Source organism: Leuresthes tenuis, unplaced genomic scaffold, assembly GCF_036924035.1.
Source record: "Leuresthes tenuis unplaced genomic scaffold, fLeuTen1.0.hap1 SCAF_5, whole genome shotgun sequence".
Classification (NCBI taxonomy): domain Eukaryota; kingdom Metazoa; phylum Chordata; class Actinopteri; order Atheriniformes; family Atherinopsidae; genus Leuresthes; species Leuresthes tenuis.
Window position 1 is genome coordinate 3,658,764 of NW_027325359.1, and position 72,089 is coordinate 3,730,852.

At 39.1% G+C, this 72,089-nt stretch overlaps 3 protein-coding genes across 4 annotated transcripts in view; 2 read left to right on the forward strand and 1 right to left on the reverse strand.

Annotated features, from left to right (window-relative positions):
- Window positions 1–4,777, reverse strand: part of nap1l4a (nucleosome assembly protein 1-like 4a) — an 11,584-nt gene extending 6,807 nt beyond the window's left edge. For both annotated transcript variants that reach the window (XM_072385521.1, XM_072385522.1), the window contains exons 1-9: window positions 4,701–4,777; window positions 3,776–3,816; window positions 2,871–2,943; window positions 2,317–2,461; window positions 1,735–1,821; window positions 623–757; window positions 464–535; window positions 240–379; window positions 1–16 (exon numbers count right to left, since the gene is read on the reverse strand). The exon at window positions 1–16 is cut by the window's left edge and continues 130 nt beyond it. In XM_072385521.1, the coding sequence (XP_072241622.1) occupies window positions 1–16; window positions 240–379; window positions 464–535; window positions 623–757; window positions 1,735–1,821; window positions 2,317–2,461; window positions 2,871–2,943; window positions 3,776–3,791 (684 nt within the window). In that variant the 5' untranslated portion in view covers window positions 3,792–3,816; window positions 4,701–4,777. The remainder of the gene's footprint in view (window positions 17–239; window positions 380–463; window positions 536–622; window positions 758–1,734; window positions 1,822–2,316; window positions 2,462–2,870; window positions 2,944–3,775; window positions 3,817–4,700) is intronic.
- A 21,516-nt stretch (window positions 4,778–26,293) lies between these two features.
- th (tyrosine hydroxylase) lies at window positions 26,294–32,260 on the forward strand. Its single transcript, XM_072385183.1, has 13 exons — window positions 26,294–26,458; window positions 26,912–27,115; window positions 27,743–27,917; window positions 28,032–28,120; window positions 28,253–28,320; window positions 28,406–28,456; window positions 29,154–29,299; window positions 29,407–29,542; window positions 30,070–30,139; window positions 30,240–30,296; window positions 30,611–30,706; window positions 30,793–30,926; window positions 31,497–32,260. The coding sequence occupies exons 1-13, from the start codon at window positions 26,375–26,377 to the stop codon at window positions 31,654–31,656; spliced, it is 1,470 nt and encodes a 489-aa protein (XP_072241284.1). The 5' UTR covers window positions 26,294–26,374; the 3' UTR covers window positions 31,657–32,260.
- A 1,451-nt stretch (window positions 32,261–33,711) lies between these two features.
- On the forward strand, window positions 33,712–42,699 carry igf2b (insulin-like growth factor 2b). Its single transcript, XM_072385492.1, has 4 exons — window positions 33,712–33,927; window positions 34,729–34,879; window positions 36,338–36,519; window positions 37,916–42,699. The coding sequence occupies exons 1-4, from the start codon at window positions 33,853–33,855 to the stop codon at window positions 38,153–38,155; spliced, it is 648 nt and encodes a 215-aa protein (XP_072241593.1). The 5' UTR covers window positions 33,712–33,852; the 3' UTR covers window positions 38,156–42,699.
- The last annotated feature ends 29,390 nt before the right edge of the window (window positions 42,700–72,089 follow it).

Sequence of the window (72,089 nt, forward strand, 5' to 3'; positions counted from 1 at the left end):
CCAATCTATCTGACAACTGGAGAGGAAGTGTTCAAAATGTGAGATAAAGCAGAGAGAAAGAATGCAGAAAAGGTAATAAACAGCAAGAGGAAGATCCAAAACGAGGCTGATATGTGGGTTGCAAAGTCAGAAAACATCAATGTAGAATAAGAGAAGAAAACAACCACAGTTTCTATTTCTTACTTAAAACACATCAAAACCACAGTTAGACAAGCATGTTGGTTTGCTTCGGTTCTCACCCTTCACAGTCAATGATCTCTGGACCCTCAAATGAGAAAGGATCTGAGGCATCAGGCTCTGACTTCATCTTGTAGACTTTAGTGAGAACTGCATTGTTGAAGTAGCCGTTGGGCTCAAAGTGGAACTCTAATGTGAAACTCTGGGAGAAAGACCAAAACCAGAAATTAACCCAGCGTTTTAAAAGAATTTAGTTGAGGAATATGTTCACGATGTCGACACTGACCATTGGCTGTCCGGGCTCTGAAAACTTGACTTGGATATCTTTCAGGTGCTTTAAGATTGGTTCATCGTGTTCCTAATAAGAAGAAATCAAGATTCAGCTCAGAGAGCACAGGAAACGTGGCGAGATATTATGAGTTGGGAACAAATCATTCAAGTGTACCTGCAACATGTCACTGAGCATGTCCACGCTCTTAAAAATGGTGAGCCAGAACTCAGGGATGCCCTTCGGGTCTTCTTCTGGCGTAGCTTCCTCCTTCTTTGCATCCTCAATAGCAGCTTTTTCCTTTACCTCCTCCTATTAGCAGCGAGCAGAGCAATAATCAAAACTCAGTGGATACCTCAGTTTCCTATTTTTCCAATATATCTATGGCTATATGTCTCTCCGAAGCCCTTTTTAAACACAAGTTATGTGAGATGTCAGTCTGTTGAAGCAGCAGCATTTAGTAATGAGGGAGAGGGCCATGGTGATCATGCAATATTTGTCATTCATGTGACTCAGGAGATCATATCAACACACAACTTCTAATATAAAAAATAAAATAAAAACTTTTACAACCAGACTGGCTTCTAACTTGCTTTAAAAGTAATCGGCTTAATTGTTAACTCGAGTAATGGCTACTTGGAAAACACTCGCAACAGAGCACTGGTAAGAAAAGTTTGGAGAGTAACAACACAACACATATGATTCCTCTGAAAAGCAGATCAAGCTGCTACTGTGTGTCTATACATGACTGTGGCCACATGCAGATCAAGCCTATATATTGATTTCTGATACAATTCGCTCCAGGGTGTTCATTCAGACATCACACCGACACATTCAGTTTCCATCAGTTGAACAGAAAACAGAAAACAGAGCATGTCTGACAGGCGCTGAGAGCAAATACAAGACCACAGCAAAACCAGTCAGTCACACTAAACAGTAAACAGTAGGACTAAACACTAGTGTTTTAGTGCTTCTTTTTCACGTGAAAAATCAATTTCCCACATTCCTTTTGTCATGCATTTTTTTCTGAATATATCAATCATGGAAATAACTTTTTTGTATTACAAAAGTATGATTTAATACAAGAAAAAGTGACTTATTACAAAAGTCCGAGAGCATGTGCAAATCTGCATTAATTTCATGAATGTGTTAGAACTACAATAAGGAGTTACAAGATACTGAGAGGTCAGTAAAATGACACATACACCCACTACTCAACACTTTATTCTAATAACTCCAGTTTCAGCACATTCTTAATATCATTCAGATCAAATCTAAGCTGCACTTACAGCAAGCTCCTCCTCTTCATCTCTGTCACTGTGCCATTCACACTCCTCATCTGTGGGTTCCACTGCTCCTGTGACAATATCTCGTCTCTTGACAGCAGAAAAAAAACATTGAATAATCACTAATAAATTACTAATAAACAATAAACTTAATCATTTTAGTGAGTGATTTAGATGCTGGCAAATTATCTATGTGGCCAAGAGTCAATTTAGTCAGGAAGAATTATTTTAAGCAAGCATGCACACTTGTCATTTAGGAGAGCCGCTCACACACACGTGACATGAACACAGTACAGACAGCTGCAGAAGGATTACAGCTGTCACTCTTCAGTGTGTTTAAGAATGGCACAGCTCCTGTCACTATCTTTGGAAATAGCCTCGACTGACAAAAGCACAGTAGACTACTCGTTGTGGCAGTTTTCAATCTAGCACCCAGGATGCACCCTCTCTGACTTCAGGCCAGACAGAGAAACTTAAAATTCCTTAAGTGCAAGGAACAACAATGCTAAATCTGCACTCTTTGCATTAAATGTCAGTAATACATATATGTGAAACGAGGTTAAGAAAAAGCACTATTTACTTTACCTTGTCAAATAGCGGCTGATATAGGGCAGCGTACTTTCTCTCAAGCTCATGGACCTCCTCATAGAATTTAGCTTCTATGTTAGCACATTGCACCTGTAGCCTTTTCAAGGCATGCACTCGTCTCTTCACTGCTTTGGGGAGCATACTATGTGAGAAGGAAAGCAAAAAAAGCATGACAACTTGTGTGATTTAAAAAAAAAAAAAAGAAGAAGAAGAGATTATGATCAATAACTTAGAGGGAAAAACGATGTCCCCAAAAAATAAAGGGAAGCTGCAGTTGTGAGTGTTCAACCTAAGAGTCTAGTGAACTAAAGGAGTGTTTTATGAGATTAAAAGTTCATTTATATGATATTTGTTTGTAGATATTATCTAAAGTCACCTGTATAATAGAACTAACTCCCTAAAAACTGAAGAAAAATCATTCCCTGTGACAGAAAAGTTAAATAAGTTGCATCTTTGGTCTATGGTTCTGTAAAGTTGGTACAGAAGTTTTAACAACTGTTTATTTCCCCTTGAGTTAATCATACAAGAAATGTGGTACCATCTGCACTGACCTTTCCAAGAACTGGAAGCTGACAGGTTTATCCAACGGTCCACCTGGGTTTGGCATCACTTGATCCCCTTTACCTGGAAAGGCAAGAAAGAATATAAATATAGGTGTCAGTAAAATATCAATCAAACCACACGTTTTATCGTCCTTATTTAATGGGTCATTTCTATCACTGTTAATTATTACGGTATCAATAAACTCAGCTCACTGAACACTTAAAGATGCAAAACTTATTGGCTGGTGACTGAAATTGGTCTTCAGACTGTTTAGCTGCGACTTACTTGCGATCAACCTCACGAGAAGACTGTATGTACAGAGAGCCAGCACAAAATACCGATCGGGCTTCCTGTAACATTACATGCAGTGTCTGTACCATCTTCACAAATTTTAAATCACCCAGATCAGTAACATGTCAGCAAAACCCGTAAAGACAACCCTTAAAACCATCTGCCAGTGAAAACAACCCATACCTAACACTTCACAAGTAGCACTGGTGTCTATGAGCTGCCGCGACAATTTCTACAGAAGAAAGTTTGAGCAAAGCAACTAGAAGTTCTAGTTTAAAATGTGCATGAGTAAGCGAAAGTGCATTTGCTCTGTGCAGTTTTAGAGATACTGAAAGTGTTTTATAATGCAAATATGGTTTGAGGACTGAACAAAAACAATGAGCATCCTATGAGTTACAGTTAAAAAATTATCAAAATCAGCAGTTCAGACGTTTCCGTGCATGCCTTAAATATAACTGATCACTGATTAAAAGCTTATTTCTAAACTCATATTCAACATTTCAAACACACAATTGTATTTGTTACCTGCATATAAACATTCTTCAACTAACAAGAACTAAGTCAATGTATGGGAAACAATACTTTTCACCTTCTATGAGCACTTTTATGTAGCAAGACTTACCTTTATTGGCATCCATGATGACCAAATATCAGCGCCTTCCTCTGAATGGAAGCACATCAGTTATAATATATCACTCATAATTAGATGCAATGGTGAAAACATGGTCTCGTTGCAGTTTAAATGGGAAATCTTCGTTTACCTTTAACCACTCTTGCAAGTTAGACATATTCATATGTTGGCAAAGATCTTTAGTGGGGAACAATAAATAAATAAATCGTCGAAGAGACAAACGGTGACAGGGGGAACAGCTGAGCTAACTTCGCCTAATTTCAAGCAACACTAGCGTTGAGCAAGCGCAGGCCGATGACGCATTGACATGATAATGGCAGCTGGGCTAGGCTAACCACAGTTAGCATCCACCCTTTTAAAATTCGAAAAACGCACACTGATGGCTGTGACAGTTACACTGGACCTCCGGATAATATCAAATTAATATACACACAATCATCAATTCACCAGCAAGCATTTGCTTTTAATCGCTTAACTGGTATGGGCGGTGCCAATGATCTGACAGCAGTTATCCGGGCTTGATAGCTTGTTAGCAAGAAACTACGAGGCAGCGTGCTATGGACACTGCTTTAACAAACAACAATAATAAACTGGTTAGAACGTTAACGCTTTCAATTCTAACCGAAAAAAGCGATAGAGGGGCTGAACAATAACGCACTTTCAGATAGTGACTCGTTGGAACTGACCGTTAACGGTCATTTTCTTACTAGCCGGCCGCCGTGAAAAGCTAACACAATGTAGCTACCGTTAGCTCGCGGGTTAATAAAAGCACCAGAGACAGATCAAACTGTAGTGAGGACAATTAACCAGCGGTCAGTTGAATAACACATACGTTTAATGAGTCATCACCCGACTATACAGCAAATACTAGCGCTGATTAAATATCTGAGCGTATTTGATGTTTCAACGGTCTTACCTCAAGACGAGCGGAATTTTCGCTAGTCGCTTCGTTCACGCGTCTTTGCTCCTACCCTCACGCGCGAGAAACACACGCGCCCAGGCATCCAGAATTCTGATAGGACCACTGGTGAGGCGAGCATGGTGCTGCGTTCAAGAACCACTCTGAGAAAATGTTTTATTTTAGAATGTATCTACAGAGGCCTTCTGAAATACGTATTACTTTATAAAATGGCTTTCCATACTTCTGAGCATATTTCCATCCAGGCTCCACATGGAAAATAATAGCCCAATCAGTTGAAAATTCTGAGATTAATAATCAGCCAAATTTAAGTTCCTGTACAGTTGTAGCAGCAATCAGGAGGTATATAAGAAACCAGATAACTTGTCCTCCTGAAAAGATGCCACAGACAGTGAGTGCTTGTCTTGCACAATTTAGCCGTGCAAGTCTTTCAGACCTAGCATATAGGTCATCAGTTGAAATGTGACTTTCTGTGACAGCTCAAACAGTTGAAACTCTGACCCCAATGGATGCCATTCAAGAGAGAAAAAAACTTGTTTGCTTTTTATAACAACAGCACAAGATTAAACTTTTCTGAATTGCCTGAATGAAAAGATGAGCATGTTCTTGGCTCAGATACAGTGATAAATTTGCTTGATTTAGATATGACCATTATGTTTCCTTTAAAGTCGGCCAGGAAGACCATATTCCCAACAGTGAAACACAGAGATGTGTGATAATATGGGGCTGCATGAGTAAAGTGCTACATAGATGGCATTTGAAGATGACAGCATGTCTCTCAGACTACAGAACCTTGACAGGGAAGGTTAAAGTCAGTTTGCCATATATGTCACCTGACCTGAATCCAGCAGAACACGTATGTGTTGCGGAAGGCCCACCGCGCATGCAAACAAAGGTGGGACTTGTGGATAACTAATGAATAATGCAATTTAGTGGAAACTTGATGAGAAACACAAAAAGTGTCTAATCTTACATTTCATGGTGTTTGATCCCGTATTAACCCTTTCTACTTTTGTGCACAAGCTGGTTTATGTGACTAGCCCTTGTTTACACATGTGAAGCTGCTGAAGATTAACACAGCCACAAAATAAGGATGAAAACCTTGGTCTAACAACATATTGTGACAGACCTTATGAAAATAGTGACTTTTGATTTTGGAAAACATTTTTCTAATTGCTTACTTCTTTATGAAACCTCAGAGCGGTCCCAGGACTGTCTAAAGAAGTTGGGGGGGTAGAAGAAAAATGCACCCAGCCAGAACAGAAAGACAATTAAGAATAGGGTCTTGCTTGGCGCTGTCACATTCCCTCTCATCAGACGAAGGGGTCATTTGAAGTGCTTCCTTAACATAGAGCTCAAATCTGCTACTATGTCTTAACAGAAGATAGTTGAAGTGCCACTATCCCTTTCTTCTTCTGATGCTCAATGGAGTTCAGCTGCACTTCAAGATCTGTACTGACCTCAGTTTATAATCCATTTCAGTGAAGTCGTTTAAGGCAAAATAAAAAGTAAGTTATCCTATCCTAAAGCGTTCTCTCTTAAAGGTATTTTTTTAGCTTGCAACATAATGCTTTATGGGCTTTAGGACATATTTTAGGAAAATAAGTGAAACCACAGATATTTTTCATGGGTTTATATAAGAACTGAAAAGAAGAAAAAAATTGAGATCACTTTACATGGCATTGATTCATGTTATGAGAGCTTCTCCACATCATGTTCAGACCACAAGAGGGCTTCATCCACCCGTGCTTCATAAGAGACAGTGACTGTATTACGATCTATAAATTAAAGGGAGCTTTCATAATGTATTTATATGACAATAAAAGATTGGTGTGTGTCATAGTGAATTTTTGCCATTTTGTGCTTTTTCTGTTCCTGCCAGCACACTTGATAAACTTGTCTTTATCTAACACAGAGTTATTTTACAAGCCCTTTGTAAATCTGCCAAATTTCACATATATCAAATATGCTGAAATACTACACATACATAAAAAAGGAATTAAAATTAATAATAATGAAAAATTCTGCTAAATAAATGTAGTGACTCTTACTTTAAGGATATGGTAATTAAAGACTGGAATGTGAAGTTACTCAAACAGAAAGTGATGTTAATTACTTGACTTAAGTAAAAGTGACCAATTAAAATGAGATGATTGTGGTTGTAGGAATTTGCTGTTAGCGAGAAAGAGTAAGACTGGTGTGATAAATATCATAGATGTCAGAAATGCTCCATAATATTCTTATAAAAAAGCCCCTCCAAAACATCTGTTCTGTATTATGAAATAACAAATCATGGTTAGAGCCTTACAAAGGCAGCATCTGAAAAAGTGTAGAAACCAGCCTTTGTGTGAATGAAACATTATCGTAAGAGTTATCAATTATCTGCTCTGCCGGATAACTCAACTGTTTCTTTGAGATCTAAGAGATGACATGAAGGGAGATTTCACATATGTTTTACAAAGACACTTTGAAGTGAGATTAGCTCTGACTTATTTTCTGTCGCTCACAAATGAAAAGACTTGCTTACTTTTCATCACACATCATTGGAAACTATATCTCAGATGAGAAAATCCCAGCTTTTTCTCATCGTATTTATTGAAGAAAAAGGTACTCGACAATGTTCAGTCACAACAAAAAAATGTCTACCAGTGATAGTTAACATCCTATGTATCGAGGACTATCTCACTATTATAGTGTTTTACCATCTTATCATTATTTCTATTCATTTTTTTTTTTTTTTGTGGAAATGTGGTTTTTGCAGAAATAGCCCAAACAAACAGAAAATCTAAAATCCGGTCTTCTCTCTGTTTGCTATCAACCACAGTGTAGTCTACATGCTTGAGAGGAAGTGACAGTCCTGCGGCCCCTCAGGGTAGGATTGCTGTGACCAGGCTCTGTGCCTGCCACAGAGTGACATTTACCAGAAGGGTCTGTACTCACAGAAGAAATCAAATGTGATTGCGTAGCATTTGGATGGGAGCAGATTCGAGAAGCAAGTATACAGTATTTGTTCATTTACAGTGTAATTGTTCAATCTTTTGTACATTATGCACAAGTGCATAATAGAGACATTTTGAGCTATCACAAATTAATAAAAGTAAAAAAAGACATTCAGTAACGAGAAAGATTTTGATTGTTTTGCAACCTTCCGTAGGAGTCTTTCAAGGTGATATTTTTAAGACAATTGTCACAGCTGCAGCTCTTGAATAAAGCTGTGCAACACTTGGTCCCTCAGTATGTCCTTAACTCCCAGATGCCTCCGCCTCCAGTCTTTCTGTCCTGTCTCCCCGCCGAGTGGGCAGAGGCACACACCTGGCTGTTCAGATATTAAGTATATTTGTGCATTTATGTATGTAAAGTTTCTTGTTAAGCTGTGAGCTTAAACATTTAACTGTCTAATTGTGTGAACTGTAGCTTAAAACATGTTGTGCTTGGAAGTTAAACCGTTTTTAGCAGCCTGAGTATAAAGCATTGAATCAAAATCAGAATTACTGGAAACGTGATGCAAAATGGCTGTCACAATGTCAAATTCAGTGCTACATCTTCTCATCATACATCTTTTTTGGATTAGCAGATTGTTGGAGGCTACAAGACCCATCTGTATCACACACACGTTATTGTGTGTATGATACAGCAAAAAAACAACCTGATTTTTCATTTTATTTAACTTTATTCATAGAATATTATAGAAATTGTCCAAGAATGGTCAGCCAGTGCAACAAACACTTTAAAGCCGAACACACCTGTGCTTTGAAAGTTTCTCCCATTTCTTCTTGACCAAATCATTTAAACTCAATTCAAAGGGATGGGGAGTATCTGCCCACATCCTTTTTCATTTGTCTGCAGAGATGCGACACTGAGTTTAGGTCCAGACTCTGACTGGGTCACCTCAGGCTGCTGTTGTGCTGAAACAAAAACCTCTGTCCAAGACTCTAATAGTCTGAGCTTCCTGACTGTATAGCACATCCATGGAATGATTTTGGTGTTTGACTGTAAGTTGTTGTAAATGAGATAATGACTTGTTTCCTTCACACAATTTAGTTCGATAGAGGCTACTACACTTAAGGACACTTTAAATGCTGTGGAAGTTTTGTTTTGGTATCCTCAGATCTGTGCTTGATGTTCACTCCTGCAATTGGAGAATAGTCAGATGGATTGCAGTTATTGCTGTTCTCGTGGAACATTGATGGATGTAGGATGCACCAAGATGCAAGTTTCAAAACAAAAGTTCACTAAATAAAGAAAAAAAGATTCTGTGTTAAAAAAAATACATGTGATTAATCTAAAATGAACCAGGAAACCAAAAGTATGGAAAACCTGAAAGGATTCAAAAACCCTTCATAGATTCACTTATCAGTTCAGCTTGGTTCAGCTTTATTTTTAACCAGTCACAACCAAATCCTGAAATGTACTGGTCTATCAAAAATATTGCAAAAATAATTGACTTTTTCACTGTAGATTCTTAAGCCCTCAGTACTGTTAATATCTGACTCCTCTTATTTGTTTCAGTGTAACCAATTTGTAACACGATGACAATGGGATCCACTTACCCTTTACCATGAACACATTGTTAGAGTTACCCAGTTTCAGAAAGCACGAGAATGAATAATTTGGTAATGGACAGTAAAAGCACGCTTGAATGTCTCTTTTCAAGTGTTCATACCTTGATTAATTAAATCCCCAGCACTGATTTGCTGAATTTGAAAAGGATCAGCAGAATGATTTGTTATTAAAAAAAGATCAATCAATATTTTTGCCAGGACAAAGAAAATCTCTATTTTGCTGTGTATATTTGTCACATAAGAGCAGTTTTATCCAAGGCGGTCTTGTCAATACCCCTTTTTTTCTACTGTTTAACTTTCATAACCACATACCAACAAAAACAAAAAGAGGAAAAGAATCGACATCCTGAGGGGATGTCATGATAGCTCTTGTCTTTTTCCTTGATGGAACAGTGCCTACACTGGCCTGTCTCATCCCACTGGGGTATTGGTTTTGTGAATGAAGTGGCCAAACTCCCAGATGGCTGTATCGATAGGGCTGAGAGAAGAGGGCAGTGTTTACGAGCCCTCCTGCTCTTGCATCCTCTGTCGTCCATTAAGCCCCTCTCCTCGTAACGCACGGGTAATGGCCTATTTGTACACCATAATCAGACAGAGACACACAGACACACCAACTGTAAAAAGCCATCAAAATAAGACACACAAACAGGCGCACACACAGTTAGCTGCTACACTGACACAGCTGCAGTCATTATTCACAGGGGGAGGTCTGGGGAAGGAGGGGGTTTAGGGATGAAAAATGGCAAGCGGGACTACTATATCTCACACTGCGTGACAAAGACCTGCATGCGTAACAAATTCAGCAGAACCATCGATTCAACTTATGGCAGGCTGAGTTACCTGATCACGCTTGCCACAATTTCAGTGCAATTTACTTTCATCTGCACCAATAAGCAATTTCTATCATGACATGTTGTTTGTTTGTTTTGTAGTGTGTGTTGTTCTCTGCTGTCTCCATTATTCTGAATCTGCATTGACAGCTTACCAAAAATAACAACCCATAACACCTAATATCACATGCACGGATGCCCACAATGACACATTTGTGCTTTATGACTATTTCCCTATAATTTAACCCTCTTAAAATCTGACAATAAAACAGAGTTTATTCAGATTCTGACAGTTGAGGATTTTCTGTCAAGGACACTCTTACTTTATACTTTTTAAAATATTTTTTCTTATTACAGTATTTGTTTGCAAAAAATATTAATAATTTGGTTGTGAAAATTATTTTTTTTCTATACAGTTTTGTCTTTGCAGGCACAGTGGGGGCGATTTAGCTCTAAGTGCTATAAACTCCAGTTTCTTCTCCTTCATAATCTGTACAACCGGAGCACAAGTTGTTTTACCATAAGAACTGGATATTGCATCAGGACAGTGATCAGGACTGTCTAACATATCAAATAAATTATTCTCTCAGCCATAAAGAGCATTCACAGAGATAGAGGAGCAGAGCCTAATACATCATCTCTGACCCCTCAGACACAAACAACCACCTGTTTGTTCGGTTAGCATCAGGTAGGAGGTTCAGCTTCATTCAGTAACATATCAGGGCTGAAAAACAGCTTCCCCATAACTAAACCCTGGGCACTGACTCTGTCATATAAGAGCATTTATTTTACAATGCTGTTTTCATTCAATGTTGTTGCAACATAACTTAAGACTACCATGCAAGCTTATCATTGTGCTGTGTACTGGTATAATACAAGAATAATGACAATAAAGTAACTGCTTCATCTAAGAATCCCTGTTAGACAAAAGAGTGTGACAACATTCAACATTCACAACAACTTCCAGAGATGGAAGCAGCTAAATCCAATCCAGCCACTATTATTTTCATTGTTATACCCGTGCCTTCTCTTTTGTAACATTTGATTCAAGCGACCTAAAAATGAATGAAACTTAAAAAAGATGAATAAAAGTAATTAACAATGCATAAACAAAGAGTTTAACTGAAAAGGTCAAAATTTTTGGTCATTCACAGCTGACAGATTTCCCAGCTACAGCTTTTACATCTCAATGTAAATTCTTTTGGTTGACCTCACATATTTTGCAATATCTGTAGCTACTTTAAATATTTTAACCCTATTCTTACTTCCCTTTTCTCTATTTTCTCTTTATATTTTTTATCCAAAGTGACTTAAATATTTATATTTATATCTATACTTACACATATATGTGTATGTATATGAGTATATATGCATATGTGTGTATAAATATAATATACAATATATATACATATTCTTTTTTTGCACTATTTTCACTCAGTTTTTGTATATATTTTCTACTGTTTCTAAAGTTCTATATGAGTGTGTGTTTCCTATGCCTCTTACAGAAGAAAGGGAAACACTTTTTTTGTTTTTGGGAATAGGGTGTTTATATATAATTTGAATTAAATGTTTAAAGAAACGTTTAGTAGAATCATACCCAGCCATATTCAGACTCCCATGAAACACTTGCGTTTACTGGTCCTGTGCACATCAAGTAAGCCATAGGGTTTAGAAGGCATCTATCAGATCAACAGTCAACAGGTGAAAGCTACAAGCTGTACAAGGTGTACAGGATCAAATCATTCACAACCTCCAATGAATAGACACTGAAAAATTGTGCTCTGCAAGTTCTCATTACTCTCTTTCCTCCAGCTTTCTTGGGTTGCTTTCAAATTCAGAGAAATACATTTATTAAAGCGCATCTTAATTTAGCAGACCAGAAGAAAGATTGCAACTGTGTCTGCTATTGATATTGGTGGGAGGGGGTCACAAATCTTTGAAAAATAAAAAAAATCTCTGTCTCCATTTTCATTTGCATTTACTTACATATAATTAGTTTAAACAGCAAAAGACAGTGATAATGCTACAGGTGAGGTTCATCTGGTGCTCCAGCTGCTTGATTTTAATTATGAGCTGCAGTAGCTTGGCCCTTCAGGCTGCTAAATGACGAAGGCCCATTAAGGAAAGGTAAATCTAATTACAAGTCTTCCCAGCCATCGAGTTCTGTGTTACAGCTGGAGGGGAAATAGGTGATGTTACAACAGTGTTTGGTTGCTTCGTTGACCCCTGTACCACCCAGTGACCACTAACCTACGACTATATTTGTGATTTTATTAAGTTCCAGTGAGTTGAAATCTACTGCCAGTGAAACTGAAAACAAAATCTGAAAATACAGATTCAAAAAGAGGGGGGGGCATCATTGTCCTCTTTCATTTTTCCCTCTTCAGCTTATGCAAACGGCCTATTGTCAATAGTTTAAAGAGCATAAACTCATTCATAATGCTTTGAGGGAAGCTCATGTCTTATTAAGATTAAGCTCTTTTTGTGCTTTTTCTGTGTTAACACTGTGGGACACTAATTAACCAAAATTTCATAACGAACTGTCCATCTCCCTGTGTCAATGAATTAACCAAAGTATGCAAACAAATTGATTAGAATATTACATAAATTCATTCAAAATAAAAAAGAGTGATCACAATAAAGGGTTCTGTGATTTCCTCTTTCATCCTGTACTCTTCTTGCAGTACCAGTGCATCCATCACACAGCATAACCCAGTGCTGTTACTGCAGTATCTATGGAATCAGAAATGTTGCTTCACATCGTGCTGAAAGGATCATCAAACATGTTCGCCATCATTGAAAATCAATTAAAAAACGATAGTTTATAGGTGAACTTTACGTTATCCAAGTTCTGTTCACAAAACTATGTGACGATTAGGAGTTTATGGAGTGCTACTGTGTGACTGCAAGAGAGTCATTACCGACCTTATTTCCAGAGTTTGCTAATCTACACAGTCCATATGAGCAGGTGATGAAGAAATACCGGGTGAGGTGTGTGGAGCCAAAGCGATATCACGATGCTATGTGAAATCTAAAATCCTACTTTGTGATATGTTCACATTATTAGGACTTACTGTATTATTAGATACTTGTTACGTTCTTTTTGCTTTTCTTTAAAGCTGTATTGTATTTCTTAAGCTGTTGCACGTATAACAATTGATGATGATCGCTTTTTCTTTCTAGAATTTGACTTAAGACTGTCACTTCAATTCATTATTGTCATATTTTCGATCATGATGCACACGTTTTACTCTTGTGTGATCCAAACATTTGCTCGGGAAGGGACATATGTATCTCACGTGTGCTGGATGTTGTGCATACAATGGTTTTTTTCTTTATTTCTTGTTTCTTGTCATTTTTCAAGCCTCTTATAGTGATTGATGGAAGTCACTGCTGAATGACGTAGAAATTATTGTGAATTTCTATCCTGCTGGGCATGTCCAACGCAAAAAACACAGAAGATATTTGGATGCTTCCGGACCATAATCAGACTTATCAGATATGACATTTAGAAAAGCACAGGCTACTTTAGAAACAAAGACCAAGTGATTTTCACAGCCTGCGTAGCCTTGAGCAGTGATAATAAATGATGGAGAATCATCAATAAATAGTTTGAAAGGTTAAAGCCACTGCTTCCCTTTAACTGAGAAATTTTAGGCAAATCACCCCCTTTTATTTGCAAGTCTTACATGTTCTTGCTCTTTATTCTTCGTCTTTGTGTCTTTATAATCATGACCTGCTGTTCCTGTCCTAAATGGGCCAACGGCAACACTAAAGAGGCATATATGGTGGGAAAAACAGATCAGTTTAGCCTTTTTGTTCAAATTAGATATCTTCAATTAACTTGTTCTGCTCAGTCATAATTGGATCCCATCAAATTATCTTTGCATATTATGAGAACAAACTAAAAGCAAGGTGAGTAGCCCATTTGATACCAAACCAAGACTGATTTAAAATGTGTAATGGAGGAGTCTACGTTGGGCTCCAGTAGTCAATCATGTTGGGGGTCACAGCAGCCTGTTCGTAATGCTGGAAATGTGTGTGGTCATGTCACAGAAACAGCTGTGTAACTCTGTAGTTACGGCCCACCGTGGCACTAGTGTGATGATGGCAGTTGTCATGGACCACTGAGCATCAGTCCCTCAACCACTCGCCCACCCCAGCAACGCTTTATGCCACTACTGTCATTACACATGTAGACAACAGCATTGGAAGAGCACTCTGTGTGATTACTCATTCCACTTAGCAGCTGTATTTTGACACACGCAAAAGCAATCACAGTCATCGACACAGACAGTGTGTTACAGAATAGAAGTGGAGGATGTACGGGGTTTACAGTGAACAAAAAACCTCCAAATCCTCACATTACATGACAAATGAAATCGAGCCTTTGCTTAATCATTAACATTTTTGCATCGTCTTGATTATGAGTTGATTTAGTCAAAAGCCAACATAATCTGTTTAAGTAAGGTGTTGGGACAATATACGACTGCAGAACTTTGGGTTGTTTCTGCACCTCTACTCAAGAGATTATTCATGATTTTGCAAAACTTCTTTCTCAATGTGTTAACAACGGCACTTAGGAGCACTGTCTTCACTGGTTCATGAAACTATCAGGTGAACTCTCTAATTCTTTTACTGCCATAAGACAGGTTCCTCTGTCTTGAATTTTACTTTTTTTTTCTGTTTGGTGACAAACCTTTGATTAAAAAAAAGTTTTTAAAGACATGTAGCCATCCTTAGCAAGGCTGGTGTTAGAGTGGAGTTTTACCTTTCCATTGTTGCTTGCTTGAATGAATATTATGCTATTTATTTTGCCCTGAGATTTTTCTGTAAATGGGTGCAGCTGAATTTTACTGAAATCAACTCAACAGTACACCATAGCTTTATATGGACAGCCCATAGTGAGCTTTTGATTACCAATATTGAAGCTGTGGACATTTTTTAGGAGGCATCTGCAGGCAATGGTTTCATATTATCCTGCTAATCAGTGAGTGCTGGTCGTGTGCCAAGAAACAAACCAATTTATCAGCAAATATGAATGAGACTTGTAATTTCCCAAAACAATGCAGGTGACACAGTTTTCAAAAATGATGTGTGACTGTGACTTCTTATTTTGTTATGACTTCCCATTTTCATTGTCTATGTATTTTAGTCAGATTCAATTGAAGTCAATTATATCATTTCAAAACTGCATATATCCAAGAATATTTTTTCTTGCTTGCTTGCAAAGCTAAACCAGGCATTATAAGACCCATAATTATTTGTGCAGGCTAAGAATGAAATATTGATAGTGACAATCAGTCACAGTTAATAATACATAATACATTATCCAAATTACTTTTCTAAGTTACTTAGTAACTAAGTTACTTCTAAATTACTTAGTTTTAAGGTCCTTAAATAAAAACATTCATTTTAGGAAATCCTGTTGGTTGCTTGGTGAGCTATGAGATAAGAGCCATGAAACATACAGTAAGTAAAAAGCAAACACACAGCTAAAAGTTAACGCTAAAATCATACAAACCATTTCAGAGTATGTTTACCCAACACTGTTATAGTTAATGCAATATTTGTATTAGGGTTTCTTCTCATCAACTGAGTGAGTCTGATGTACCCCACAAAGGTGACCAGGATTGCTCAGCTGAGAGTGAAAGAAAAGAAGTGTGGAGGATGATGAATAATAGCCCAGCTGGTCGTGTTAGCTGCAATTAGTCCAAGTGAAGTCCCACAATTATGCTGGAAAAAGCTGACACAAAGCCACAGCACTGCAGCTGAATCAATACGTAATTATAATAATTATCATCCTGGTGTCATTTGTGGACATGTCCTTCACTTCCAGAAAAGAAGATGGAATTGGGTAAACATAGAGGCTTGAATGGCAGAGAGGTGTCAAGTGGGACATCTCTAACAAAAGGTAGCCTTGATACCTGGTGTGGGCAATGGCAGCTTACTAAGGACAACTAAATGCTTTTCCTGGACATTGTTTTCTCCACAGCACGCCAAAAGTTGTGTAAGAGAGACACCATCTATCTAGTAAACCTTGATATCTGATCATATATTGAATTATTGTACTTTCTGTATGATAAATTTGTGCCTGATCAGTGGGATTTTCTGTATGCTCCCCATTATTGATTTAAATTGAGGTACAATAATTTATAATAAGCCTATAAATTGTAATTATGCAACAATTTTTCATATAACATCATCAAAACTGAAGCTGTCATATTGTGATTATATTTAGGTTTTATTAGCTGAAATTCAATTATACTTCTGTGTAAGATATTTCTGTAAAATCAGAAACTTTACAGATCTAATGAAAAATCTGAAATCAGTTTGGGTTACAAAAGACAAAAGTCTTAGCCTAACTTTGACACTATTTTTGACATCTGAATTAACTCTGACTGAAGCTCAAATATGTTGCACCCTACCACTCACTCAAAGACAGCTGGGATTGGCTCCAACCCCCAAGACCCTAAATTGGATTAGGCGGATATAGAAAATGGATGGATGGATGAAGCTCAAGGACTATATTTGAAAACATCCACAAATATTTCAGATTCCACATGGGGCTTGTTGGTTTTTGCACCATTTTATTCAGTATCATGTAGATATCTGTACCTTTCAATTACCTGCAAAGTTGCAAAATCTCAAATCTCTCAGAAGACACAGCTCATGAAATGATGGAGCCTTGTTGGCTTTTTGACAGGTGACCCTTTGACCTCTAAGAGGATGTCAGGTGTGTTAGGTCAAGAGGTTGTTAGTAATATATCCGATGAATGCATGGATATTTTCAGAACACGGTTATTTTTTAGCAAAGAAGCTGTCAACATTTGAGTATATTTAGGGTTAGGGTGTCGAAAAGTCCTTCTTGAAAGTCCTTCTTGTTTTTACAGCTTCATAGATATTCTCCTTGTAGGGTGACATAGGTGAACAACTGTTTTATTGTCATGATGAGACTCCTGAGAATCCTCCTTTGTTTTAGTTTACAAGTAACCAAACAGAAGGGGGGGGGTTACTTCATGAAGATGGGAACATGGTTTTGGAGGGACGCGTGGCAAAACATTCCTTTATTTTATTAGGGGGGCGTAACACAAGATAAAAGTGGTGCTTCAAGCAGTTACTCTGAGGATTCCTCAGGAGAAGATCAGGACCATGGCCTCTGGTACGCAATGGTTTCTGTCTTCTACAGACTTCCATCTGATTTTTCTGTGGACATCACAGCACTGTTCAACAGTAAGTCATCTACTTTAATAATTAACATGTCTGCATGTATATTTATATTCCATAATCACCTCTATTCCTAATTGTGATTCTTCAGAACTCACTACAGAGCAGTTAGAGGATTTATTTTTCACACTATCGGCCTATGGTACTTTTTATTTAAATCTCAATGACCTTTGACACACAAAATTATTCAATAAAATAACAACAACAACAATAACTACTTCCAGATTTAGTAAGTGCTGTGGACAGAAGTTGTCAGTTGGGGTCACAGTGTTCCTTTTACACTTAAGCTTTCTTTTCTCTTCATCATGTGTGTATATCAGCCTCGGCATCACAGAGCAGTGTGTGTATGTCTGTGTGTTGGTGGCATGCACACGTCCAGCTGCCCTGCTGTGACCGACTGCAGGCCTTCTGTGATCTAGGACAGGGGTCGGCAACCCGCAGCTCCAGAGCCGCTAATCACTAAAGTCACCGCTAGTTTAGGGCAGATCTGATAAAAACCAGGCGGTAAGCAGGTTACTTGCGATAGCTCTGCACATGAACTCTACCTCAAACTAGCAGTGAATGTTTTTCATTGTCAGGTAAATTCTCCAGACATACTCTCTTAATTGTTTACAGGAAGCAAAGTTGTTGTTTTTTATATTGTTATTTAATAATCCTTAAAAATGTATTTGTAATATTTTTAATACTAGGTCAGCTGTTAAGTAACAAGAGATTGTGTTGCAGCAATGCCAAGAACATATGTTTATATGTACGTATACGTGCACTTTTGGAGTCATTGAGAAACAGTGATACGATAATCAGTTTGTTTTTTGTTTTTTTCCCAAAACTTTAAATATGTGCAGAAATGTTCCTTACAAGAGCCCTCAAACTGAACTGTGCACTTAGAACTATACTTAGTTGGTGCAGCAAAAAGCAGGTGAGACAGGAAATGTCGCGGTTGATAGCAGCCGTCCTCAATGTTGAAAATTATGGGCATATTATCATTTTTTGAAATTCAGTATATCATTGTAATTTCTCTATATTTAGTACAGCCATTAGGATATTCTTTACTGACTGTTTTACTGGGTAGTTATGTAAAGAGGATATAAATGCCTCTTCCAAACCGGCTCCAGCCTCACGGAGAGGGGACAGCTTCATGATTTCTTTAACTGCTCAGCTGTTGTGTATTTGTGGCTGCATATGGGCTTGATTTACAGATGATCTTCACAGACCACCGGGAAACAGTGTAAACAAACCTGAGCTTATTGATAATGGGACAAGTGTCGACGAAGAAGATGATGATGTTCTGTTAACAATGTACTGGAAAAAATGGAAGACGCCATTTGACATTTAAACGGTCACTTTTGTACTACACCCAGATTAGGCTGATACGGGCTGACAGTGTCAGTCCTTCCTTCATGAACACAAAAGATGTTTTTGTTAGACAAGGCAAAAGAAACATGTTGTACAGTTTAACGGCATCACAAACCGCAGTCATTTGAATCGACCTCTTAAACTATTTCAGAAAAAGAATAAATGTTAGAACCCTCACAAGGTCACAAGGTGACACTATGTTTTTCTTTTGTCCTCACCAGCTTCTTTCTGAGATAGTTCCATCAAAGGGGGTGAAATAATCTATATTATGAAATAATAATAAATCATAGCACTCTTCAAAACATATCCACATATTCTCATCACATTACATATAATTAGCAAGCCACTTTTTTCATGTAATTTCAAAGAATAAGATATAGTGACATCCCCGAACAGGATCTTTGTCACAACCAGGTGAAGGAGGTTGGGCATGACATGGTGGAGAGAGGACCCAGATGCAGATATCAAACTTGATTTATTTACAAAATGACCAAAAAGGAACAAAAAGTGTGGCTGAACTGGTTATCAATAACTCTAAACTGTGGAGCAAAACAACAAGACCAGACTATGGCTGTGGAAACTAAAAGGCAAAAACCTGACCTGACCAAACCTGAAGAACCTGAAAATTGTAGCATGAAGTGACGTGAGGATTTTGAAAAGAACTGAGAAGAACCTAGAAACTAAACACTGTGGTGAGGTGATTGTAGATGGGGTAAATATAGCAAAAAAACTATTGAGTAAAGATAAACCTGAAAACAAGACATGACAAAAAACAAAAATCAAAACATGACAAGAAACAAAAATCAAAACATGGTATGGCAATCTTCAGGTTAAATTCAACTAAAATCTAAGAGCATAAAAGAGGTTGGTGGGCATGAAGTGTACAATTTATATGTTCTTTATGCAGAACAAAAGCTTGGAGGTTCAATTTCAGCTTGATTTAATCTTTCATGGAACATAAACTATCAACAAAACAAAACGGAGCTGTGGCAGTAACCAAGATGCAATAAACAATTTAAGAAAGATCAGACTTTGATCATTTTTATTATATTTATTGTCCTGGGTCCCCAGGAAAGCAGTATGTTTTCTTTGCATGCTCACTTGTTCCAGTGTCTACTCATAAAAATCGGGCTATTGTTCATGTCTGAATCTTACCACAAAGTCACCTCAGTTGAGGTTATTGGGTTTTGATTTCAAGTGAAGGATGGATTCAGCAAAGTCTGCAGTCTTTAAGGCAGAATGAACTTCTTTTGGAAACCTACTTCTTTAACTCAAGCCTTGTTTGCATGTCAACAGCTTAGCTAGAATCAGGCATTAAGTTGGATTCAGGCCCAATATTTTGGAATATTGCAATATTAACATTATTTTATCAGTAATATATGTGAAATGGCTTATTGAAGCTTTGAAGAGCAGAGTCTAATGTTATCCACTTTCACCTTTGACTTTCACCCACTAAATATGTTTGTACAGTGCAGCTTGTAAAATACTTCACTGGTATAGTACTTTATCAGAAAGTTGGCTTATTTTCTAGTTACTGGCTGAACAATTGCATTGCACACTCAAAAGGATTTGTGGAAAGATAACTCTTGATTACATTTCATTGTGTGTGCTGGAATCTTTTGCTACCAGAAATATTTACTGGCCTTTAGGTCTAAATTCCCACATGACCTGGAAACATTGTTTTCCATTAGCACATCCAGTGGGTTTGTATATCTCAATAATTTATCAAGTCAAACTTCTGATGTGTCATTTAGAAATTCTTAATGTTTGCCCCTTGCTTCTGAGGATTTACATCAGACTCTCACAGAGCTGTGAGTCTTTTTTCACTGTTCCTTATCTCATGTGAACAAACATCTGATAACTAGTTGGACATTCAAAGAAAAAAAGAAAAGAAAGTAGATGTACTCTCAGTGTCTTGTCAACTTAATGTTTTTATATTGTCTGGCATGTGCTTAAGACCATTCCCACCTGTGGTTGTCTTGTCTGCGAGACCATAGAAGGCCTGCAGTCGTTCACAACAGGGCAGCTGGACGTGTGCAGGCCACCAACACACAGACAGACACAGTCATGCACACACTGCTCTGTGATGTTGAGGCTCATAAACACACATGATGAAGAGAAAAGAAAGCTAAAGTGTAAAGTGACTCTGTGAGCCGTGACCCTAACTGACAGCTTTTCTCCACAGCACTTATTAAATTTGTAAGTAGTTATAACTGTTGTTCTGAAAAAAAGCAGTTAGGAATAGGGGTCATTGTTAAACATATATGTTAAACATTAAAGTAGAGTACTTAAGCCTTGTTTATGAGTCAAGGGAACGCGTTGCTCTGCAATCCACCGCCGTGCCGCTTGGGAGGTGTGGCTGTGTGTTTGTGTGGTTTCAGGGGTTACCTCCGAATCCTTGCTTTTTCTACCGGTCACAGTTAACAACAGTAAACAATGGCAACAGAGGTGCAGCAGCTGTATTTGCAGTTGGAGCTCATCAGTATTGAAGAACAAATGCTTCAATTGCAAATGTTGAGGTGCAGGCGACAGAGAAGACGTTTGCGAAGGTGATCTGGTGTAGGAAGAAAGACCGGAAAAAACAAGTGCCGGAAATGACGTTCTGAGCGGACCAATCACAGGCCTTGCGGTCTGCGTCAACGCAACACGCAGTTAGGATTTTTTGGAGGTGCACGCCAGGCTACGGCGTCGACGTGACACAGAAGCATAAACTAGGCTTTACTGTTGAACCCTGCTGCAATGTCCACTGAATCATGAGATTGATTTCATCTCTCACGTTCTTTCCTAAAAATTGTATTAACACTTTATATTACTTTAAAATGAAACGTTTGAACGTTTAAATTCAACTTTTACGTACCAGAGGCCACGGTCCTGATCTTCTATGGATGAATCCTTAGAGTAACTGCTCAAAGCACCACTTTTATCTTGTCTTACAACCCCCCCCGCTAAAAAAATTAAGGAATATTTTTGGATCATAAAGTAATTTATTTCACCTGTTTTTCTATCTGGTTTCTTGTAAACTAAAACAAAGGAGGATTCTGAGGAGTCCTGTGACAATAAAACAGTTGTCCACCTATGTCACCCTATAGGGAGAATGTCTATGAAGCTGTCAAAACAGGAAGGATTTTTCAACACCCTAACCCATACTCCTACGATACTCAAATGTGGACAGCTTCTTTCACAAAAATAACCTTTCTTGTTCTGAAAATATCCATACATTCATCAGATATATTACTAACAACCTCTTGACCTAACACACCAGGGAGTCATTTATTGTTTACATTCTGTGTTGCAAAGATCCTCTTTGCTCTGAGAATAAGGTATGAAAGAACACACCTATACTGACATTACAGATGTTTTTGTTTGCATTTTTACCAGCAAAATCATGTCCCTGTCTGTTTCTGCTCCACGTGACCATTCGGTAATGTTCATAGATTGTAACATTGTTACTCCAACCCGAGACAGAACAAAGCTCCTCTGTGATGTTCCTTCAGGATTTATTGTTGGACCCTTATTATTCTTAATCTAAATAAATGATCTACCTGATATTTGCAAACATTATGTTAGCCCTGCTATATGCTGATGACATATGTCTTGTATCACATGATAGCTTCAGCACCCTGACTGAGGAAAAAGGAAGTACTTACAGATGAACAAACTCAATGTTAATGCAAAATGATGACAACAGATCATATTTTGAAATGAAAACAGAAAGTATCCCAAAGATAAAGCTAAACTAATACTACTTTTTGTCATAGGGTATTTTATCATATTAGTTGTAACACAGTTTGAGTTGCCACGTGTCCCACTCATCTCAATGAAATTCCTTTCACCTAAGAATGATAGATTTTGCAAAAAGATTGGAAATAAAACAGGATTAATCTCATTTATCTCAACTCATAATCTAATTCTATTTTCACTAAATAGAATATATGATCAGTGTTTGAGGTTGATATGTATCATCTATAAATAATCATACCTATGATTTGCCATGTAGCTTTGAAATAGTTTTGGATCTTTGTCATTCATATTCTACAAAACTGTCTATGAACTTGCATCATCCATTTTGTTGGGCTTCTCTTCATCAGTTTTCGATAAAGAAACTGCATCCATCACTGTAGTCTCAAAATATGTTACCCTTATTCAAGAAATATCTGAAAAGATTTTTAATTACGAAAAAATTATAATACACTGGGATATCATTTCACCTTGATGTATTCATTCGTTTATTTTTTGTTAATTCTTTGTTAGCTGCTGTTTTGCTAAGTTTGTGCAACCTTGATATATTGGACATTTGCTTGTGTTTTTCAAATACATTTTCACTATGTTTTATCAGCAAAGGAGAGGCCTTTTTCCTGTTCAAAGGTTTGAAATGATCATGTTGAGTGGGTCACTCCACGACCTGAAATGATCCTCTTGAATAGAGATGTAAATCATTGGATGAAAAGGTGCTGCCATTATTTTGACGAAAGCATGTCAGATCGTTTTCATTAGGACCTCACTAAGTTGGGTCAACTTGAAAAAAAGGGAGTATAAATAAAACCTGAAGCCTATGACTTACTTAAACAGACACAATACTGAATTTTTCTGGAAGTTTTCTGATTGGTTTGCTTTAAAACTTGGGCCTGAAGCCTATAACTTAGCAGTACTCCATTAAGGTTGTGGCTGAGTACAGCATAAGGATGCATGTTGTTTTTCTCCTGGGTATTTTCACACTTCATGCGTGGTTACCAGAGTCACTGTAAATCAAAGATTTTTTCAAACAGACAAGCTTTAATTCCTTACATTAACAACCAATGGGATCATTTTTGAGAGGACAGTCAGAGTTCAAACAGAGAAGGTGAAAAGACAGTTTGATGCAACATACAGAGAAGAGCAGTGTAAATACAATTAATGTACTTGTAAACCTTGTAATAGGAGTAGATACCCAGAATAATATCATAATCCCATAAATTAGCAAAATATTGGTTCTATAAGGATGATAACGTACATATACATCCATTTTCTGTACCCGCTTAATCCAATTCTGGGTCACAGAATAGACGTAAATATAAAAAAGTGTTCTGAAATTATGTAATTAAGTCTTCAGCCTTGTTGAGGTTTTGTTGCTACTCTGCTGAATAATATTTTTATTTTTGTTATTTATTTTTGTAAACTGAAAAACTATCAATATTCTATTAACAGTACACAAATGATGATGCCATAATTTGATATGAAATGAGACAATACTGAGATTTTTCCTGCCTCCTATTCTGAATGAAGTGCTAGAGAAAAAGAGACAAAATACTCAAAAAGCAAATATTTATATATTTTTTCACATTTTCTGTTGATATTGTGATAATTTTATCATTATGGTGATGTTATCAATCTTATTTTTGGACTTTGGTTTGACCCGAAAGTAAAGATTTAGATTTAGAGATTTTCTAAACTTAATCTTCATGTGATGCTAGCAGTCCAAAACATGTATGTCAGGTTAATTAGTGACTCTAAATAGTGCCTAGAACTGAATGTGCACGTGGATGGTTGTGGGTCTTGTTTGTCTCTGTGTGGCCCTGTGATGGACTGGTGACCTGTCCAGCAGAGTGGACCCTGCCTATCTCCCAATGACGGCTGGGATAGGCTCCAGCCTCCCTGCGAAACCCCCTAAATTGGATTAAGTGGGTAAAGAAAATGGATAGAGGAATCCTGCTGGCAAATAGTCTTATTTGATAAGACTATTTATTTATAGTTATTAGATCAAGCTTTGTAAAACAAAACTTTTCTTTTGTAAAATAGTAGATTGACTTTCACCAGCAAAGCGTTGTTTTTTCTAGGTTTTATTATTCAGTTTGGAATTATCCAGTGTCTAAAGAAAAAAAGAAAGAAAAAGATTTTAAACTGCTAGATGGTTAAAGTTACTACAGTTAAAGGTTAAAATTAGTACAATTACTCTGCTCACGGGGTGGGGAATATTTTTTAACTGACATCGATATTCATAAAATTAGAGAATATTACCATATGTCAGAATCTATCTTTCCTGGACTTGAAGAGCTTTGAAAACCCAGAGAGCACTCTCCCTCGTGTGATTTCAGACAGGCAAAGATTGTGAAAAACTGGATAGGCACAGGGAAGCAGACACTGAAAAGGAGGAGAAGGATGGGTATCTTTTAGCTCTGCCTTTTCCCAGACAAACAAAATCGGGTGGCACTTGAAATAACCTGGGTTTGGTGGAAGTATTTACAGTACATGTTAAATCTTTCCTTTTCTCTTATCTGATTTCAAAGCAGTACTTACTTTTGTAACGAATATACATTATAGAGATGTATTCAATTGGGCAAAGGGTTTCTGGTTATTTTACGTGTCTTTGGGATAATCTCTAACTCATAAATTACCATGGCAGCCAGTAATATATTTTTTTTTTCTTTTTCCCTGTCTCTTATTGTCTATATCTGATTTCCTTAAAATGTACTAAACTACTTGAAAGAGATGGATGGAGGAAGGCATATAATTGATAATAGTTCCTATCTCTGGATAAATGTCAAGCTTCTGTCTGCTCAGCGTATCGTGTCATACCACTTTTAAAAAAAGGTCAAGATAAAGGGAAAAAAACAAAACAAAAACCATCTAAACACACCACTTTATTCTGTTTCCATGCAGAAAATAAGCTTTTACAAAGTCAAGAGGTAGTTCTTGTATTACTGTCAGTTCATTTTATCTTTCACTTGTCTTACCAGCCCCATGGCTCTCCAAAGTAGGGAGGAAATACTGTTTACTGTGCCCAGGGCTACAACTGTGTTCTTTAGCATTTGCAGTCTGAGTGTTCAGGTTAAGGTGAGAGCCAAATAGGGCCCCATCTGCCTTCTATGCACCCTTGCAAGGTTGCTGCTGTGGCAGCATGTGGCCAGAGGTCCACAAATAATCATTTTACCTAATATTGCCTGTGGGCACCATACATCACTCACAATTGTGTTAACCACCAAAGTCGTCAGACATAAGCGCTGGAAATCCACTTGATGTGGTTGTTGCCGAGGTAAGAAACCACACAGAGCCTGAAAAGGGAAAACAATGTGTTGTTCTCGCTTCCTGTTGTGCACACCTTTTTTTCCTTTACCCACAATTGAATCTAATTTGTGGAGAGCTGTGGAGATTGGATTGAGCTGATAAAGTGACTTAATTTTCTACGGTTGACTTTTCTTTGGTCTAACCTTTAAATAAAAAACCCTGAGGTCAAAGCTTTGAATATCAACTAAAGATGACTTCATTGAATCCAACTAGTGGTTGTAACCACCAATCTTCATATTACATATGCAACATGTGGTTAACTAACTAATATGATGCAGTAGAAAATGATGTATGTAACCTATATAAACACATGCCAAACATCTTCATATTGAAACATACCAGGCACTGAGAAAGTGATAAACATAAAAAATGCTATAAATTCAAACTCAAATCCTGTGGTTATAAATGGTTATATAAACTGTATATAGACGTTCCAAGTTGGGATGAGTCTGATAGATCTGCGCATCAATTGATTAGAGTGAGATCAGCGTGTTTGACGTCAGAAACAGCTAACAAATGATCCCATAAAAAGAAGAAACCCGTCTGGGAAAAAAGAAAAACTCTAGGCACACGGTGCAGCCTGAGAAGTCTGGAGAGCTCGCGTCTGTCACACGTAAACAATACAGGCAGGCAATACAGAGAACTTGTGAGCCTAAAAATGCCTCTTTCAAGCAGCTCAACGTCCTCTACAAAGAGTATCCGCAGAGCAGCATCCGAGCTGGAGAGGTCGGATTCCATCACGGTAAGAAGCATCTTCATAGGCAAACTTACGACACCGACGTTTGTTTAACTCACTGGCAAGCGTTAGTCTGTTCTTGGGTCTCCAGTGATTTGTCAAAATTTGGACCACCAAATCTGTAAAAATGTGCGAGGAAGACTGGGCGATCTGGTCAATCTGATGCGCAAAAAGTGTTTGAGTCAAATAGATTAAAAGAAAAGAAAAAAAAGCACGTCGTACGCCCGGTCATATATGCTTAAATGTGTGCTGTCGTAGCTATGTTTTAGGATTTACCTTGATTGCATTGCTGTTCCAATGCGCATTTGGAGATGTAAAGCGCTCCCATCAAATACCGAAAGAGACAACCAAAAAGTAAGAAAAGCCCAGCAGTTACCTCACTCTGGTGTTGTGTCTGTGTGCTCTGCCGGTGAGTTTAATCAGGAAATACAGGACCGTCATTTATCTTTTTTGTAACAGTCCCAAAGATTCTTGGGAAGACGCCAGAGCTTGATCGAAGACGCGCGCAAAGAGAGGGAAGCTGCTGCTGCAGCGGCAGAGGCTGCTGAGGCCAATGACCACATTGTGTTTGAGGAGGAAGATGGAAAAGCACTTCTGAACATCTTTTTCACGTTGAGGAGCTCCAAGACACCTGCGCTGTCCCGGACACTCAAGGTTTTTGAGGTATCACAACAAAGAGAGTTTTTAAGAGTGACTTAAAGATGAATCTATTCACCAGGATTCAGCATTAGTAACAACATGGCATTAATATCTTTGCTATGAGTAGCGAAAACCTAACCTTACTTTATCACTTTACATGTCATTCATGAAGAATCCCTTTGTCTCTTTATTTAAATTTCATCTGGAAACATTTTCCTTAAGTTAGGGAACATTTAACAACTTGTCTTTTCCTAAATATGATTTATTAATGGGTTAAAAGGTATCATAGATTAATACATTATACATTAGTCTTTGATAACATCAGTGATCATATATCTTAAAGTATCAAAAGTAGCATGAATCCTTTGCTTTTTAATTGTTGACAAAGTTGGCTTGTGCATGTAATTTAGAGGACAGTAATTACTTTGACTGCTAATAATCTTGTACATATTTTTTCTTTGTTATTTGGCCAAAATGCATTTTTAAATGGTTATTTTGGAGCCAAGGAAACCATTTTATGTTTTATTTGATTTGTGTGTCTATAATACACCTTCAAGTGTCTATGCTTTGCTGCATAGTTGTTTTCTGACTCCATCACACTTTGAATATTATCTTGTAGAGTTGTATGTCACACTATTGACTGTATTTCAGACGTTTGAAGCCAACATTCACCACTTGGAGACGCGACCACGCCGGAAGCTGAGGGACAACCTTGAGGGTCTGGAGTACTTTGTTCGCTGTGAGCTGCACCTCTCAGATGTCAGTACTTTGGTCAGCTCCATCAAGAGGAATGCAGAGGATGTCAAAACCACCAAAGAAGTCAAATGTGATTCCTTTTACTTCTTTTCTAAAATATGCTTGAATGTTTGTGTATTTTTTTCTGAAGTAAGCTAAGAAACAGTTTTTTATTTATCTAACTTTTTGTCATTTTCTTTACTAGTTCACTGGTTCCCAAAGAGGATTGCAGATTTGGACAAATGTCATCATCTGGTCACAAAATTTGATCCAGACTTAGATCAAGACCATCCTGTAAGTAATGCCTGTACCTTATGCATGTAGAAGAGGAAAAGTAGTCATTACCAGACTGTTTATGTCGTTGGAACAATATGTCATGATACAGAAAATGTGATCAGTGTTTGATATATTTGATTATTTTAACAGGGCTTCACAGACCCAGTCTACAGACAGAGAAGGAAGATGATTGGTGACATCGCCTTCAGTTACAGACAGTAAGATATGCTCTTTTGCCTCAACATTTCACAGCCATAAAGATAAAACCAAAAACCCAAAAAACGAACGTGTGTTTATCCTCAGAGGGCAGCCAATACCCAGAGTGGAATACACAGAGGAGGAAATTGGCACATGGTAAGAGCTGCCGCATGCTCTTTGAAAATGTTTTTGATGAGCATTTGAAGGTGTGAAATCAGAATTTACACTGAACAAAGTTTATTTTTAATTGTAGTAATTTGCTGTTTTAGTGTGAGAACACCAATGACCTGCTCATCCACAGAGGCAGTTCAGACTCTTTTCTGAGACTTAAATGTGATTTATCTTTCTCGGATATTTTTGTAAATTAGGCACAGATGGAGGGCGCCATTAGGGCAGTGAAGATGTGGTTGTCAGGGCGTGCCTGAACACATAATGTGGTCTGGAAAGGAAACATTTTATGAGAACAGCTTAAAAGTCAGGCAATTTATCTCTGTATCAATAATGTCACCAGGACAGTTTGGGACAAATGAAAAGGCATTCCTAAAGATTTTGGATTTAGTCACTTTCCATGCTAAAAGGGAAAGACTGATGACCGCTGTATTTCTAATAGGAAGGAGGATCAAAGTGCTTTACATAGACTGAGGAAAACTATAAAAGAGGCTCAAGAGGCCCTAATCTAGGCATATATGAATATGATTTAAAACAAAATAGAGGGTGTATGACAAAACTGAATACTGACATATTAAGGTTATCATACTGATGGCCCCATTGCTGTTTCCTGTCCCCCTTTAAGTCTGTAAAGATTTTACTTGAAAAAAGAGACCTGAGTTTGTGTAATCATGTTCCCAATCAGGCGAGAGGTCTATACAACTCTGAGGGACTTGTACAACACCCATGCCTGCAGTGAACACCTTGAGGCATTTCGTCTGCTTGAGAAGCAATGCGGGTACAGCCCAGACAACATTCCCCAGTTGGAAGATGTGTCACGCTTCCTTAAAGGTCTGGATATGAAACAATGAGAGGAATGATACCTAAACACAGATGTGAAGAGACTCCACAGTCCATCTGTCAGGATTTGACTCTTTATTCCTCTTGAATTCACACAGAGCGCACAGGGTTTCAACTGCGTCCGGTGGCAGGTCTGCTCTCAGCCAGAGACTTTCTGGCCAGTCTGGCTTTCCGTGTGTTCCAGTGCACCCAGTACATCCGACACGCCTCCACTCCGATGCACTCCCCAGAACCGTGAGTACTCCAGTGACTCATCTGGTTTTGTCTGTTACAACAAATATGGAAACAAACAAACCCACATGGTGGCAGCATTTCTGTAATACTATTGCGTAAACTTTTGATTTAGCTCGGCCTTTCCATCACTTTGTCTTTCAGTTCAATTCACTGTCAATTTACGACACTTTACTTCAAACATGCTGAATAACACAAGAGCACACAGTGACAAAAGCACACAATGAAACAACCAGTTACTGATAAACAATGAGTTTTTCCTAGATTTAACCTAATGTGAAATGCAAAAGATACAGAAATTGAAAAACAATTAAAAGGAAAAGCTTTGTTATTTCCCCTTAACTCAGAACTTTTAGGGTATTTTTTCACACTGAGCACAGAATGGTCTCTCCCTCTCTGCCTATAGTATTGCAGCCAAGCTGAATAACCACTTTGTGAACACCAAGCCTATGTTACTTTAAAGTAATCCTTGACATGAGTTTTAAATTGTATTCAGTATGTTCACAGCTGAATTCTTGCTTTACTTTCAGGGACTGTGTCCATGAACTGCTGGGCCACGTCCCCATTCTGGCTGACCGCACTTTTGCCCAGTTTTCACAGGTTAGCGATGCACTATTTTGCAACTTTAGAGACTGCTATTTCTCCTGCTGTGTGTGTGTTTTGGTAACAACTTGTTTTTGGTTGTTTTCTTTTTCTGCAGAACATCGGTCTGGCGTCACTTGGGGCGTCAGAAGAAGATATTGAGAAACTGTCCACAGTAAGACTCTTGTCCTTTAATACGTACAACACATGGGAGCTGAATGAAAATGAATAAACAGAGGAGCTGAAACTTATGTTGGGCTTTTTAGAAAACAACATCTTCACTGGGGTTATTAGTAGTGGTGTAGTGGCCAAAAGAAATTATAATTTAAGTTACAAATCACTATGATTACATGCTGTATGACCTCCCCCCTCCCACTTTCCACCACTTTTTGCACAGTTCCTGATCTAAATTGCCACACATAAATAATGAATTGGTTGTCCACCCCATTCTTCCTTTTCAACCACCCTTCTCTTTGTTTTTCCCATCAGCTCTACTGGTTCACAGTTGAGTATGGCCTTTGTAAACAAAATGGTGAGGTGAAAGCTTATGGGGCTGGATTGCTTTCTTCCTTTGGAGAACTGTTGGTACGTTCCAGCATGTTTTTTTTTTTCATTTCTTTAAAAACAACAATCAAAGCCAACTGAGAATTTTTATTTTAACTTCCTTCCAGCACTCTCTTTCTGATGAACCAGAGACACGGGAGTTTGATCCAGAGGCTGCTGCAGTGCAGCCCTACCAAGACCAGACGTACCAGCCTGTGTACTTTGTTTCTGAGAGTTTCTCAGATGCCAAGGAGAAATTCAGGTACATTCTCTTTATTGAACCGGACAGATACATGAGAATATATCTTGGGAGGAGGAGACGTAAAACAAAAAAAACAAAAAGAGAGGGGTTATGTAAGGACAAGGTCAGAGAACAGCCAGCCAACCCCTGAGACCACAAACTTTTGTAGGTCAGCTATAGCTGCCAGGAGACAGCTGTAACCAATGTAGTGTGTCTTACCAAGGCAAAATGCTGGAGTTTTATCTGGCAAACACATCAGATGTTACTCTGCAAAACAAGTAGCTTTAGTGAGTGTTTTCACAATCTTCAGTCTTTTAGTGGAATACAACACCCCACATCCCTGCAACACCGGAGGAAAAAAAAATCATCATGGGGTTGTTTGAAAAAGCACAGTAGATATGATAAACTACAAAGTCTTTTGTGAGTGCTACCCCACAGAGGTATGTTTGTTACATTTCTTTTTGTTGTCTTATGCTTACGCCATAGGCCAAACAACAACACAGGAACTCTATTTATGGAAAGTTTTCTCAAGCTGAATGAAATATTCAGGTTTTGTGTTTTCTGACCTGTTCACATCTTAAATTTCCCCAGGAGGTATGTAGCTGGTATCAAGCGGCCCTTCTCGGTCAGATTCGATCCATATACCTGCTGTGTGGAAGTCCTGGACAACCCTCTGAAGATCCAAGGGGGCCTGGAAAGCGTAAAGGACGAGCTCAAGGCTCTGACAGACGCCCTCAGTGTTTTGTCATGATGAAGACCATCCCTGCTGTTGCTTGCTTCCTCTCTGCTGAGCTCTACAATTTCCAACATGTGACAAGACCAGTGTATTCATCTTTCTGTGCTGTACTTCCAGTATGATGCTGAGTTGTTGCTTGCTGTTAATGCCTGGCAGGCAAACAAAGGTTTTAACCTTTGAAACATCAAAATGCAAGTGCCGGCGAAATTTCCAAAGATGTTTAACGCTTTGCTGGGTGTGGATGAATTTGTGAAGTTCTGTATATTTTCGAGAGTAGAGCCAAAGTCAAAGGAGACTGTGATTATGAATGTATAAAAATAAAGATAAACAAGTTTGGCTACTTTAAAATAAGAATAAAAATAAAAACACAATGCTATGGTGGAGATAAAAATGTATATTTTAATCATTTATTTTAACAAAAACATCAATGCTTGTTGCAAACTTTATTTTCCAGATATGTGAACCCAATACCTGAATAGTTATATGTAGATTAATTTGGTTTTAAAAAATGTTCTTGTCTTAAAGTGTTTGTGATGCAGTTTTATCTTGCGGTGTAAATGCGTAAGATTTAGAAAAGAAAAATAAAGAAAAAGGACAAAAAGAGACATCCCATGTAATACATAGTTAACAACAATGCTTAAAATAATAAAGAACTGCAAGTAAACATTTTTACCTGGATCAGTTATTCATAAAGTTCCACTGAAGTGAAAATATGTTATAATAACCTAGTAGAACAATTTGCATTGCAGTCATAGTTTCCATTTGTTGGCCACAAGAGGGAGCAGTCCAACAGGTTGTACCTGCGTGATCAGGAAATCTCATCAGAACTGTTGACTTTTTTTAAGGATTTAATCTGATTTCGTGATTTCTTCCTGCAAGTCATAGAAAAATAATTTTAAAGAACTTTACTCAGTGTTAAAAGCAAGCCCTTAAAATTGGAATTTTGAGGTAAAATATCACATAATTACAATCCCCCCCAACCCAACCTCTCCCTTTTAAGAGATATAGCCTGTTTTTTAAACAAGGTGTAAAGGATACCTGAGGAATATGTGTGGCTGTCTGTGAGTGTTGACGTTATGAAATAATGTTCAATACTATATAATACAAAAACAATATTTGGGGGATTTGTCCTGACATATTTCCTGCTGATCAGGCTGAGAAGCAGATCCTGGACCAGCAGCTCAGCAGAGAGGCTGCTCCTAAACTGTGAGACAAACAAACGGAGGTTCATTAAAGAGACCAGTAGGTGTCAGCCTGAGTCTGTGGATGTGTTCCTATTCTTACTTTCTGCTGAAGACTCACTTACATAAGAGAACCCTCATCCAGTTTTACATGAAGAAATGAAGGTGATTGCTTATAGGTATTATCAGCTTTCCAAAAATGTAGCCCATTTAAGCTCTTTTCATCCATTGTGAAGACACCAATCTAAGCATCTGGATGAGGTCTTAATGCTTGTATCAATACTGCGATTTATAATGAGAGCTCAGCTTCTTTTTTCTTTTTGTTTATCTTAAACACATAAATCCATCTAAACTCTTAATTTTAAAAGCAACATTTTTTGGTGTGTTTCTTTCTGCGTCTCCAGGCTTCCCATTGATGCATCCTCTCTGTGTGTCAACATCTGTTTGTGCTCCCTCCTGTTCGGTTAACCAGAGTTAGTATCTACTACCCAGTCAGACACCTTTGACCCCAGTGACTACATCTACACCTGAGTCACAAGACATGCGCAGACCTTGCCACACTGTTTAAACTGGATGTTAATCTTAATTACAGCAGGGCGGAGACATTGACATTTTTCTTGGAGTCGAAGGAATTACGGCTATTCTTGTTCAGTCTGCGCCCTGAGTGTAAACATGCTGATTGTAGGTTACAACGTAAACGTGGAAAATGCCAGTGGAAGAGTTCCATATTCTGTGACTCTCAGCCTCTCCCTCTCGTTGTCATTTTGCCGTTTCTTCGTTTAAGCACTTTTCCATAAAACATCTCTGGTCCATTTTTTATCAGCCGTGAAGAGGAGGAGCGAGGGGGGTGGGTGGGTGTAAGGGGCGTGTTTTAGTATATAATACTTCTCCCTGAGAAGTTTTGCCTGTCGCCTGGTCTTTGGGACAGCCTCTCACTCACCATCTCTATAGCCTCACCAACTGGGAAACTAACTCACCTGCAATCTCTCCAACCAAATAACTCCCACCACTTTGACTACTGCGATCTGACATGGAAACCAAGCCAAGATACGGACACCATTCACTTTGCCACACCTGCCGGAGAGCGGAGAACAGCAGAATAAAGGTAACCACAGGAGCAAATAGTTTTAAATTTTTGTGTCCTTGCGCATAACGAAAAAGCTCCGACAGGGTGCAGTGGTATTTGTTCGGCTTTTTAAAAGAGAAAGCAGCTATGCCTGTTCGTGTCAGTTTTGTGCAATTTGAGCAACCGGACATCTCTTCATTTGCATGCAGCGATGAAAGTTGAAGATGCATCAGCTGCCAACAGAGCGCTTGCGTTTGAGGCTTTGACGCATTTGTGATAGGAGAGAAGGAAAGGAGTCGAAGGGTATTTTAATCATCTCTGGTCTGGATGGTGCGCTGTTGACTGGACACGGGGCAAACAGCTGGTATTCTTGCCGGCAGATAGGGGGCGGTAGGTCTGAGGGTCATTGAGCTCACTCCGGGGTGAGCAAGGGGAAAATATATGCTGAGTCTGACTTTTCGGGTAGTTAACTATCGAGCAGCCGTCCATGCAACTTCAGGAGAGTTGTGTAAGAGAGTGAAAGCTGCAGATACTGACGACTTTTTTCCTTCAGAATAAGCACTTCTCCCAGGTGCCACACACATGACAGCAGCTGATAGAAATCGGGGAGGGGGTGTGGGATGTGTGTGCTCATTTGATATTTGACTCGTGCAAAAGACATATGGCAGGGAGTGCATTTTTTTAACATTTTTTTCCACATGCGTGTAGTTGAGATGGACTTTAATCACATACATTGCTACACAAAACATCTCTGTGTAATGGGTCTTAAATACTACCATTTTCTGAATCATGTTTGCATTTTAATGACCTGTCTTCTGCCATGTGTGCTTTTGTCTGCAGGTCAGGAAGATGTCTTCGACCAGTCGCGCGCTGCTGTTCGCGCTGGCTCTCACGCTCTACGTTGTGGAAATGGCCTCGGCAGAGACATTGTGTGGGGGAGAACTGGTGGATGCGCTGCAGTTTGTCTGTGAAGACAGAGGCTTCTATTTCAGTAGGTTTCAGGCCGTCACAAATGTTGATTCGCCTTTTATTTCCCCTCCTCTTGAGTCCCTCTGTTGTTCATTCGCACACATCTGTTTGGATAGCTGAGACTGTCTGTGGCTGTGTGGTATGCGTGTTTGCTATTTTCTTTCTCACGCACTGACGCCCTTACACGCGCGTGCGCGCACACAGTCAGAAGTGAGTGAGAGAAAAGGAGGGAGGGAGATTATAGCCAGCTGTGTGTCTCAAGACCTAGTCCAGGCTGCTCTGCTGAGTCTGCTTACAGCCCATACCTCTCATTGCATATGAAAGGCCAGTGAGCTGCAAAGGCACACAGGACTGGGTGACACAATGGGCCACTTGTTTACCAGTAAAGTAATAGCACCCCAAGAGGCATACCAGTCACCTCAGCACTAGTGTTCCCAGGCCAGGAGATCACATTGATGAGTTGGATAGGTGGGGGTGAGGAGGGGTCTTGATACCATAGTAAGAGGAGAGCTCATTAACATTAATTCTGATCATTACGTGCATTGTGATGATGATGGAGTAGCTGTAAAGCTTTATGTGAAGGCAGTGTTGGTAATCCTCAACTGGATAAGCTGTTTGCTCGGTCTGCAATGTTTGTGACATACATAAGTTTGCCTTCCTCCGATTGTTCTGATTTTGTCCAAAAAGACTCGCTGCGTCCCACTGTCACACTTGACAGACAAGCATTTTTTTTGTGTGCCGCTCGCTACAGGAGCTTCTCTCCAATCAGAATGATCATTACCCATTTTAGGCCATCATAGATGGGCCCTCTCCTCCTCTTCGCCTCCTCTTCTCCATTGATCACTCGTTCTTTTTCTTTCATATTCCTCCTCCTGCAATCAAATCTAGCCATCCAACACTGTGTGAGTCCCAGAACTTTAAACAAGGACTTTATTGATGTTATAATGTTACTATGTGCAACATGCTAACCATCCACCCCCTCACATTATCCTTTTCCTCATTTCTCTCTCATGTCTTTCACTCTTTTCCTGTTTTATATTGCATTCTTCCTGCCTGTTTTGAGCCTCCCAAACGTGTTGATTCCTTTTCCTGTTTTTCTCATCTCTCTACCCTTCCTTTACCCTCTCCCTACTAACTTGGCAAAAGCAGAAGGTCATAGAATAGGTATAATTTTATGTATTTATTACTCTAAAGGGTTTCAGATAGCTCTTCTGTTTTCATTTCTCTCCTTTGGAGAGCACAGGGTGTTTACTTGTGTATTCACTCATTTAAGGACTTCCAGATAGCCCTAATCAGATTACCCCTTACAAACAAAAAGATTTGTTGCAGTTGGTCAAAGATTTCCTTTTATCCTCTTTGTTCCGAGGGCTGCTATGATTGTTGAAGTAATCCTGCGAAAACAACCTAGATTCATTACTGGTGCCAGTGTTGTGTTTTCAGGCCTTAACCTGACCCTCCTCATTGCATTTCTTCTCCTCAGGTAGGCCAACCAGCAGGAATAACAGAGGGCGCACCCAGAACCGTGGGATTGTAGAGGAGTGTTGTTTCCGTAGCTGTGACCTCAACCTGCTGGAGCAGTACTGTGCCAAACCTGCCAAGTCTGAAAGAGACGTGTCGGCCACCCCTCTACAGGTCATACCCATATTACCCACACTAAAGCAGGTGCGTCTGAGCAACAACAGCAACACACCTTTATGGGAAACAGTTCAAATCCCAGTCTCTATCTGTCCTCCCATCTCTTTTGCCTCCATTCACCTATGAGCCTAGCCCCTATGTCACTGACACTGAGTACAAACTGAAATCCACACAAAGACAGGTTTATCTTGTTAAAGGGTCAATGCTAAGCACTAACCTTCCATGCAAACTGCTGACCATCGTGGAAAACATCAAGACAGTACACCAGCACACCATGGAAGAGTTATAGTTACAGACTGAAGAGTGTGTGCCTTAGAGATGGTAGAGACTGCTGAACCATATCAAAACATTGTGTTTTGATCGTCTGATTATTAGTCATGGAACAGCAAGCTTTCCAAAAAAGTTAACAGTACAAAACACCTGACATGTCCAACAGAGCTTCACTGAAATATGCTACAAACACGCAGGGAATAGTCCAAGCGTTTTGGATCTTCTTCCGCAGTCACAAGACTAAACTGTGGCTGCTTTCCAGACCTTAAAATCCCTTGAAATGTTCTTTAAACATACTTTGAAATTTGTTCGTAAAGCTTTTGCTCTGACTATCAGAAAACAAATGTTTGTTGCATGAGACTGCTATAGTTATAAGAAAATACATAAACGTAAAAAAAAAATGTCAGAAGAGAATAACTGGATTCTATTGCTGTGATGAAAAAAGGTTGGCTTCTTGGGAATTAGTTTGGACATGTCCCCAGTTTTTCTCAGTTGGGATGGTTGATGGGTACAGCCTGCTCTGAGGGCCAGCTGTTCTTAAGCTATTGAGCGGCCCTGTGGTGAATGAAGGGGGATAAACACTCTTCAAGTGGCAGGACCAAAACAAGCCATTCAGATGAAGCACTGGCTACTCATGCATAAATCCTAGCATTGCTGCCATCACTCCCACTTTGTCTCAATCTCTTGTGCTCAGCACAACATCTATCACTGCTTACCAGTACCTGCAAAATAAGCATAGATGCTTTGAAATGACAGTGTTTTTAAGTAGTGTTTCATTTAGTCTGTTGCGGTTACACCACACACTAAGTCAATGGGTGAATGACGACATGTTCCTCATATGTATATGAGGCAAGTGACTGCCCTTTCTTTTGACAATATGTTAAAGAGGCTGAACTAAGTACTTGTTGACAACTTCTTTCAGTCAAGGAAACCAAAACAAGGGCAAGCTGGAGGCAAGGCGAGACTGTTATGACGCTCAGCACCACAAGAATGACTTTTTGATTTTACTGGCCCAACAATGACTGAATGTTTTGACAAAATAAACAAGACTTTTCTCCATTGTAATGAGCACTTGTACAGTATCTTATCATTCCTAATGAATTGACTCCCTTTTTTCCCTTTTTCCTCTATTCTTGCCTGCACGCCACAATAGGAAGTTCCAAGGAAGCAACATATGACCGTGAAGTATTCCAAATACGATTTATGGAATAAGAAGGCGGCCCAGCGACTCCGAAGGGGCGTTCCTGCCATTCTGAGGGCCAAGAAGTTTCGGAGGCAGGCGGAGCAGATTAAAGCCCAGGAGCAGTCAATCTTCCACAGGCCCCTGATCAGCCTGCCCAGCAAGCTGCCCCCCGTGTTGCTCACCACGGACAACTTTGTCAACCACAAATGAGCCCGCTGCCAGCCCTTTGCACAGACAAGAGTTTGAGGGTGACAAAAAAGACTAGGGGATTATAGCTTTGTCTCTGACGTCATTTCTGTGGCAGTCCTCTTTGACCTCCCCTGCCCTGTTCGAGCCCACCAGTCCCTCCCCCCTGCTCTCATCCACTACGTCTTGAACCCCTGGCCCTTTTAATAGGCCCCCCCTTCCCTCCCGACCTCAACCTCATCCACCCACCCACCCTACTCCGGCACACAAACATGCCTTCACATTCTTCCTGTCTGAACTCTTTCGCTCCCATTCTCTTTCTTTCACTGATACAAAAGGCACAAACACAAATGTTGAACAAAAGTTAACAATTCGGCTGAATGCAATTCAGGTGGATCCTTAAGCAAAAGAAAAAGAAAAGGGGGAAAAGAAGATGAAATAGATCTGTGGTTTGCAAGTGTCAAGAGGACACCTAGTGGAATGTTTTTTTGTCCTGGTGGAAGACAACTGAAAGTGAAGAGCAACTTGCATGAAAGAATCCATTCCACATCATTTTTCCTGAGGGAAAAGATAATCTCTGTTAGTTCTTTTTCCTATTAGTTTGCACCTCTACCTATAAAGGGACTTCCACACTGTAAGGAATTATTTTACAAAATTAGATTCCTGTTCCAGCACCTTTTTGATGACAAACAAAAAGCAGAAAAGATTCTGCAAAATTGCACATTGCCACGGATTACGTCAAAGTAAAGAAAAAAAATGGCACTATTTTTTTATGAACAATGAACGTGTAGCTTAAAAAAATGTCATGGTGCTAGCTTTGGGAATGGACTCGAAGAGGTTGAAAAGCACGTTTTTTTTCTTTGAATGAATATTAAACTTTCCGTTTTAAGGAAAGTATGACTTTAAAAAAGGAAAATAAAGGATATGGGGGAGCTCCTGACAGTGGCGCTGTCAAAGGGGGAAGAGTCACTGAGGAAAAATATGGGCTGTGTTGGCATCTAGGCTCATGGCGAGTACTAGCGGCTGCTCATTACTAGCTTGCCAGCATAAGCAGCATGGGGGGGACCTGAGACCTAGTCCCTGTTCCTCCTGTCCCTTGGAGGCTGCAGGACACACGGAGCAGTGTGAGGACACATATGGGACACCGTGGACCGCCTGGATTGGGACAGTACTATAGTTGTGGGACAGTACTTCCTGTCTGCCATGGCTTTTCAGACTGCTCTGACAGGAAATAACATGGCATGGACAAAGAACGAGTGGGATAATGATTTTATTTTATTTTGTCTTTTTTCATATCAATGTTTCAATGAAAAAAAAAAGGAAAACCCTGTCAGTTTCTGGTACCGTGACATTCCTGTTTTTTCGAGTTAGGCTATTTTTTTTTATGGTTATTGTTATGTTCTTTTACAGTTTTAAAGAAAGGCACAAAATTTCAATTCAAAGGGAAAAAACAGCAATAATGTCAACTAACATTTTATTTTTATTTTATATCAGTAGTATTCACATGCTTTTGCCTGAAAACAAATACTTGAAAATACAGTATATATATATAAATATATATATACACATCTATATGTATATATATCTATATATGTAAAGATGCATATGCAGATATATATATATGTATAAATATATATATAGATATATAATTAGTTTCCAGGGACGTTGTGTTATTTTCCTTTAGTCTGAGCTGTATCTTGCGTAATGAGCCGCCAAGCTTTTTTGTTTGTTTGTTGAAATACAAATAAGGGCACTGTATAAAGGCATTATTTATTTTGTTATAAAATATATTTGAAAAATTGGTCCAAATAAAATACACTATATTGCCAAATGTATTCACTCACCCATCCAAATAATTAAATTCAGGTGTTCCAATCACTTCCATGGCCACAGGTGTATAAATTCAAGCACCTCGGCATGCAGACTGCTTCTACAAACATTTGTGAAGGAATGGGTTGCTCTCAGGAGCACAATGAATTCCAGCGTGGTGTCGTGATCAGATGCCACCTGTGCAGCAGGTCCAGTCGTGAAATTTCATCACTACCAATATAATATAAGTGGTATTATAACAAAGTGGAAGCGACTGGGAATGACAGCAAGTCAGCCACAAAGTGGTAGGCCACATTAAATGACAACGGGAAGAGGTCGTCCACTTTCTGCCGAGTCAATCGCTACCACTTCATATTGCCTTCAGATTAGCTCAAGAACAGTGTGTAGAGAGCTTCATGAAATGGGTTTCCATTGCCGAACAGCTGCATCCAAGCCACACATCACCAAGTGCAATGTAAAGCGCCGGATGCAGTCGTGTAAAGCACGCCACCACTGAACTCTAGAGCAGGGGAGACGCGTTCTCTGGAGTGACGAATTAGGCTTCTCCATCTGGCAATCTGATGGACGTCTGGGTTTGACGGTTGCCAGGAGAACGGTACTTGTTTGACTGAATTATGCCAAGTGTAAATTTTGGTAGAGGGGGGATTATGGTGTGGGACTGTTTTTCAGGAGCTGGGCTTGGCCCCTTAGTTCCAGTGAAAGGAACTCTAAATGCTTCAGTATACCAAGAGATTTTGAACAATTTCATGCTCCCAACTTTGTGGAAACAGTTTGGGGATGACCCCTTCCTGTTCCAACATGACTGCGCACCAGTGCTCAAAGCAAGGTCCATAAAGACATGAATGAGTGAGTTTGGTGTGGAAGAACCTGACTGTCCTGCACAGAGTCCTGACCTCAACCCGATAGAACACCTTTGGGATGAATTAGAGCGGAGACTGCGAGCCAGGCCTTCTGTCCAACATCAGTGTCTGACCTCACAAATGTGCTTCTGGAAGAATGGTTAAAAATTCCCATTAACACACTCCTAAACCTTGTGGAGAACTTGCCCAGAAGAGTTGAAGCTATCATAGCTGCAAAGGGTAGGCCAACGTCATATTAAACCGTATGGATTAAGAATGGGATGTTACTTAAGTTCATATGCGTGTAAAGGCAGATGAGGGAATGCTTTTGGCAATATAGTGTACGTAGCACTGATGCTCAACTGACGGATTTATTTTGTATGATCTCTGTTTTCCAATTGGAGTTGTAAGGCTTTTTGTAGATGCTTTGTACCAAAAATAATGTCTTTTTTTCTTTGTTCATTTGCAATAGCTACCATAAATTAATCTTTTACAGCAGCATAGCCTGGGTTGCTTAGGCATGTAATATCACAGAAATAGGCACATACTCTGAATGGGATGGTCTGCATGGATTTCCAGAAGCCTGTCAGGGTTGTCTGAGAAAAAGGAAGCATCAATGAGTGACTTTTTCATGATCGGTAGAAAAACTGTTCAACATTGACTATACTCAAACCCACTATGTTTTTGAAGCCACTTTAGTATTGATGGCAGATACATGATCAGTCCTTCATTAAATCTTGTCTATTTAGTTGTGCATGGTGTTCTATGATCTTCTAAGGAGCGTCAGATGTGTGTCAGTGCCCATGACAGCATAAATGTCTGCTCAGTAGAGTTTGGGTTTCGCTTACATTCGGCCCAACCAAGTCATCATATTGATGCCCTAATGATGTCACTATGATGCAAGCAACTTAAGAATGGACTAGTCAGGTCATTGTCACAGAGTCTGTCTGTCTTTTATTCTATCTATCTATCTATCTATCTATCTATCTATCTATCTATCTATCTATCTATCTATCTATCTATCTATCTATCTATCTATCTATCTATCTATCTATCTATCTATCTATCTATCTATCTATCTATCTATCTATCTATCTATCTATCTATCTATCTATCTATCTATCTAAAAGACAATGATTCTGATCATCTATGACATCTGTGTTGGGGGTTGGTTGCATTCACCCCTAACATTCTTCCACTAATGCATGCATTATGCATTTTGATGAAGGACTATCACACTGAACCATTTCTGAGGCACTCAGGAAGAGAAAAAAAAGTGCTCTCCGATGGATGTGGATTTGTTGCTGAGCTAAAGTCATAATCTTGTTGGTCAGAATGATACAGTTCTTTGTGACAAACCACTCAAGCCCATGTCAGTAACAAGGTAATTCTGTGCCACATTATAGTCTCTTCCTCTGTTGTGTCATGAGTCACCCCGTGGAATAGAGACTTACTAGATCTCACCATAGAGCACTGTGGTGAACAGTCAAGAAATACTTTCTATCCTTTTTATTCTGTCAAAGAGATCTCAATTATCAAGGCTGCATCGTGTCTCCAATTATATTCTATTTCAGTTGTGCAACAAAACAGGCAGTGCAATTATTATTATATTATTGTTATTATATTTTATATTTTCCTGCTAGGACTGCATTCATTCACTATTGTAATGTTCAAACAGGCTACTCTAGTGTTCCTATGAATGGCGTGAAAGACAACCACTTCTTTTCGCTGAATATGAAGAGATAACTTGCCGAGCAATGGCAACTTTTTCTTTGTCAGTAGCTCACTCAGCCTGTGTGTATTTTATTGATTTAACCTCTGCACGCTAGAACGTCCGAAATGCACAATTCATGTACTTTCATTTTTAATATCAATAAAAAAAACATTTTATCAAACATATTATGTCTAAAATATTTACTGCTTTGTTGAGTGTTGTTTGCTCATCTTTGATTTATTTGTGCTGTCAGCTTCCAGTGTGCTTAGCCTGAGGGCCATTTTTGAAATACTTCTACATCAATTAAACCCTGTGTCCTCTGCAAATGACTTATTACATGTTATGGCCTTGCAAAGAATCTCCAGCTGCTTTTAGCTCTATCTTTTTCCTCTCTCTGTTAATTTGGTAGCCAACACAGGTGTCTGTCCTTCTCCTGGTTAAGTTGAAATCAGCATCCACAGAGTTTGAGATATGAGGCTAATTTCAGCTCCTCAGTCTTTACTCTTCATCATACCACCCTAAATCTGACCTATCCTCACTGGTTCTGCCACACCAATCATCCATCCTTTATTCTTAACTACTGGAGCAAACTCCACTTCAGTGGCTTATATTAGTAAGTGACGTGTCTCAAATTATCACATGCATCCTGATAATGGATCAACTTTTCATGGTTGCATATGAGGGCACACACCCACCCATGATATTTCTGTTACCAGGCAGATTTCCTGTGCCTGTGTTTCCAGAATGGAACAGTTTGGGGAACTAGGGTTATCTTGGTTCAACAGAGTTTACTGGAGTTGTTTTAAAAGTTTAAGGTTTGCATCAAAGAGTTTTAGGTTTACAGGCAGAAGTGCAGAAATGTCTTTTTCTTTGGCTTTAGTGCAAAGTTTTGTCGTACAGTGATGAGATGCACATGTGTTGCCTTTGGCAAAATGGAGAGGCTGGTCGGCTGTCGCTGTAGAGGAGCTTGTGTTCTGTGTTTTATGGTCATAAATCGCTCTATTAAATCACCTTTGCCTGTCTCATGAAACCTTATTGCCCTACCAAGGGGTCCATTCCATTGCAAAATGAGGGAAAATTGCTGGGGAAGCGTATGCTGTCAAAAAAAGAATGTTTCTGATAGCCAGAGGCTGCACACGTTAGCACACAACATGCACATACTGAATATTTGCATGCAGGACGTTATCACGTTTTCTCATCTTTCAGCAACTGAATTCTGTGTTGAGTGTTTCTCATTTAAGTGATAAACAAAGTGTGTGTAGAGATGTTAATGCGTCACTCGGAACAAAGCACAAAACTGTTACTGACTGTGTGTGTGCGCTTACACTCTGGGATCAAACCACTTCCCTACAGGTGCTGACTTTACAACTTGGAGATGAAATCTGGTACTTTCTGGTCCTCAAGGCTCATCCTGTCATTACTGTGCCTGATAGGACGCTGCCTGGCATGACATAAGTCAACCGAAATGAGCCAACGATTGCTCAAGGAGATAACGAAGTATAACCACAAAGGACAGATTTTAATAAAATTTGATCATGAATCACTTTGGTATGCAAATACTCAATATGACGGTAATAAGTGTAACTCTTTCTTCTCAAGGTACACTCGTGTCTTGGGTGAGTGCATTTTTAGCGATTGTATAAAAGCACATCTGCATCCAAAACAGCTAAGATTGAGAAGTGATCACAAATAAGAAAACAATGAAAAGAGCAGAGAAATACAACCTTCGATCTAAACTGATGGAGCCAAAGAAAATCATAAACCCAAACCCACGCATCCATCCCCATCAGAGAGGCCTCCTGAACTGTGGAGCAGAGTGTAGATGTGGGTGGCACAACTCTCCCAGGCTTGACATTGGAAACTGCCAAAGAGCACACTAGAGTTAGTTGTGGTTGGCCGGATGCACGGGATGCATGTAAGGCCAGGCCAACTATTGAGGCACAGGGTTTGGCAAGCCCAGACCATCACAGCCCAGTGTGGCCACACAGGCCAATTAAGACAGTCCTTCTCCTCTCCTTTCTTCTCTTCTCCTCCCCTGTCTATCTCCCATCTTCCTCTTTATCTCGCACTTTCTCTCTTGTACTCCCTCTCTCTTTCTCTCGATCCTCACAAAGCGTGCTCATACATTCCTCTTTTCCCACTTTGCCTCTCTAATTGCTGTGGACTGAAAAGCGGATGGAGAGAAGGCAATGAGATTGAGAGAAAGAGACAGTGAGAGGGAGAATTAGAGGGAAAGGGGGTCATACCACAGAACCTCAATGGCCAGGACAAACTGTACTGGCCCCCCCTGGAATAGTCAACTCCTGTGGGTGGTGTGTATAAGCGCAAGCATCCAGTGCACACTTTTTCTCGTTAATTACACAAAAAACAAAACAATTTTGGCTGATTTCCCTACTGAGTTTAGGTTCATAATATAAGAAATAAATCAGTCTACATCTTTGCATGGACTCTGAGGTGGTTACCGCAGAGCCAGAGTATAAAGAGGGGATTGTGTTTCTTCAGCGCCCCACAAAACTACCTAATTGTTGATTCCTAATCAACCAGGAGTTGTGACAAGGCTTTTCTAATTATGTAACCGTAGGTTCTGACATATTAACAACGTGGTGGAAATTTTACTGGATTTTCAACAGAGTTAAATTATGAAAGGAGAAGAGAAGGAGGTCAGGGGTTTTTATTTGCCTTTCTGATATCCTGTGAACTTATGTTTGAGTCTTTTTTATTCATACCTATACATAGGTGTCTTTTTTTTGTATTCAAGCTGCATATACGTACCAGAGCTCATGTCATGCAAAATGAGACATCTAAATTTAAGGATATGAGGTAAAAACAAACTATTTAAGAAAACAAAAACAACTGCAGGATGTCAGTGTTTGTTTTTGGTCTCTGTCTGATCGTCTCTCAAAAAAGACCAAGGAGGATCCATACAGCCCACTCACATGCTAAACATAGACACCATTGAATGCTAAATTTGTGTAGTTTTGCAATTTTGAGGCTTATGGTATTTTTGTCAACACACACTGAAAGGTCAGAGAACCAGCATGGCAATGTGGATGTGACAGAGTGTGTTGGGTAGACTGTATTCCAGAGGGTCAAAACATGGGAAATGAGGTGGTTAAGCCTTCAAAATCATAACAAAGGGGGAAGTGGTTTCCACTGTGGTCACTGGGTCATTGCATGACAATTTCCTCCCGCTGGAAAACAAGGGGGTCACAGCTTTACACTGAAATATATACTCTGCGTGTGGTGCAGCCTCTGTCTGGGCAAAACTTATCCACATGATACACTCCGTGGCTTCTTAGTTTCATTATTTAAAAGTGTCCATATTTTCATGCAAACAAAATCAGCTTGGTCTGCCTTCATTTTTCAGCAGAAGTGGCCTTTTTGACATTTTTGAAAATTTTTAAAAGTTTTTAAAAGCTAAAATGAACTGAAGGCGTTGCAGGAAGAGTGAGGTGGGTGGCAGTAAATGTTTTAAAGCAAAACGCTGCACTTAATTATGCAAGGGGGTCAGCATCTTGTAACATTTAAGGTTTCTTTAACATTTACTTTAACATTATCCAGGTGCGTCCTTACTTCACTCTCTCAAGGCATTCATCATTGCTGCACGTCAGTGTCGATATTTGGAGGTCACCGGGGCACTACCTGGAACAAACACACACACACACACACACACACACACACACACACACACACACACACACACATAGCGTCCTGCCATGATCCATCAAGTACAATTGATGCAAGATAGTAAAAGGTGCAAAAGTGCAGCAGATAAATGAAATCATACACTTTCTTGTTAATGATGAATGAAAAAGAATTTATTCAAACTTCAAAAGCAAAGATAAACAGTGATGCTGGCACTTGTGTCAGTGAAGGCACAGTACAGCAGGCTGCACAATCACCAGGGACACTCCCCTCTATGTTTGAACAACATATAATTACAGATCAGGATAGGAGAGCCCATTCCGAGGGGAAAATAGCAATCTCTCCTAATTACAAGGCAGGCTATGATCCATACCTATCCCTCACTTCAAATAACTCTGTTGGATGACTCCCCTGCTGGAGTGGCTGGCAATAATATTTCTTGTTCAGGTAGAGATAAACAGCACAAGCACAACAGGGGCAGCAAGCTAAACAGAATTCTTCACACTAAGAGCAGAATCAGTTAGGAGAAAGCAATTTTTTAAAAATTTTGTAGCAGAGCAACAACGTTAACTAACCTCTATTCAGCATGTTTTGAATAATTATTAACCATACATAGATCCCTGTGGATGTTGTTATGTGCCTTTGAATGACAAGTGTTGTCGTGACTTTTGTGCTACACTTGTGTTACAGTGTGTGTGTGTGTGTCCAGCTGTCATGCTCACAAACAAGAAACAGGTTTCTATAGTTAGTTTCTATCCCAGCAAAATATGTCAACATGCAACCATGGTGGAGGTTCCTCTTTCAGACCAGATGAGCATTCTAGTTATAAACAAGATAAGCTCCATTTCTTTGGCCCTGGACATGGCCAAAGGGTTACAAGGTTCATTCCTTCTGCTGCTTCCTTTCTTTTCCTTTCTTTGACCTTTAACTTTTTTTGTGCAACTTCTGCTTTCTGTGTTGCAAGGACTTCAGCAGAAACTGTCACCCTGCACAAAATGTTCTGGTTCATAAAATCAGTAATATCTATGATTAAATTTACTCAATTACTTTGTCATTTGATTGGAAAATGGTCCGTTCTTCCACTATTTCTAAGAATGAACTCACAGGCATGCACACACACACATTCAACAACAAGATGGCAGAAGAGAGAAAATATTTGTGAGGAAGTTGCTCAAAGAAGGACACTGCAACTGTGCCATTTGGCTTGCCCAAACCATTGTCCGCCAAGACTTGCCATGGAAGCTGGCAACAGTTGTTTGTGTCTGCTGTGCCATCGTTCAGCCCAAGACTGTCAATTTCAATCTCATGCTTCGGTAACGTGGATGTGAAGACATCCAAACATGCAACAGCTTAAAGACCATGTATATAAACTGTGTGTCTTTGTGTGGGAGTGGTGTGCGTGCATAGTATATAAGCACTGTCAAGTGATGACAAAGTTTTCTCTGTGAAAATCCACACTTTTCTTCACATGTAAACAAAAATAAACAAATAGGCGTGCACATGGCGCTTATACAAAAAGAAAAATTGCATATATAGACATGCACTTGCACGTTTCCACTCATCCAAATATGAACATATGCACACCACCTTATACACTCACACACACACTCGTTTGTGTTCATGGAGCCCTGCTAATGATGGGTGGCAGTTTGATGTTTGTGTGTGTTCCAAAAGAATTACTACTTGGGCCAAATCAGCAGCCAACAGCAGCAGGCTATTAACAAAACTGTTTCTTTGTTTGCTTTTTTCTTTTTTTCTTTTTTTTTTTCTTGAGAGGCGCCAAGCAATTAATTGTTTGTTTATGGGAGACTAGTAAACCATGCCACAGTGGAGAACATATGCAGACTAATACAAGACGTGGTGGAAGGATAGATTATATCATGAGCTGCATTCATTTAAAGTGGACATGGCATAATCATTTCCAGTATTTTTTTCTTAATCTTGGGTACCTCCAGGTTAGCTTTGCACACTTAACTCCAAATAGTTAGTAATTATTTCAGAACGAGGGACCGCTTTCTCTTGGTGGAAGCCTCCTCTTGAGAACATGGGGATTTGGCTAAAGTGTTGTCTGATTGATTGAATTTCAGGAGTTTTGCCGAGGGGGCAGGGAAGGGTTGCACCAGGTGCTGGCCTGGAAGCTGCAGCAACACATAAACAAAAAAAAAACAGCAAGCTGTGTGTGTAAGCATGACAACACATGTTATCCAGCCATACGTATTTGAGCCGAAGTCTGATCCCGAATATCAACGTTTGGTGATATGCTCAGTATATGCAATTGGACATCTGTTTGTAGAGGCAACAAATGGATATGTTCAGGAGTCTCCCTGCAAAGCCAGCATCTACTGGGCCTTGTTCATAATACAAACAGCATCCACTGATCCAAGATTGCTGGGTCTTCGGTGAAGCTGAAAAGGGTTAATTTGCCTTCACAACCAAAAACAAAGTATCGTGCTCTGAAAGGTATTTGCGAATCACTCGTTCTACGCAACAAGATAGCTTCTGCTTTTCCACACTCTAACTCCCATGGGTACGCACTGCCTGGAGAATTTAACCATAAAAGAAAATCCTAAACTGTGATTTGCGAGTAATAAAGGATTAAAAAAAAAAGTCTCACGAAGTGTTTGGGACTACTACATAAAAAGAGTTCCCTCTGCCTAGAAATACTAAAGGATGCTTATACCCCCTTTTTCTGATGTTAAAGGGGACAATACATATTTTTTACACTACACTGCATATAAATTACAAAACATAACAAAACATGCAATTAGAACTTCTGAGTAAAAAGGGGAAGTCCTGTGTCCAGCTGACATCCGAGGCCTCAGTGTAGAGGTGGTCACCCAAGCCAGCATTGTCAAATTCAAAGCTCCCACAGACAAGTAGAGATTAATAATGTCTCTATGTAATAGAATCAAATAACATTTGCAGCAGATAGGTAGAGGCTTCGCTCTAATCCTTGTCTTACTTCGGCATCTGGGTGGCGTTAATCTTAATGGCGCAATACTGTGTTTTCATTACGCTGAAATAAGATAACAGAGAGGGAAGGTTGCTCATGGCCATCAGGTGGTAAAACTGCAGCATTCAAATGTAAACAACTTCTGTTGAATTGCTTTTATCATCTGTTATATTGTACCACTTAAATAAAGCTGATAAGCAGAGTAGATATGAAGATCATTGTAGAGAAAAGAAAGATTATTGTTAAAATTATATAATTAAGTAAATTAATTCCCTTGATGGGTTAGGGTTAAAAAACAAATTGCTTATTGACTCTTTCTCACGTGATCCTCTTGTGAAGTTGTTTTGATATTTGAGGGCTGTGCGGCTGCTATAAATTTAAGTAACTGTGAATAAGAATGTCTCCCATTTGACCAAAAACAGATATCACATGTCTTGATTTTTGTTTTTTTATTTTCAGTGGTTAATAATGAAATACATAAGTTAGATTAAAAGACGGAATACAAAAAGATGTGTACAAGGGTTTTCATATGTCTTTTTATGTTGTGTGTATAGCTCTTGACCTTCTCCCTACACTGTATTATAAAGTGCTGAGCATAGACTGCATGGCGCTGACAGTTAACAGCACGCTGCCAGTAACCTCACAGGACACCAGTCCATGGTTTGTTATCTACACCTGCTCTGTCTGATGGTACAAAAATCACTCGTCATGTGGTGAAATACAAAGATATAATCTGAGATAAATGGGGCAAGTGTGCAGCATGGATGGGCCTGATTAATGTTCAGCCACATAGTGCTACATTAGATGTACCTGAGCCATAAAAGTGGCAAAATGAGAGATAATGAAGATTTATAGACCTGCCGTGGTAATGAGTACACAGGTTTGTGTGATTATTTGATAAGTTTTGTTGCTTTGACACTGACAGTGAAACTTTAAATCCATTCTTGTGGAGTGTGTGTGTGCAGCATGTGTCAGTACATGCATTCAGGCAGCATTATCAGAATCAGTGCTGATTAAACTAACACCTGCCATCATCATTATCTGACTAAAAAAGAAGCAGCATGAATTTCAGCTGGACGACGGTGCAGTTTTTTCAGGAATTCTACATAGTTATAGGATACAAAAACAAATAATTAAATGCATTTATGAAATAACACCTGACAATAATAACATGTCAATATGACAGCATTTACTGATGTAAACAACTTTAGGTATGCAGCACAAGGTTTTAGCTGTACATTATAAGTAAGGGGGACTGTTAGGAGACTGAACTCAAACTGCATTTCGTTCTGCAACAATAGCAGTCTTTGCGCTGAAGACCCTCTGAATCTTGGCTGTTGTGCCACTACTCTCAGCACAAGAAACACAAGGCTTTAAAGTGTTTTAAATGTTTTTTTGTTTTATTGTAATTAACCTAGAACATCATCAGTGACTTCCTGTTTTCACTGAACGCTGACATTCTTTGGGGTTTTGGATGATCCTCAGAGATGATGTAACACAAGTGGCGGCAATTTCAGCAAGAAAATTAGTTGGATCAAATTCTTGTTTTATCCACGTTTGGCTTCTAATGTGGGTCATAATATGCGCATGTTCCTGATTACACGTGTGTGCATGTGTTTCTTTTTCTATCCAGGTTAAACATATCCAAAAAATGTTATTCATTTCATTTTCATTTGTTTTGTCAAACATTAGTATGTTAAGTGTGTTTGTGAGAAGTGGCCGTGACAGGTAACCAGGAATTATCCAGTGGCTTGGTCCCCAGACAGTCTGTGCGTACACAGAGTACCAGGCTAGTAATTGTGGGCTCATAGGGAGAGAGGTCAAATCCAGTTAGTCTTATTATTATCATTAAAGCGAGAGTTAGCAAGCTGTCTGAGGTCGGGTTGAACAAGGAGATGTTCCGCCAGACACACTGTTGCTCACAAGCCTTCTGTCAGTCCCACGTGTGTTCAGTGATTCAAGTGCTGCTTGGTAACAATTACTGCCAGGTCATCATTGCAAATAACAATTTGTCTCTGTTCAACCTGCATGCTGAAGCTAATTTTCAGAAATTTGAAAATAAAAGGTTGTGCTGATGCTTTCAGCCATCCTTTTCTTGCAGCAGCATGCCATTTATCAAAAATCGCATCATATTAGTCTTACAGGTTTAGCCACCTGCAGCATGATAAAGGTCTGATAAAGAATGAGGGCCCACTGCTGTCAGAAAACTGTGAGTGTCTGTGTTTGACAAACTCTACTTGTACTTCAGCCCTGGACTCTTTTAACACATGTAACTGCTCAGACAGGTGCTCCGCTGCAGAAACAGGGAGGGGGAATAGGACAGCAGTGGCTTATGTCCTAACAGCTTCACTTCTTTTTGAGTTACAGTATTTGAGTCTACAGTAATTCTCGCTTAAATTTTAATGATCATCTGTCTAAAAAAATTAAAGTTCAGAAAAACAAACATTACAGTACAGGAAATAAGAATAAAGGAGTGCAGTCCTTTTTAAATCTATTCACAACATGTGTAAAAAATCATCTGAATAAATAATTAAATATGAATCATGTGGTATTTCTCACTTTCATTCTTTCTTTTGTGCTAATCCATTTGAAAGCAATCATTATTTACCTAAAAAACACAACTATCACAATTACTATAAATTTTTAACAGGTCAAGGGGAGACAGAGTTCTCGCCACAGATTGACAAGCCAAACAATAAGGCGAGCAAAACAGCAGACAAAGTTTTATCAATAAAGATGTTCTTTCTATGAAAATAATCACAGCGGCCAAACAAAACAAAACACAGGATCCAGAGTTGTTGTCGGACTTTTTCCAGCAGACGGTCTTGAAGGAAAGCGTGACGCCATAGGCCCTTTCCCCCCTAAAAGAATCCCCTCACTTGTCCCAGTCCACATTCCAGGAGTATCACCTGCTCATCTGTATACCCCACAGGGAGAGTCCAGAGGGTCCTGGGCTTCCCAGCAGTCTGATAATAAGGGCTGATGTGTCTGTCGGCTCAGCTCGGCTCCCACGTGTCAACATTGAGGGGGGTTGGTTGAGTTGGGAGGACAACAGGAAAAAAACCCAGTGAGATTAAAGCTCACAGTAACACTTTTTTAATCATGCATTCTGTATGCTTAACATGTGAAAATAAGTTCCCCTCCACTCAAAGACCACAAAAACAACACTTTGTGGGGGATAAAATCCAGAGGCCTGATTGATTGAGTCTTCATTTTACAAGCAGTTTAACTTTTTTTATCTCTGGGAATTTTCTTATTATTCCCAACTAAAAAGACAATTTTAGACACAATATAAGCTTCTTAGTTGCAGAAAGTCCAATAACATAAATTTATGGTGAAGTATAACCTGAGGATTAACATGTTGCTTGGAGCAATATGTCAAAGAATATATCCAAAAACCTCTGGCATTGGTCTTTGGTTAGGAATGGAAAGAATTTTGATATCTTTAATTTATTAATAGCAAATGGCAAAGAAACATTGTGTGAGGCAGTGGGTGTACACATTAAGTGCACAACAGGTGCCAAACATAACAGAGGAGATGAGAAAAACATGGAGGGGTTAGCTCACAGCCGGGCTTCCCGCTAATGCACTGTCACAAACAAAAAATGGGACAGTGCGTAACTTTGGGCATACCAGTGCGATTTTGTGACTATGTGTGATGTTATGAGTGTATGTGTGTGTTTGATAGAAAGTATGCCTAAGAGGATGCATGTGTGTGTATTTGTAGCTTCTGCAGCTGTTCGTGTGTGACGAAGAAAAACAGTACAGGGAAATGAATGAGGTATGTGTAATGGCTTGCTGTTCTGCTTTGTTCATTAGGCTACAATGTATGTGTGTGGGTGTGTGTGTGTGTGTGTGTCTGCGTTGTGTTAATGTCTGTCTGCCGGAGTTTGTTTGCTGTGCTTAAACACAAATTCCTCAGAAACAGTAGGAGGCACGGAAAGTGTTCTCTGTGCAGCGTTTGAGGTTTGGTTTGCAGTGTTGTCAGTGTAACATCCCTGACAGTAACATATAAGACAGATGCTGACACTGTAGCAGATTACTCTATATTTGTTTGGCTCAACCAACTGTTGGATAATATTTCTCATTTCACTGCTGTGTCTGTGCAGAGTGACATAAAAGTTGGACCTCACATGTTTTGTGGTAAAGATTTGTTATTCATAGAAAGTGTGAGAGCCAGCTTTTCCTTTTGAAATGTCCTCACTTTGTTGGAGTTGCATGATACATACACCACAGACGTGTATGTGGGACATTTTTCCCCAGTATTCAGACAGTATATTATTTTCTGCTGTTGTCACCTTAAATAACTCCAGAAGGTGCCTCACAGCCACTTGGACACAGAAATCTGGCATAAACCTAATTTCTACCTAATTTCAAACCACTCCCATTCTATTCGCTTCTCTTTTACACATCATCATTAAGTCATTGTTTTCTCTGATGTAATTTAGCTTTATGGTATGCATGCGCTAGTAATTAAGGAAAGCAGGGGAATATGGCCAAACTCCAGAAAACAATTTGTAACCCAGTAAGAAGGTGAAGTGGATATGAAGACCTTAATGTGCTGTGACAGATCTGGCAAGCCTTGATATACATATAACACCTATGTTTCCAGAGAATATGCTGAGACACACTCTTTGAATTCCCTCAGATTCATAGATCTTGTGTGAAAGATCAGAAAATAAACACTCTTTTACAACCTCAAGCTTAGGTTGTTATTAGATGTATGGTCCTTGTTAGACAAGCCATTCAAGCCATTATGTTGTTATTGAAATTATTTTCCATATGAGGCTGTACATTTCCCAGCGTACCCCTGGCTGTCCCCACACTGCTGGGCTGACCTCCAGCACAGTTTGCTGGGAGTTTCACTTCTACAGCAGTTTCAAAAAAGCTTTCTGACACAGACAGCAGTACAACTGGGTGACTTATAGCTGACTTTTACAAGAACCCCTCATCTCCCATTGAGTCACAGCACATTTACAAAAGATAGATAGGGCACAAGATTCAGTGGGGATGGATGACATCAAGGCATTGGATATTCATTTTTTGTGCTGAACAAGTGAATACAAAATCTGCCTGGAGCACCTGGAAAAATGTTAGATTTTGGTGCTTTCACACATTCTCCCTGATGGTTCAACCCCAGTTTAAAAAAAGTTGCAACATCGAGTCAAATGTAAATGCAAATATTTTATTTACAATAGAACATAGAAAACACTAAAAAATGTTGAAAGAGAGACATTTCACTATTCCGTGAAAGATAATAGCTAATTTTGAATTGACAGGGTCATGTTTACCGATATGTAGCATCCCTTCTTCTTTTAACAACAGTCTGTAAACATCTGGGAACTAAGGAGAACAGCTGCTGGACCTTTTGGAGAGGAATGTTGTCTCATTCTTATCTGATATAGGATTTTTTGTCATCTTTTGCCTTTCATGATGTACAAATGTTTACAACTGGTAAAATGTCTTGACTGCAGGCAGATTCGTTCAGCACAACCACTACAAAATTATGCTACTGTATTAAACGTAGTATGTAGTTTAAGACTGATGTCAGTATGATGTCAGAAAATATGTCATTATCTAAGTAGCAGCTATGACAAGAGCTGTTTGCTTTCTCTAAATCCTAAGAAAAAGAGCCTAATTGCTCCCTTTTTATCTCCTTTAATACAGGAAACACTGATCATCTATTATGAAAGAAAGGAAACAATTTGGTCCTACAATTCCTTGCAACCGCAGCTTTCAAAGCAATGCGGAATTATATTTATCCAGCAAATATGACAACTGGAGCTTTAACCTATATGATAAAATATGATTGTGAGGTGGAAATTATTGCACAGCCGGAAGAAAAGGTTGACAGTGAACGGAAATTGTTGCTCTATACACAAATGCAAATCTACCATGCAAAAAAATAAACATGTAAAGAAGATTCAGGAACTCTGCTCCCTTCTCTGAAACCAAACTCCAGTCTCTCCTGTCATCTAACAAATCAAAATCCTTCTGAAAGTCATGGATGCTACGAGCAGAAATGACACCCTCTAAGAACATTTGCTGCATTATAGAGTGAAAAATAAGACAAACTTGGTACAAAATTGTGGAATGGTTGAAACCCTATATTAGGCTGTTAAAGGAGAATTTATTCTATTATCAAAACTGGTCTCGTCAGTTCACATAAGCTTAATGTTTATGCAACACATCATAAAACATTTTGTTATGTTATGTCTCATTTATACCAACACCAATGTTCCACGTGCAGCTTCATAAGTTCATCAAAGTCAATGTTTGCCTGTGAAAATTGCAAAATAAGCTATTTTTAGAATGGACATCCAGTTTCAGTCTTCGGTTTGCAATCAATGGATTGCGAAAAAATCCGCATTTTTCAAGTTTTTTCTCTAAGCAAAGTGACCCTTGGAACCATAATTTGCATGAAAGAACTTGTAAGTACTTTATCTGATACTGATGTATCTGTGTATCTCATTCGTGGAAAAGTTGTTGCTTGCAGCAAATTCCTTTTAAGCTAACTAAGCGTATCAGTAAATACTTTTGTCACAAAGGCTATTTCCTTACCCTGGCTAGCATGATATCAAGTATGTGTGTGTGTTTTGGAGAATGGTTTAAGGTAGGATTGCAAATAAAAGTCCTGACCTCAGGGTGTGGAATTCCAGGGTCAGCATTCGAGGAACATGCCCAGCCCTAACAGCAGGCAAGCCCAAACCCCCCTCTAGGCAACTTCACCCTTACACAACACATTTTCAACACACACACACACACATGCATGCATGCACACACATAGTATAGACACACAATAAGCAGATAGTCCCCTGCCCCCTTCCTTTTGTTGTTGTTTTCTCCTCTACCCCTGTCACAATGGAAAGGCATCTCCACTTTCTAAGAGGCCACAGTGAAAGATCTGCTCAGCAGCAGAACAATAAAGGTAACCTAGAAGATACAAGATAAGAGGCAGGCGTTCTTACTCTGACAGTAGTAGCAGTACACACACTAACAAGAATAGTTGAAAACAGCATTTTTAGGCTGCTTCAAGCAGCATCAATCTCTCTGGTCATGGAACTTCATCGGTGAGGCCCCAGCGACATCGATGCACTCACTGAATTGTCGTCAATACAAAGCTCCTTTGAGCTTGAGCATTGTCGCCTCCCCAGCTTGTTCTCTATGATTAGTCAGCAATCTGCTATCATACAGGGCCCTGGCCTACTTCTGCACAAGAATTCAACCTATGACATCAGTCTGCTGCAAAGAGGCCAAAGTCTGTCCACCACAGGCCTTATACAGGCCAGGTGGAACAATGTGAAGATTTTGTTTTCAGTTTAAGACCTCCCTAATGTGCTAATATTACACAAACACGTCCCCCTTTATTTGTCTCAATTTCAAACATACACCTAATCACACTAAAACAAAATGTAATGTTTTAGTTTTCATCAAAAAGGACAAATGTTAAAGACAGAAACAATGATGTGACGGAGCAGAACAGAGACAGGAATATTGTTTGAAAACATTTTTTGTTGTGGTCAGGTTTTTCTAAATGTATTTTTATTTAACCATGACCCGGGGCTTGCAAACCCAAGCCACAACCATAAACCTTAAGCATTTACCAAACTGTTTTAGTTTCTTAACCTTAACCAAACCTTTAACCGCCTAAATTTCACATAAACTTCAACCATTAGGAAACCATTAATGTGATGAATACAAGATGTCAAATCTGTGCTGTCACATAATCTAATTTGTGGTAAGGAAATATAACGTCTGTAACACGTAATTTGCATTTTATACTTTGCGCTTATTTCCCCAAAACTTTATGAGATCTTGATAGTGTACACACAGTTTATACGTACACATACACACAGGTTCACGCAGGTTCACACACACACACACATGCACACACACACACACACACACAAACACACATGGTAAGATGAAAAAACATGGATGGAGGAGGGGTGAGAGAGAAGAAAAACAGAAAACGTGAGAACAGAAATGGGGAAAAAAGACTGATTAATCCTCCCTTTAGTGGTGTTCTCAAGACGATTGATTCAAACGCAAAACCCCCCTCCCGACCTGTCTGCTTTTTTCTGTGAGGTGGTTTGATGTTTCATTCTTTCTTATCAATAGCACCTTTGCATCAATTACCCAACAAAAACATCCTTCAGAGAGAAGGGAATGGGGGAGAGCAGAGAGGAGGGGTGGAGGGGGTTTGCTGAGGGAGTGTGGGAGACAGCGTCCTTGTAGCACATTCCAAGCTTTTGTCATTCCTGGGAATTTGTTTCCTGTCAACGTCTTAAGCCAACAGATAATATGTTATCAGGGATGAGAGGAGCCTCAGTTCCCCCACCCCTACCATGATGAGAAAGGAAAAAATATATGAGTGAGATGTCTTCTTTTGTGATGAATGTTTGTTGGTTTATGTCCATGGCGGTGAGCATTGAAAAAGAATGGGGGGGGGGGGGGGGGGGGTGTCAACATCTAAAGCATGGGAGAGCGTAGGAGAGGAAAGACCAAGCAGTTATTTTGGGACACCCCCTAAAATAATTATCAATCTGAGAGGCTGCCAAAAAGATTAAAAAAGAATGTTTACAGATTTCTCTTTATTATGGATGTTTTGGGGTATTATTTCATAGCTATTAGGCCTAATTTACGAGGCACTCCACACACAATCTCTCTTGGTTTTACAGCATTGCATTTCCCAGTCTCTGCAAAGAGTTGTGTGGACCCTCTAGACGGGCAGCCTGGGGCCAGTAAACCTCTCTCTGTACAGGCAACCGCAGCCATTCCCTCTGAATTACATCACCTTTCCAACTGTGAAACCAATGCTCAGCTGTTGCTGGATTCCCTTTCTAACTGTTCTTTCCATCTCTCTTAACTTTTTACATTCAGTAGCACGAAATCTTTTACTTTCTTTTACTTATATTACTATTAACCCAATGCAGATTCCTGAGCCATAGCTGTCAGGACACTTGATCTGTTCTGCTTTAATTTACTATTGAGTTTCAATTTTCCCCAGTGCAACCTGCAACTAATATTATTTAAGGTATCTGCCTCCTCTTTCATCCCTCTACATCCCTGAGACAAACTTGGACGGAAGTGACTATGGGTCAGTGGTATGTCTGCAGTGTAAACAGTGGCCAGCAAAGGCCTGGACCACACTTATCAGGTCTTACTGATTGATCCTTCAGTTCCTCTTTGTTTAGACGTCCTGACAGGCGGGTCACTACTCCACATCCTTCTCCGCCCCCACTCTGTTATTCCCACAATTTCATGTTGTAAAAGTGAAAGGCCATGCTTTACTTCTTTACTTGAATGGCAAACAAGTAGTGAGAGGAGCTTTTGGGGAAACCAAACACTTCAATAAAGGCACCCGGCATCCACCTTGATGCTCAGACAGGCATCTCTGAAATGTGGCTCAGTCAGTAGTAACAGTAGAGAAAGGTAAAGACATGTTGTGGGCTGCCGACAAATATTTACAGCTCACTTGGACAACAGGAGGAATGTGGGAGAACATCTCTGTCTGAGGTCACTTACCCCCCACCTTCATCTTCCTTCTCTGTGTGTGGCACCACTGTGTTCCTCAGCTGTTCCCCAGGTCTGTGAGACTGTTGTGGCCTGACAGATAAAAGGTTTACTCTCCCAGTCTTCCTTAAATACCACATGCCTCTTCTCACTGAGGAGGGGTGCAGAATGTGTGTGATCTCTTGTCGACCTCCTTCTCATCCATCTCTGCCAGAAACTGAGGGGGGAAAGGGGTTCTAGCAGGGGCAAGGGGCAGGGTCACATAGGGGGATAAGCAGGGTCGGAGGTTAAGCTAGGTTACCCCTCGCTTTTGCACTAGACCAGCATGGACCCGAAGAGAGGCCAACTAGACACACACATGCAAACACACTTCTCAGCCCACGAGTAATAAAGTCTTCCACTGACATTTCGCTCATGTCTGCAACACTGCTGTTATTCATGCAGAGTGTGGCTTGTTATTGGGTGCAGATGTGGGGCTGTAATGAGCAGTCGCTCTGGCACTGACTGCTCTGTGATGAACAGAGCACTGTGGAGAGAGAGAGACAGAGATGGATGAAAAAAGTCAAAATATATTAGGTGAAAGAGATGAGGATTTGGTTTGAGGACGTGAAATAAGGATCTTTAGGTTCTCTCGCAGGTGCAGATGTTGCTGTCCTGTGCCACCTGTAATTCTTTGGTGGAACTCTCCTCTAGTATGTGTCTTAAAGCAAATCCTCTGCTGGAAGCCCAGGTGTCCATGGGGTCCAGTCATAAAAGGAAAGATGAAAAAACATGTCAAAACGATATTAAAGATATTAGCTGGATTGGAAGAAAAGGAGGAAAAAACAAGGGGAAATGCTTAAGAAATTGAAAAGGATTAGTCATTTGACAGTTCTTTTGTTAGCACAAGCTTTTTGGTCCTGATGTGCAGCAGTTTAGTCTACAGAGTTTTAAGTGAACACAAGTGCCACTGGAGCCTCTTAAGGCATGACCTAATCTGATGGTATCTAATTGTAGGGTTCCAAGATCAGTTATCAGGAGACCTGCTGTACACTATACATGTAAGCAAAGTTTACTGACATAATTATACAATGTAATAAGGACATTCACTCATAAATTATTGCACAAATATAATTTCAAAATATAAAGTTACTGAAAAAATCCAATAAACTTTACATAAGCACAGAACACATAACTGATTTTTTTTAAGTGAAAATCTCCTTTTTCCCCACAATTGCATTTTTTAAACTGTGAGATCAGCAGATTGACTATTACTCAAGAAAATATTGAGTAACTACTGAGCAATCATTTGAATGTTTTCTCACTTCCCTAACTACTGGCTGGTCAGTACCACAGTGGTGTGAGTGATGGCGCAAATCATTGAGGGATTTGACATGTGAGAGATGGAAATTTAGCAATATGCACACAAATCCTGTTGTGCTTCTGTATGATATTATCTAAAACTGCCACACCCTGGAAAGTCATAACTTTCTCTGAAGCAGAAGAGCAAGAACATTTCCAGACAAGCTGCTGGAGTGCAGATGAAGGCAGTTTTGGGCACAAATCTTGGTCCATATGTGATGCTTGTCAAACGGAAGGCAAGCGCAGATCAGGGTTTAAAACAAATATTTATTTGAGTTTGTTCCAGTTTTAAAGTCCAACTGACTTCCTGGGAAAATGTGAGCATTACAGTCTTTGGCGCCATGACATGTATTTACTATAAAACCAATAAACAAAAGTGTGACTCGGTTAAGGGAAGTTCTGAATACTCACATGTATACCGGTTTACAGCATTGTGCAATTGCTAACACTTTTTCTGTGAGTTTTAACCTTGAACATCATGGATTGTCTCTAGTGTGTGCAGGAACATTTCACAACAACTTATTTTAACTTTTGTAGTAATCATTCATTAAGATATTTATGATAAAGATACAATAAAGAGAGAGGCTCCAGCAGCATAACATCCAATAACAGACTGTGCGATTGTCTGAACCTCTGTCCATGGTCCTGAACCTCTCATCTACACCCACTGATGTGGAGCAAGTAGAAGAGAAAGGCCAGATACTCTGCTCAGAGTACCTCATCAGATGATAAAGTAATAAGGATACAAGCAGAAAATTTAAAAAAGGAAAGAGTTTTGGTGAAATGGCCTTTTTTGAACGTTTCATTTAAAAACACAGATGAAAATAGATGTCTGACACATGCAATTACCAGATAATGCACATAAATTTGCAACTTGCTTCTCTTTGAAGTATTACTTGCTAATACATCTCTGCTGTATGAGTAGGCTTCAGTATAAAGAAGTGCAGATTCTCTTCAAATCTCATGAAAAATTTAAAAGCTATTTAAAGTTTAAAAGTTAAAAGTTTGATGTAAAGCTATCCGGTAGACAGCATCCAATCATCCTCTGTCCTATTCCTTTGACTGTGCATGCTGTCCTCCTTTGTTTTCATTGTCTCTTCCTCTCTCCTGAGATGTCAAACGTAAGTGTGCCGGGAAGAACAGAGCACTCATCTCAAATGGTATCCACTCACATAATGCATGAGGAGACATCCACAGTAAACTCTGCAACAGGAAGTGTTTGAAGCTACAAAACATCCTGCTTTTTGAAAGTTAAATGACATGCTGTAAATATGGTGAGACAGTTTCTGTGTGACTAGTACAGATATGAACTTATGGGCGGTGCAGCAGCTTAATTTCAGACACATTTTTTCCAGTTTTTTCAGGGTGGCTCCCTGTGCACATGTGTTTTACTTACCTCATGTCACAAGCCATAAACCCACTGTGAGCTCCTGAACTTGCACTCTTTTAATGTTCCCCTCACACAAACAAATTTTTACTTTGATAATAACTATCATTATTTAGTCAGTTTAACAGCTGAAATATTTCAGTCGATGCTTGTACATTCATGGGTTCTCTTTGGGCACTCTGGCTTTCTCCCACGGTCCAAATGTTAGGTTAACCTCTTCAACCCCAGAGCTCCCCGGTACCAGGGATGGTAGGGGAACATCTGATGAAGTTTCACAAGTGTTAGCTTTATTTTGTAATTGCAGAGTTTGTAATTGCAGAGAACTACCAAACTGAGCAGTAATCCATAAAGACTTCTGGGGATGAACAGGTTAGTTGGTGATTCTAAATTGACCCTAGGAGTGCATATGAGCATGCATGGTTGTTTGTCTCATTTGTCCCTGTGCTGGAGTGGCAACCCGTCCAGAGTGTAGCCTGCCTTTTTTTACTTTGATCATTTTTGGATAAGCAACTGTCTCTAATGAGGTTATACATTATGTTATATATAATTTGTCATACATATAAGGAAAGCCAAAGAATTTGAATGCATCTAACCCTTAGGGGATCATCTCACTGTTCATGCAATCATGCAACATAAAAGCTATGAACAATAACAAACATGAACTCACGCTCTCCTGATGAGGCGGATTTAAACAAAGGACGCTCTCAAAAGAAAACAAAAAACAGAGGCACTATGAAGCTTAAACTATAATCTTAAAGCACTCCTTTAACGGAGGCGTGACAGATCTTACAATAAAACAAAAACACTCCACTGGAGGAGGAACTATGAAACATCACAAATCAAAAACACTCCAAAAAACAAAGGAACAAAACAAAGCTATGAAACTTACCGTGCATAAATAGATGGCTATGAATAAATTACAAATCAAGATATGCAGGCTTGTGAAAACTATGGCTGTGATTCAAGAGATGGCTGGTAATGAAGCTCATGGACAGAGACAACATACTGGCAAGGGAAATGCAGACTATTTGAACACACGAGGAGCCAAGGGGAACAGGTGGAAACACTTGGGAATCAGGGAAGACAATCAGACGCTTGACACGGGAGGAAGGGCACGATACCTGAAACGAGAGGGGAAAGTTAGTGATTTCAAAATAAAACAGGAAATGACGAGACAAGACCTGAAACAGAACATAAATCGTGACAAATGTACACTTTTTAAAATCTTGTATGTTGGAAAATGATAAGTGTCTTTTGCCATCATTGACATTTTTTGTATGTTTATCATCTTACTCAAACCCAGCCACACAACACTGAAGAAACATGAGTCATTTTCAGTAAAAAAAACAACTATTTTATGTTTAACCTCACATAGTCCTGTTTGACCTCAGCTCAGAGTAAGGTAAATACTGTAGACACTCACATGATTCTAATTGGACAACCTCGCATTGTCCTCCTGGACCATTTAAGGCCAGTATGACTTGTGAGCCTTCAACTACAGTGTAATGCAACTTTGCTAACCTTTGCTACACTTATATTGCGATATTTCTTGCCGTTGTGTTGGTAAAACGTGAAGAGAAAGTGCAGACACTCATTGTTCCAGCCTGAAAATAGAAAACAAACTGCACAATGTTTGTCCATGCATGATGCTTTGCACTGGTGACTTGAAAGCTTAGCGCAAGTTCACTTGCCATTCTGCTCACTCATACCGTTGTAAATCCCACTGATTTATGCTAAAGGTATTAGCATGCCCCGGGCTGGCTGAAGTGTTAAGGGAAGCAGTGTGAATTCAAAACCTGAACATGTGACATTGTATTGCCTTGAACTATGTAATGTTTGTGTATTTTAGCCTTGTGAAACGAGTTAATCTGGTTTCTTGATGGTTATTGATAAAACAGTGAACAGTAATATGAATTGATCAGTTGTACAACATAAAGAAATAGAGCATGACACGTTTCATTTAAGCTTTACACTGTAATCAGTAATGTTTATGGTTAATTCAAAGCTTATGTCTAATTTGATTTTGATCTAGTGAATAAATCAGTTTTTTTATTTTTTTTATTGTGGTTGTAATCTGGAAGACCAGAGCCCTGGAGAGAGACGCTGGATCCTTCTACTTTAAGACCCTGTGGAGAACCTTCCATTTAATGTATGGCAAGCCTCTGTCTGTATAGAACCTTTGTGCCTGAAGAGTGGTACGACAAAGCTGCACTTTGACACACAGATCAGAGGACGGGTTACACACATATGAAAAAAAACCTTCTGCCTACCTGAACAACCGTTTCAGCCAGATAGACTGGAAATATTTCAAGACCTTGGGATGATTATATTTATCTTACCATTATAAGTGCGCACAATATTTATGTGTGTTCATTTAACATAATTGTATAACTGGGTTCCAATAAGTTGTTTACTTTAACACAGTTCAATACATTCTTTTATTTTTCATAAAAGTGTTCTTGGTGTGTTTTATTATAGTTACTCACCCTCTTGGCTCCTGACGTTCCTCAAGTCTTCTGAATCTGGCCTAAATGATAGTTACACTTACACTGGGTAGCTCATCATTTAAAATCCACTGGCTAGGTTTGTACAGAAACTGAGTAAAGGGTTACACAAACACAAGAGGAGATCATTGACACTCGCACAGCATTATGAAACACCAATGCTTCTACAGCAACCCGTTTTCGTAGAAGTGGAAGGTTCATTGATTGATTGTGTTCTGTCTGTGTTTGAGTTGTGCTGTCTGATGATCACTCTTTTCCTCTAACCTCTTAACCTTTTTATCAGAACACAAATGGTGCCTCGTGTCATGTGGACAGCCATTCAATTCAGAAAATGTTCATCTAACCCTCTGTTAAAAAGAGAGAAGGCTGCTGGGTTTACTGCACATAGGAGTTACTTGACACATTTTAAACATTTCACATAAACCAATGATATAAGTATCTTCATGGGAGCCATAATGCATGTGATTACCAAAATATAACCAATCTGGCTCCTGTGGATTATGTAGGATTGCAACCTATGTATTTGTAATGAACTGAAAAGTCTTCAAAATGTCACATCTTTTTTTTTTTTAAAGTGGATATTAAAACATTATCTGATTACTTTCAGTCAAAGTAAGTTTTAAATGGAATCTAAATTTGCTGTCCTCTACGTTTGGCTGAAACATATGATATGTAAATTTAATTAGTAACATTTTAATGCAAAAACCTGGATTTTATTCCTAAGAATAAAATTGTATAAAAACGTGTAGAACGTTTAGATCCTGGCATGCTGTGTGCAGAGAAAATAATTAACGAAGAACCTACCAGAAAAATGAAAAGCCAAAACCATCCCAAGAAGACAATATGATTTTAAACTCCTGGAAATCATCTTACTAATATCAAACCCTCCCCACTGCTCAACCCTTCCAAGTACTCACACTTCCGTCCAACTTTTGTCCCAAGGGCGTGTACTTTGGTCTTTACCTGATTTTGCAAGAGCATTCATTCATAAATTCAAGTTCATTGATAATGAAGAACTTTAGAAAACAGCTTGTTAACTAATTCAAACATGTAATAAGACTTTCCCAAACATTATGGCAGAGGTCTTAGAAAAGAAAAGCACAAAGTTCGTCACTCAGTCTTTAAATTTCAATTGAATCTGTATACTGTGCTGATTTGACCGAGAGCTGAATCTACACAATTAAATGAAATGTTGGAATCAATGCATTTACTGGAGATAAGATAAGAATGGAACATAGCAGATGTACTAGAAAAACCTTGGAGAATGCAACTTGCCATTAACACTTCCTCCTTCTTTACAACTAACAATAAACACTATACACAATACTGGTGAAGCCCAACTAGGGTTTTAGGACTATTACAAAGACAATTGTACTAATTTTATTGTGGAGATAAACATTCCCCAGTGCTGTCCCCTTTCATTCTGGGTTTTCTCACTCTAGCACACTTCACGCTTTGATGCACATAAAGTCATGTACGTGCATTCCTGCACATAAACTCCTTCATTCCTGAGCTGCAGGACATAACATACTCACATACATGAACCCATGCAAACACATTTCAACAGCAGTCACTTTCATGTGAATTATATTTCCAAGCAGGGAGCAAAAAACTTTACATAGTGAAGGTTGCCCTTGAGTAGATAACTCTGTTTGGCTTGTTAAGATTTTGGACTTTAGGTTCAGAAATGTCCTGGGAAAAAAAGAACACATTCCAATCATGTGGATCAACAGTCTAACTTTATCTTATCATGATGTCACTTTACCATCACGGGGCTTTAAATTGGATCCAATTATTTAAATAAAGACAACCTCAGATTACAGTGACTGTTTGAAATGATAAGAAAAAAATGAATAAACCAATAGATTCCAGCTGAAATGATGTTTTGTTGCTATTTACAGGCCATCAATGCCCTCATTCTTTTCTATTTGTGTTTCACAACAATATTCAAAAGGAAGTCATTCTATCCCCCAGTAATACATAGAGATATTTGTTCAGTGAAAGGATTGTGATATCCCAGTGTCTTGCAGGATATGACCTCAAACAGCTCAGATGACATAATTGCTATCACCTGCTCGATGCCTAGACATTCCTGAGGTCGAGTCAGAGATAATCATCATCATCTTCCTACCAAAAACATGCTCCACTGTAAGCATGAGTGAGTGGATTTCATCTTCCTATGAAATGTCAGTGTTTCCTACCGCTGTGGCTGTTCTTTCAAGATGACTGCCAGAGGATTTCCATGCAGACTACTGTAGGTCTTGGCTGCCTGTGGGGTTTTTGTCTGGGTCATAGTGACCTGAAATATCTTGGGAGTAGAACAAGTCAGAGCAGTAAAAGGAGAAGTGGGTTCAGTTGTAACAGCAGTAGTCCTCTTGGGCTCCAGTTTTAACTGCTATGAAACAAGCAGAATCTGAATCTGAGTCAGAGAGGAACAACAGAAAGTCATTACTGACATTCCTGTCGATGTGTGCTCAGACACTTTTGGAGAAATACCTCCAAGATTTCAAAGGCCATAGTAGAATGCTGCCATCTGCAGTTGTCTCTCTTACAGTGTGTGATCGTGAACATACAGGTGTGTCGTCTTGTCCTCATGCATTCACAGGTCACTTCCAGCTGAAATCAGACTTCAGTCTGTTTTATTGACTTGATCTGCGCTGCGTAGAACCACAGTTACGTTGCAAGAGTCAGACATTTAAAACAAACTGTGCTGTTCTTACTCCAGGTCTAGGATATGTCAACTGCTAAATCTATTTGACCAAATAATAATAAATCATGACCAAATATATTGGCAAGTTTTCATGTGAGTTGTGTTTTTTGTCCACTATTTTAAACTCTATCAAACAGTTTTTTAATTCCAAATTCTAAAAGAAATCCTCACGAAACAAGCAAATTAACAATAGATTAGTTAAAAAATGTATCTTTTCTAGCTTTTTGCTTTTGAATATCATTGTGCTACAGCATAGTAAATATATACTTTGGGGGTAAATACAGATTGAATATCAGAACATTTTTGAAAAATCTGGAAAAATCTGCTCTAAACGATAAAGTTTTCAACCTGCGACACACAGATTATTCACAAAATAAACGTCACAAATCATGACGCCAAACTCGGATTAATGGTCTCCCATCGTGAATCCTTAATGTTGTCATTGAGATGATGCGCACGAGATGGATCTTACTAAAAGTGATTGGTTGGCACCTGAAACATTCACCCATTATTTAAAGTGGCCAAAACCAAAAAAAAAAATCACAAGACCTTTTGGAGTCAGTCTCAAGCGGCCGTTTCAGGAAATGTATGTTTTGACACTTTATGTTGGCATCATTTTTCAGATCCAGAGACTCCTGCCTGGTTAAAGATACATCATTAACAGAAAAAGTAGATTTTTTTTCATGCAACCTATCGAGAAGGAGGATGGCCTGAGACAAGCTCAGGTTTGTATTTAGGTATAGTGTGGAGTCCTGCTGTCTACACACTTCTGCTTCCTTACGCCTCACTTTCGAGGTCCCCTCCCCAGGCCAGCAGCATCAGGCAATGGTGGGAACTGGAAGCCTGGTCCCCATAGTAAGAAGAGATTGTAAAACTCATCCAGATCACAGCCATGTGGTTTGGTAGTTTGATCATTTTATGCTGTATCAGTAGTCCATCCATCGATCCATTTTCTACTTCTTATTCGGGTCTGGGTCATGGGGGCAACAGTCTACACCAGACCTTCCTCTCCCCAGTCAACTCCTCCAGCACTTCTGGGAACACTGAGTCATTCCCGAGCCAGCCGAAAGATATTGTCTCTCCAGCAAGTCTTGGGTCTGCCCCGAGGCCTCCCTATGGGACATGTCAGAAACACCTCACCAGGGAGGCATCTGGAAGGCATCCTGACCAAATGCTCCAACAACCTCTACTGGCTCCTTTCAATGCGAAGGAGCAGTGACTACCTCAAGATCCTCCCGGATGATCGAGCTTCCCACCCTATCCCTAAGGGTGAGCCTAGCAACCCTTTGGAGGAAGCTCATTTCCGTTGCTTGTATTCACGATCTCATAAGATCGTGAGATTGTGTCTTCTTCACTCACTTTATGTAAAGTTTGAGTAAAGCAGAAATATATATATATATATATATGCATATTGAGTTTTTCACTGTCCAAAAAAATGTGTTAGTAATCTAACATAAGATAATCAAAAATAGTGTTATATTAAGAGAATAGTCGCATGAATATTTAATTCCTTGTAATCAAATAGCTATTTGAAATCATGAAAATCCATTGCCAAAACATAATTTTAACTATTTTCATTATCTAAGAACATTTTTTAATATAACACAACAATAAAGAACTGCTAAACTGTCAGACCATCCGGATGTTTAGCAGAACATTTATTTGACGAAAAAATACACTCATTACAAGTGCACTGACTGTGGTACATGGTGATCAGCGAGCTGTTGTCTACCCTGAATTCCCACAGGCCACATCAAGAGTCTGCAGTTTGGAAAGTCTCTTTTAAAGCTCTATGTAATGGTTAACAGTGACCTCTGCAAGTCTGGTGATGACAGAAAATGATTTAAGGTCTTCTAAGAACCAGTTTGAGGGCAAAACTCACAGCAAACCTGAGAACTCCCTCCCTAAAATAGAGAAAAACAAGACAGGAAAAAGGAGACAAAAAGTGCTAAGACACATAAGCTGGAACAGCACCTTCAGACACACCCAGCAGTGGTCACGTATACCTCGTCACAGCTGCTTCAAAGGTCATGAGTAGGTAACATGGACATTGTAACATTATTAATGTAACAGTTACTCTGCTCTTAAGGGTTTTACAGATTTCCAAAGTAAGAGCAGAGAGCCATAAATCACAAAGGGTTCAACAGCATTTATTCAACGAGAAATTGCTGCAAATTTCTATTCTGATGAAATTGAACACAAAAGAAAACTTGCTGATGTATAGGTTTGCCCAGCTGAAAATGATCAAGGTCACAGGACACTGGAGATAGCACGCTGACAGTCAAACAGGTTTAAACAAGTTCATCAAGCAAACAAACCAGAAATGATAATCAACTGCTGTTTTATCGTAGAGCTGCGGCAAATAATATAAATATCGATTCAATGGACGAGAAAGATGAAAGATGAAAAATAAAAATGTTTACATTCGTCTTCATTTAATGACGTTTTCATACATTTGTTACATTTTGCTCATTTAAGACCCATGTTGGTGTTTGCATTTGTAATGAACTCTCAGTATTATAGCAAACAAGTGAAGTGTTGCAAAGAGAATGAACATGGAGTCAACTAACAGATAAAGCAGAGGTTCTAATAAAAAAAAAATAAAAAAATGGAATGTAAAGCAAGGCAATCTGTTAAAGAGAGAAGTATGACATTCAGACATATATCAGTTTTACAAAAATGTTCCTCAGGGCTTCTTTCAAACACACAGAACTGCAGTGATGGAAAGCGTGATAGTACAAGAGTGCAAGAGTGAGACTAACTATTTGTACAAGATCAGAGAGCACATCAAGTGTCTGGGATATCTAGTTTTGGATTTCAGCATTGTTTTGTCATAATAATTCAGTACAAACAAGCATACTTTGTAAGATATACCGGCGGTGGATGGGAGTGGTTGAAAGTTTTGTTATGACATGTTTAAGAATGTTGTCAGAAAGTGTAAAAAAAAAGATAAGCACTACTACTTAGGTGGCATTTAATCCATGTAAGAGGACAACAGTGACGTGGAGGGACACTCAGATGTTTTTATGCCACTTGCAGTTGTTAGAATACCAAAGACTATTTGCAGATGGAAACTATAATGAGCTGTGCTCAAGCATTTCTTCAATTCTCAATGAATAAAGTCATCGGCAATATTGCCATCGCCATGAATCGCCATCGCCATGGTTCTCAAAAAAGAAGAGATTCTTGAGGGTAGAGAGGACATCCCTGCTCTGATAACACTTTGTAGCTTGTTCCATCAAATGTTTAAATATAACATATTGTGAATGTCTTGTTTCTGTTTTTTTTATTTTAATTCTCCATTCTTTACCATTTTAGTATGTTTAATGTCCAATTCCTACACTAACTTTAAACCCTTTTCTCCAAATACGTTTTAGTTACTTTTGCCTCATGCATTTGCATTACACCTGCTTTGTGTTTAATTGATTACCTCACACCTGTATTCTGTTAGTCATCACTCACTTCAGTATTTATATTCCTTGCTTACTTGCGCATCCTGCCAGATTGACTTTGTACCTGCTGCCAAGCTTTGTTCTTGTGAGTGCCATCGTGTATGAAATCTGACAGTCCTCGTGTTTGCTCTTGTTTTGTCCTTTCCAACATTGCCACGCTGCTGATGTGTTCAGCATCTTAGACTGCTTTTGGACCCTGCTCCCTGTCTGTAAGTTTGCCTTGTTGGCTGATTACATGTACTTGGTCTTTGCATTGTTTAATGAACCTTGTCTTTTGGATTTTTAATGGCTGTGTTTGAGTCTTTCATTCTATGAACCCATCACAAGCTGCGTAAAGACCCAACACGCACTCTGCATTAAAGCCACATTGTCACAGCAGCAAGGCTGCTGTAGATTACATACAGTATGTACATCTTCCTGTTAGGGCAGCAGGACACGATTTGAAATGTGCTTTCAGATGACCTTCAAACATTCTTTGCAGCTGTACTTTTTGTGCCTTGATATATCAACAGGCCCTCCGTGTCATGCTGATTAAATCAAATGCAAAACAAACTCTACCAGGAGAAAACGAGCTGTCTTGTCATGATAAAGTCACACAAAAAACAGTTTGAATATGGATTTCCAGGATGTAAGAAACAAAGAAATCTTGTTTCAGCTTATACTCATCTTAGTAACTTATTTTTTTACCAATCAATTCTTAAACCCCCTACACACACAAAAAAACCCTGACCCACACACACTAACCTGTTCATTAGCAGACTGTCTGACACCCTGAACTGTACTCCCCTGGAAAAAGGAGATATCGCCCATTTCTCCAATTATAAAACAGCACACATGGCAGAAATTTAACAAGACTGTGTTTGCCTTTCTGAAAAGTATGTTTCTAATATGAATTAATTTCTTGTTTAATTTGACAAGAATCCAAATGATGGAACTCTATTAGCTAAAATGACTTTGGCCTATTTCATATTCTCCTGTGACTTGAAGTAAGAAAGCTGCCTGACATATCTCCATATAACTATCAAGTTGTTACATCATCATTACACTTAATATAATCAAGTATATTTGTAATTACTTGTTTGTTTTGAAACTTGTATATTATATGGTAATTACTCTATACACAAAATTGGTTTGTCAATTTATAATCCCTGTAGCTCCAGGATACAATTAGAGCCCTAGTGGAAAGGAGGTCTCAGGTGTGGAATCAGCCTGAGCAGGAATGGGATCCACCCCAGCCAGTCACTCCTACAACAGAACACAGACAGACGAGGGAAAAATCCACAGGAAACAATAAAGAATAATAAAGAATAGAAAACATTAGGGAAGGAGAGGCATTTCCAGAACCACTACAACATCAGTTTTGTAGGACTGGGCTGCACAATTCTACTTTAAATTAGCTACTCTGTTGAAAAAAATTAAAAAGCAGATAATGGCAGTTTAAGTTTACTATTGCCTAATGTGCGCATGAGCTTTTTCTATGTTTTAGTAACTGTATAAAACACAAACACTAAGAGCTAATTCATGGTGCCATGCTTGTGTCCATTAGTATCAATCTCACCCCACTCAGAGTGAAGGATTTTTCGGTATTAAACCAAAATCGGTGGGGCTGTGTGCTGTCCCCTGAACAGCTAACAGCACATAACCTTGGGAGACGACTTTACGTAATGGTCAAATGTTGACTGGTTAACAGTTAGCTTGAACCGCGAAAACGACAGTCAGGACAGATGGACAAATGGTATGAAGTTCTAAAAACAAAGAACAAAAAAACATGAGTGAGATAAGAGAATTGCTGCACTTGATAATCTTGATTATGTTTAAAACTACATTTTTTTTCACCAAATAGCAGATATTTGTCCAGTATGACTTCTGTCTTTGCAGGGCAGAAAAAAGTTAAAGGACTGTCAATAATACCAACACAAGTGAGACTAGCCTTCACCTCAGATTGTTCCAAAAAACTTTTAGACTGCCACCTAGTGGCAGAAAAAGCTAACACGGGTAAATATGTGTTTGTGGAGTTCACACATGACAATGCCAGGACCCTAATAGTGAGCTTGAGCTGTTAGGTAA

Excerpts from the sequence above, each read along its gene's own strand:
- igf2b (XM_072385492.1), top strand. The coding sequence starts at position 33,853 with ATGGAAACCAAGCCAAGATACGGACACCATTCACTTTGCCACACCTGC. Across the intron at positions 34,880-36,337 it reads AGACAGAGGCTTCTATTTCA|GTAGGCCAACCAGCAGGAAT; the intron begins GTAGGTTTCAGG and ends TCTTCTCCTCAG. Across the intron at positions 36,520-37,915 it reads TATTACCCACACTAAAGCAG|GAAGTTCCAAGGAAGCAACA; the intron begins GTGCGTCTGAGC and ends ACGCCACAATAG.
- th (XM_072385183.1), top strand. The coding sequence starts at position 26,375 with ATGCCTCTTTCAAGCAGCTCAACGTCCTCTACAAAGAGTATCCGCAGA. Across the intron at positions 26,459-26,911 it reads AGAGGTCGGATTCCATCACG|TCCCAAAGATTCTTGGGAAG; the intron begins GTAAGAAGCATC and ends TTTTTGTAACAG. Across the intron at positions 29,300-29,406 it reads TGTGTCACGCTTCCTTAAAG|AGCGCACAGGGTTTCAACTG; the intron begins GTCTGGATATGA and ends GAATTCACACAG.